This window comes from Polypterus senegalus, chromosome 10, assembly GCF_016835505.1.
Source record: "Polypterus senegalus isolate Bchr_013 chromosome 10, ASM1683550v1, whole genome shotgun sequence".
Classification (NCBI taxonomy): domain Eukaryota; kingdom Metazoa; phylum Chordata; class Cladistia; order Polypteriformes; family Polypteridae; genus Polypterus; species Polypterus senegalus.
In genome coordinates, this window is record NC_053163.1 from 111,626,934 (window position 1) to 111,687,881 (window position 60,948).

Genomic DNA, 60,948 nt, shown 5'->3' on the forward strand with positions numbered 1-60,948 from the left:
GCATGTAGGCGGACTTTTTGTTCTTCAAAGTCACCAAAGCGCCGTGCAAACTCAGTGCGCAGTGCGCTCAGTTTATCAGCAAAGTGCATATTTGGGAACACCGTAGTGACGACTTGGTTTAACATTACTTGGCAACAGGGAAAGTGGGGCAAGGTGAACTGGTGCATTTGTGTCTCCCATAAAAGCAGCTTCACTTGAAATCACTTTGTGATTGTGCACGGTTAAAACGTCCGCTGAAGTGTCAGATTCTTATTTAATTATGCTGCTTTCTGTATCTTCTGCATTGCATTGCATTCAGGTTAGTGCCGTCTTAGATTAAATTCTGTAATTACAGCCACATTAGCTCCACAAATGAGACACACGGGTTCAGTAAACATATACTCAGCCTCCCATCGGTTTTAAAGGCTCTATTTTCAGAATCAACTTTTCTCTTCAGCATCGTGTGAGCTAGCCGCAATAACTTGCAGCATCATAAGGTAGACTTGATTAGCGGTAAGTGTTGGCAAGGCAGCTGAAGCGCTGCATTATGGGATCTGTAGTTTATTGTGTTACCAGCGCTTCATATACCGGGCTTTAATAACAATAATACAGTATATAAAATGATCTCGCGGGCGGATATAATTACGCCGGGCGGATGTGGCCCTGCCCTTGAGTTTGACACATATGGACTAAATAGAACTTGAAAAGATATATTTTTCAAATGTGATCGCGCAATTCAGATAGAGTTGACGCACTACAGCCTGCATGCCTCAATAAGTCATCCTCCCCTCGCTCTTACTTTTTTACCGTTCATCTAATGAATACACTGAGTATGGCTTTACCAAAACAATCATTGATGGCGAATAAAGTATCCATTATTCGAGTATGTAGATCGGGATATATATATATATATATATATATATATACATATATATATACCCGCGTATCGCAGCGGAGAAGTAGTGTGTTAAAAAGCTAGAAAAGAAAAGGGAACATTTTAAAAATAGCGTAACATGACTGTCAATATACAGTATTTGTTTTGTGAGTGTTACTGAGTGTTGCTGTCATCAAGGATTTGATTATCATTATTTCTTTCAATCAGGTTCGTATTTGTAGGATGTGTTGTGTTCAAGTTACATTCCGTGTTTGTCAATCGTTGTAAAGATGACAGGTTTCATTCATCGATTCGTTTCTTACTGCATCAATAAACAGCTCGTCTTCTTCTTTATCTGAGACCTGACACACTGCATGCACGGGTTTTTACACTGTCTTCCTTTAGCGGGACATTGACTTTTCCAACGTGTGCTTTGTTTCGCAGTAGTTGGATTTATGAATATGCTTATATGTATCAGGCGCTTCATATTTTTGCTGCCTTTTCAATTGTGTAATTGGTTTTGTTCAGCTCTTTGGAACTGTTGCTTTTATCTGTGCACGCGTCAGTTCCGTGAGCCACTCGGTGTACATGCATCGAAGGTTCCCAGCTGTGCTGGTGCCATCTCGTGCTATGTCCATGGCTGTATTTAATGTTACCTTAGTCCTGGCACTTAAAACTTTCTCTCGCAGTTTAAGCTGAGTTTGTGTCAAACACCACCCTGACCATCTCATCTTCCTCTCCATAAGCACAGTCCTTCACCCGTGAATATTTACCCGTGGCAGTTTGCTATTGGATTGCGCTGACGGACGGCCTTATATGGGCAGGCACTAAATTACAAGCGCCAGCGCAGCCTGTCTATGAACTTAATTTAAAGTGTAGGTTTACATGTGCTTTGTTTCAGTAGCAGAACTCATGAATATGGTTGTATATGTCACTTTCGCTTCGCTTCTTATTGTTTAGCTGCCTTCTCAATTATATAATGCATGTTTTCTTCAGCGCTTTTGAGGTCTTCCTGGTTTTCTATGTACTGCGTGATTACGTGGGAGGCGTGATGATGTCACGAAACTCCGCCCCACAGCGTTGAAGCTCATCTCCATTACAGTAAATGGAAAAACTGCTTCCAGTTATGACCATTACACGTAGAATTTCGATATAAAACCTGCCCAACTTTTGTAAGGAAGCTGTAAGGAATGAACCTGCCAAATTTCAGCCTTCCACCCACACGGGAAGTTGGAGAATTAGTGATGAGTGAGTGAGTGAGTGAGTGAGTGAGTGAGTGAGTGAGGGCTTTGCCTTTTATTAGTATAGATACACACACACATATATATATATATATATATACATATATATATATATATATATATATATATATATACAGTAATCCCTCCTCGATCTGGGGTTGCGTTCCAGACCCCCGATAGGTGAAAATCCGAAGTAGAAACCATATGTTTGTGTGGTTATTTTTATATATTTTAAGCCCTTATAAACTCTCCCACCCTGTTAACATTATTAGAGCCCTCTAGACATGAAATAACACCCTTTAGTCAAGCGTTTAAACTGTGCTCCATGACAAGACAGAGATGACAGTTCTTTCTCACAATTAAAAGAAAGCAAACATATCTTATCTTCAAAGGAGCCGTCATAAAGGAGCGTCAGGAGCAGAGAATGTCAGGCTGCAAAGAAAAGCAAACAATCAAAAAATCAATACATGCTTTTAAGTATACAGAAGCACCGCGATAAAGCGGCATTTTGTAGAAGAGCGTCAGTGTCCTCTGTGCAAACAGCCCCTCTGCTCACACCCCCTCCGTCAGGCAGAGAGAGTGAGAAAGATAGAGAGAAGCAAACAAGCACAGCGGGAAGCATATCTTATAGCATTGAGGAGTTTTAGTTAATATGCAATACATGCTCTGATTGGGTAGCTTCTAAGCCATCCGCCAATAGCGTCCCTTGTATGAAATCAACTGGGCAATCAAACTGAGGAAGCATGTAACCTAAATTAAAAGACCCATTGTCCGAGAAAGCGTGAACCAGTGAAAAATCTGTGATATATGTTTAGATGTGCTTACATTTAAAATCCGATAGAGTGAAACCGTGAAAGTCAAAGCCTTGATATAGCGAGGATTACTATATATATATATATGTATATATATATATATATATATATATATATATATGTGTGTGTGTGTGTGTATCTATACTAATAAAAGGCAAAGCCCTCACTCACTCACTGACTCATCACTAATTCTCCAACTTCCCGTGTAGGTAGAAGGCTGAAATTTGGCAGGCTCATTCCTTACACCTTACTTACAAAAGTTGGGCAGGTTTCATTTCGAAATTCTACGCCTAATGGTCATAACTGGAAGGTATTTTTCTCCATTAACTGTAATGGAGTTGAGCTGGAATGACGTGGGGGGGCGGAGTTTCATGTGACATCATCACGCCTCCCACGTAATCACGTGAACTGATTGTCAACGCAGTGCGTAGAAAACCAGGAAGACCTCCAAAAAGCGCTTAAGAAAACATGCATTATATAATTGAGAAGACAGCGAAAAACAATAAGAAGCGAGCGAGTGACATATACTACCATATTCATGACTGCTGCTACCTCGGAAAGAAAGCAAGGTGTAAACCTAAACTTTAAATTAAGTTCATAGACAGGCTACGCTGGCGTTTCACATGCCCACAGGTAATGCGGGATACAAGTTTAATGAGAGGGCGCGGGATATAAGCGAGAGTTTTGATCACTTTGTAACTAAGTTAAAATTGTAGGTGAAGGGGTGTGCTTATGCAAATTCCGAGACTGTGTTTGTGGGGGATTGACGGATAAGGCGGGTGGGGGAGTCACGTCATCATATCCCCTCCCATTTACCTCATTTCGCTCTGAGCTGAGCTCCGCGCTGCCGTCTTCCGAAGCAACTTTGTCACACTGCCACCAAATACTCCCAGAAAAATCCACAAGTTAATACACACGCTGTCTCTAGAGTTTCTACACACTGAATCCTCCAGGCACTACTTACAAAAGGTTACATTGACAATCGTGTTACGTTATTTTTAAAATCTTTCCTTTTCTTAGCACAAGCACAGCTGAGAAGCTTCGATGCATGTGCTCCATAACGCGTTAAAAATAATGCATTTAATCACACTTTGCATTACAAGCAAAGGGAGCTTTTGTCAATGCATGATTTCCTGGTACACGATTACATTGATCAAGCGCATCCCGATTCATTTTACCCTCGCACCACCTTAGTTTGAGAAGAAGTATGAAAAAATATGAGGTTAACACAGAAAAACAGATCACCAATTCAAGCTTTATGAATAATCGATTAAGCCATCAATAATTGTTTTGGTAAAGCCATCCTCCTTCCATTTTATAATTTTTCCGCCATTAGCCATGATTAAATGAGCGGTAAATAAAGTAAGAGCAAAGCGAGGGTGACTTATTTAGGCAGGCATATATATGACAGCAACACTCATGACAATGTCAATCATGTTACGTTATTATTAAAATGTTTCCTTTTCTTTTTCATTACTTCTTTAACACACTACTTCTCCGCTGGTAGCGGGTATTTTGCTATATATATAATATATGAATGACCTCCAAAAGCGCTGAGACTTTTGATATCATGAGCGTGTCTGCAAAACTGTAGTCTGCTGCCCTGCAAAAGTCGAGCAGCCAGCGCGCATAGCTGTGCCGGCCTTTGAGACGCTGACTGTGCTTCTGCCTTAAGTCAAAGTGAGCACTTTTAATTTTTTTCATCCTCCCCCTGCGCTATAGCCCAGACAAGTGCAAACACGGGACCCCTTTTCTACAACGCGGCAAACTAATATTAAGGCGATTCGCACTTTCTTTTGCACGTTTACGATTATGAGGTTTTTAGCTCGGATTATGAAGACATGCATACGAGTGGAGGACTCACAGTGCCATCACAGCTGATGAATGACGGGGACGTCTCACCAGTCTACACAAGACCCACCCCAAGACTGTCCCCAAAAGGCGATCATAACGTCAGCGAACACATCTCTCTATACTATATAAAAGAAAAAGGCAACTTTCCTTTCTTTACACCTTTTTTCCTTTTATCCCAAACCAAAGCCTTTCTCTCTTAACACTGCAGAAGACACAAAACTAATTTTCTTTAAATGCCGGTAAGGCACATTACCAGAGGCACAAATTTGAACGTTCACATAGAAAATGTAATTTCTATACCACAGCCGTCGTGTAGCGCCTTTCAAAAGGGATCTACTACCGAGAGATGATCCATATACATTTTAGCTGCTGTTAGTTACTTACCTGTTGTGTTACACAGTCTTTAAAATGTAGTTTACCCGAAATCACTCCAGTAGTGCTCAATGTACCTGTACTTCTTAAAACGTTAATGTTTTACTGTTTAATAACTTATAGACTATATTTTATTATTTTTCCCTTGCACTCAGTGACCAAAGCTATACACACACATATAGACACATACAAACATACACACAAGTATATGTATGTGTATATACAGTATATGTATGTATGTGTATATATATATATATATATACACAAACACCCACCCATCTACATTTTATATATATATATATATATATATATATATACACACACACATATACATACTTACACACATATATATAATTTATGTGTGTGTATATATGATGTAGATAGGTATGTATATATATAAGTGTATATGTAGATATGTATATAGATATGAAGATATGTATGTGTATATATATGTATTATATATATGTATGTGTGTGTGTGTGTGTGTATATGACAGCCAAGCTGTGAGAAAACGGTAAAAAGGAGGCGTGTCAGACGTCGTGGTACATTTTCTGATGCAGCTAGATGAAAAAAACTTTGTGACGCTGCCGCCAAATACACAAAACAATTACATTAACAATCATGTTACGTTATTTTTAAAATTTTTCCTTTTCTTTTCGTACCTTCTTTAACACACTACTTCTCGCTGCTGGTATTCTGCTAGTATATATGTGTGTGTGTGTATATATATATATATATATATATATATATATATATATATATATATATATATATATATATATATATACAGTACATGCCAAAAGTTTGGACACACCTCCTCATTCAATGTGTTTTCTTTATTTTCATGACCATTTACTTTGGTAGATTGTCACTGAAGGCATCAAAACTATGAATGAACACATGTGGAGTTATGTACTTAACAAAAAAGGTGAAATAACAGAAAACATGTTTTAGATTCTAGTTTCTTCAAAATAGCCACCCTTTGCTCTGATTACTGCTTTGCACACTCTTGGCATTCTCTCGATGAGCTTCAACAGGTAGTCACCTGAAATGGTTTTCACTTCACAGGTGTGCCTTATCAGGGTTATTTAGTGGAATTTCTTGCTTTATCAATGGGGTTGAGACCAGCAGTTGTGTGGAGGGCTATTTGACCAAGAAGGAGAGTGATGGAGTGCTGTAAATGGTCATGAAAATAAAGAAAACACATTGAATGAGGAGGTGTGTCCAAACTTTTGGCCTGTACTGTATATATATTGTTTATGTATACAGTAATCCCTCCTCGATCGCGGGGGTTGCGTTCCAGAACCCCTCGCGATAGGTGAAAATCCGCAAAGTAGAAACCATATGTTTGTATGGTTATTTTTATATATTTTAAGCCCTTAGAAACTCTTCCACACTGTTTATAAATATTCTCCGCACAGTTATACAGTAAACCCTCGTTTATCGTGGTCTCTCCACTCCAGAGAGATAAATGAATTTCCACGAAGTAGGATTCTTTATTTATAAATCTAATATTTTCGCAGTTAAAGCATAGAAAACCTGTTTGCGACCTTCTAAATACGTTTTTTAACATTATTAGAGCCCTCTAGACATGAAATAACACCCTTTAGTCAAACGTTTAAACTGTGCTCCATGACAATCACAATTAAAAGAATGCAAACATATCTTCCTCTTCAAAGGAGTGCCATCAGGAGAAGAGAATGTCAGAGAGAGAGAAATGTAAACAATCAAAAATCAATAGGGCTGTTGGGCTTTTAAGTATACGATAAAGCGGCCCGCAATGAAGGGATCAATGTGTCCTTATCTTCTAAGCAAACAGCCCCTCTACTCACACCCCCTCCGTCAGGAGCAGAGAATGTCAGAGAGAGTGAGAGAGACAGAGAAAAGCAAACAATCAAAAATCAATACGGGTTGTTAAATCTTTGAAATGTGCGAAGCACCACACGGGAAGCATATCGTATATCATTGAGGAATTTTATTTAATACTAGCAGAATACCCGCGCTTCGCAGCGGAGAAGTAGTGTGTTAAAGAAGTTATGAAAAAGAAAAGCAAACATTTTAGAAATAACGTAAGATGATTGTTAATGTAATTGTTTTGTCATTGATATGAGTGTTGTTGTCATATCTATCTATATATATATATATATATATAGCAAAATAGCTGCGATTGGCAGCGGAGAAGTAAAAAGAAAAGGAAACATTTTAATAATAGCGTAACATGATTGACAATGTAATTGTTTTGTAATTGTCATGAGTGTTGCTGGCATATATATATATATATATATATATATATATATATATATATATATACAGTTATATATATATACACATATACACACATACATATATATACATATACATATATATATACACATACTGTATATATACACACACATATATATACATACTGTATATACAACATATACATATCTACATATATACTGTATATACACATATATATACAAATCTACATATATATCTACATATATATATTAGGGTGGGACTCGATTAAAAAATTAATCCAATTAATTAGAGGCTGTGTAAGAATTAATCTTGATTAATCGTATGTAATCGCACGTAAATTTGCCCCAAATCGCAAATGTTTTTTTTTTATTTAAAACGGTTTTAGTGGGCGACAGAATCAAATAATAGACATGGACATGAATATTGTAAACTGAAGCTGTTTTAATTTCTGAAAAAAAAGCTTTTAAACTGCATTTGAATTCAAAACAGAAACAAAAATATCATCCCTGGTTAAAATTGGGCAGACTTAAAAATAAAGTGGTAGTTTAAGTACTTTAAGTACATTTTCAGAATAGTATTGTCTTTAAATAATAATAACCAAAATTTCACCATAAAGTGCAGTTTTCTTCTTAAAAAATAAGTCAGAAACATAAAAGGTAATTTGACCAGCTTACTCTTTAAACTCTGAGTAACATTAGCCAAAATTATTTTGTACATTAGGCTAAAACAGTGTGATCATTGAACATTTTGTAATTAGATGTATTTAGAATTACTAACGGTCACGGAAGTCCAATGATCCCCAGTAAGAGCCACAAAGTCCGCTTTCTGTAATGCATCTAATTTTGCTTGCTTTTCAGTGTGCACAAAACCATGCTTTTATCAAGGCTTCGCTCGGGTAGTCGAAATGATCAGTCGTAGGAACGCGCTTTATTCCGACTCTAACATTTTTGTAGCTGTGATGTGTGCATCAGTGTAATGGATGTACCAGGAAATCATGCATTGACAAAAGTTCCCGTTTGCTTGGAATTGAAAGTGTGATTAAATGCGTTATTTTTAGCGCGTTATGGAGTACATGCATGAAGCTTCTCAACTGTGCTTGTGCTAAGAAAGGGAAAATTTTAAAAATAACGTAACATGATTCTGCGTTAACCTAATATTTTTCATACGTCCCAAACCAAGGAGATGGGAAGGTAAAATGAATCGGTTAGCGCGTACATAGTCAGTACATCCCCTCTCGGGAATCGAACCTCGAATGTCGGCGTTAGAAGCGAAGACTCTACAATTGCGCCACCGCTTGTCTATGCTAAAGTATGTATTGTAGATCGGGCTATAGATATACATTTATATATATATACCCGTGTATCGCAGTGGAGAAGTAGAAGTTATGAAAAAGAAAAGGGAACATTTTAAAAATAACGTAACATGATTGTCAATATACAGTAATTGTTTTGTGAGTGTTATTGAATGTTGCTGTCATCAAGGATTTGATTATCATTATTTCTTTCAATCAGGCTCGTATTTGTACGATGTGTTCAAGTTACATTCCGTGTTTGTCAATCGTTGTAAAGATAAGAGGTTTCATTCATCGATTAGTTCCTTACTGCATCAATAAACAGCTCGTCTTCCTTTTTATCTGTGATGTGACAAACTGCATGCACGGGTTTTTTTTTTTTTTTTTACGCTGTCTTCCTTTAGCGGGACATTCACTTTTCCACCGTGTGCTTTGTTTCCACAGTAGCTGCATTTATGAATATGCTTATCAGACGCTTCATATTTTTGCTGCCTTTTCAATTGTGTAATTCGGTTTTGTTCAGCTCTTTGGAACTGTTGCTTTTTATCTGTGCACTGCATCAGTTCACGTGAGCCACTCGGTGTACTTGCATCGAAGGTTCCCAGCTGTGCTGGTGCCATCTCGTGCTATGTCCATAGCTTTATTTAATGTTACCTTAGTCCTGGCACTTAAAACTTTCTCTGGCAGTTTCGCTGAGTTTGTGTCAAACACCACCCTGACCATCTCATCTTCCTCTCCATAAGCACAGTCCTTCACCCGTGAATATTTACCCGTGGCAGTTTGCTATTGGATTGCCGCTGACGGATGGCCTTATATGGGCAGGCACTAAATTACAAACGCCAGCGGCAGCCTGTCTATGAACTTAATTTAAAGTGTAGGTTTACATCGTGCTTTGTTTCCGAAGTAGCAGAACTCGCTTCTTATTGTTTCGCTGCCTTCTCAATTATATAATGCATGTTTTCTTGAGCGCTTTTTTGAGGTCTTCCTGGTTTTCTATGTACTGCGTGATTACGTGGGAGGCGTGATGATGTCACACGAAACTCCCCCACGGCGTTGAAGCTCATCTCCATTACAGTAAATGGAGAAAAACTGCTTCCAGTTATGACCATTACGCGTAGAATTTCGATATAAAACCTGTCCAACTTTTGTAAGGAAGCTGTAAGGAATCAACCTGCCAAATTTCAGCCTTCCACCCACACAGGAAGTTGGAGAATTAGTGATGAGTGAGTGAGTGAGTGAGTGAGTGAGTGAGTGAGTGAGTGAGTGAGTGAGTGAGTGAGTGAGGGCTTTGCCTTTTATTAGTATAGATGTAATACGTGCTCTGATTGGGTAACTTCTCAGCCATCTGCCAATAGCGTCCCTTATATGAAATCAACTGGGCAAACAAATTGAGGAAGCATGTACCATAAATTAAAAGACCCATTGTCCGCAGAAATCTGCGAACCAGCGAAAAATCTGTGATATATATTTATTATGCTTACATTTAAAATCTGCGTTGGAGTGAAGCCGCGAAAGTCGAAGCGTCATATAGCGAGGGATCACTGTATATACGTTTGTGTGTGTGTATACTGTATATGTATATATATATATATATATATATATTACAGCAACACTCCTAACAGTGACAAAACAATTACATTGACAATCATGTTACGTTATTTTCAAAATGTTTCATTTTTTTTTTCATTACTTCTTTAACACACTACTTCTCTGCTGCGAAGCGCGGGTATTTTGCTGGTTCAGTAATACAGCTAAATTGATCTTACCTTTTCTTTTCATCTGTTTCCTTTATTTTTCCACTTTTCATCATGCTTGCCAATTTATAGTTTACATTTCACACTTGAAAGTTGTTCATCCCCTTTGGTAAATGTCTCTGACAGTTTTGATCTTATTATGCTTGATATTAATTTTGTGGTGTTTTGTACACTGTTTTAGCCATTCTTTGAAACATTCTGGTTAAGCAGGAGATGATGATGGAGCAAGTCAAAGTGATTTTAAAAACCGTACAAGACCTACATGAGAAATGCTGTAGTGACAGTGGTTCAGATCCAGTGCTGGAATAAGACATTTTTCCACTACAAGATCTCACATCTTTGCAATAGCTTGAAAGTGACCTAGCGGTTGGTGTAGATTTAAAAAAAAAAAACTAGTAAGGAAAAACTTTTTTAATAACAACTGAAAAATATACCTTCAAACAACGACAGACTTCAAGTTGTATTGTCTTAAATACCCAAACGGTGCTCATCAGATATGCACAAGCTGTTATGTGTAGTCAAAATTGTAGGCATAGTTAAAAAATATATATAATTTTAATTATTTTAGTCAAAAAAGCTTTTAATAGTCTACAACATCAAATTTTTAAAAGGACTGAAAAAATTCCTACACAAGCATGGTTGTCAGTTTTTGGGATTATTGAAGACTGCTACTGTAGTCACATCTTTGTTGAAAATTAAATGAAGTGTTCATAATTTGACATGTCTGGCCACAGATTTTATTTATGTTCATTTATTTTATTTATAGGGTGGCATGGTGGCGAAGTGGTAGCACTGCTGCCTTGCAGTTTGGAGTCCTGGGTTCGCTTCTCAGGTCCTCCCTGTGTGGAGTTTGCATGTTCTCCCTCAGTCCAAAGACATGCAGGTTAAGTACACTGGCGATTCTAAATTGTCCATGGTGTGTGGGTGGGTGTGTGTGTGCCCTGCGGTGGGCTGGCGCCCTGCCCGGGGTTTGGTTTGTTTCCTGCTGTGTGCCCTATGTTGGCTGGGATTGGCTCCAACAGACCCCCGTGACCCTGTGGTTAGGATATAGCAGGTTGGAGAATGGATGGATGGATTTTATTTCTATTTATGTTTTTTATGTTAATTATATGTTTTTTCTTCTTTGATTGTAAAGCACTTTGGCCACAGCATTCCTATGTTGTTTTAAATGTGTTATATAAATAAATTGACATTGATATTTCCAGGTAATATGAATAACATGCACATTTCTAAATTAACGTGATGGACTAAGAACAATCTCACATATTTAAAGCATTTAGTTTGATTTTTATTTTCATTAGAGTTTTCAATCAGAGTTTATAGTAAATAGCTTTTTTCTGTGAACCGCATAGCAAATTGGCAGTTGTGTTTTCACAAAAGGATGACTTTAAAATTCACATAAAGGCTACACAATGGGAACATGGGATGTCGCAAATGCATTGCATTAAAAAATGGGTTAACAAGAAGATTGACTCCCAAACCACTTGGGGAGAAGTTGGTGTTCCTTACATTCACATTTCATCCTTCATCCACCTCTGCAATACAACAAAATCAAAGTCAAACAAAGACAGGTCATGGGAGAGATAGTGGATTAGCTGTCTCAACAGTAAGCTAACTCAAGTGATAAGCCTGAACAGTGTTTCTACTATTAGAATTGTTAATGTTTACTTTGATGACATACATTCTGAAAGTTGGTCTTTTTTCTGTTATGCAGGTGGAAGTTTTTATGGAACATGCATTTGAACATGTCTTTAAAGGAAAAATTGACCTCAAATGTCACCAGATTTCAGGAGCAGATGCAATGCACTCTTTAAGGGATTATGTTCAATCTCTACAATTTAAACTTTCAAGTTTTTGTAGTTTGGAAAATTCTATATTAGGAATTTACTTAGCTGAATATTCCTTTAAAAAAAAGCTATTTTGGAAAAAAAAAAGACTTTATTTGATGAAAGTGCGTGGAATGCTAACATAATAAAAAAAGCACTTAGAGAAGTCATGAAAGCTGCCAGGTGCTACTTCATGGATAAAAAAAAAACATTGTATATTTAGATGGAGAGGTGGAATTGTTCGAATGGACAGACAATAAAAATGAACACTGCATAGAGCAATGGTGTGTTCCTGATAAAAACAAGTGCTGGATGCATATAGTGGCAACATGCAAAAAAATATGAAACAAACAAATATGATGCTCTTACATTTTATTTCATTACAAAGCATGACTGAGAAAATGGATCCAAGAAATTTACACAATGCGATATAGTCACTGGTTGTGCCAACTTTTAAAGAATATTTCATAATTGTCATGCTAAATGTTATAAAGATTATTTTATGTACTGAATATTATTTACTTAAATTTGTGCATTTGACTTAACCTTCCCCTTGTGTTAGGGTCAGCACTGACCCATTTTACTTTTTAAATGCATAAAACTACTACCTAATTTTGTTTATTGCATCAAGGCTTTTTGACTTTGTCAGGAATCTGCATTTAATTAAAATAAAACAAAAAAAAAATTGGAGTAAATTATAAAATGCTCTGGTGAAAATTATTACCTTTTAACTTGTGTTGGTAGGGTCAGTTTTGACCCAGTTATAATTTAAGGTTATAAAACAATGGTTAGGGTCAAAACAAAAATCATAAACACACTTTGAGAGGCTTCTCTCTTTGCCTGTGCGTCTCCTTACCTGAACAAACAAACAAAACAAACAAACAAACAAAGACAGACATGTTCAGACATGTAAGGCTTGCATAAGACAAATTTAGTTTAGCATTGGTGACTTGCAGAGTACACATCTCCAAGCCAAGCTCTGGATCATATCTTTTCTGAAAATGAGGCAGAGGACACAGAACAGCATAGTGATACAGATGAGCAGGTTTCCAAGGAGAAAGACATTGTAGAGTATCTAACAGAAGGTACAGACACATCTGATGAGTCTGATGAGGAGGTCACCGATGCTGAAGCTGCACTCACTTCTGCTGAAACGTTCAAATCCAAAAGTGGTAACATCTGTTGGAGCTCAGTACCTCCTGACTTACATGGCAGGGCAGCTGCTGCAAATTTCATCAAAATGAGCCTTGGAATCACAAGGTTTGCTGTGACGAGAGTAAGTGACATCAAGACATGTTTTGATCTGTTTATGCCATTGTCACTAAAGAAATTCATGATTGCTAAGACAAACCTTGAAAGAAAAAAGGTTCATGGTAACATGTGGAATGACATTGATGAGGAATACCTGGATGCTTATATTGGTGGTGGTGTTCTTGCTGGTGTTTACAAATCCAGCAATGAGGCCACTGATAGTCTCTGGGATGCGTCGACAGGCAGAAATATTTTACGAGCAACAATGTCACTTCAGTCATTTAGAATGATATCAAGAGTCCTTAGATTTGACAACAGAGAAACTAGAGAAAAATCTGACAAGCTTGCTCCCATCAGGGATGTCTGGGAAAGGTGGATGCAGCTCCTTCCACTGATGTTCAACCCAGGGCCAGAGGTAAAAGTAGGTGAACGTTTTGCCCCTTTCCGTGGAAAATGCCCTTTCCGGTAGTACATGCCTAGTAAGCCAGGGAAATACAGCATAAAAATTTGGCCAGCCTGTGATGCAAAAAACAGCTATGCATGGAATCTCCAGATTTACACAGGCAAACATGCAAGTGGCATTCCTGAGAAAAATCAAGGAAAACGTGTAGTCCTCGATATGACTGCGGGGTCACAATATCACATGTGACAATTTCTTTACCAGCTATGACCTTGGACAAGAACTTCTCAGGTAGGTGTTGGTCAGCGCCAGACCCTGAAAATAGTAAATGTACACAGCAAAAACAACGCTCTGCTGAGTCTTCCCCTGCAGTTATTCACACAGTGCGTTCCTCTCTACCTGGGTTTCGCTCCTGTGCTGTGTACCTGGATGATGTTTGCATTCCTCGTCTGCTTGACACAGGAGCTAAACTGTCACTTCTCAACATGGCCACCTATACAACATTCTTATCACACTTACCACTTCAGCAACCTAACCTTACCCTCTATGGATATGGCAGTTCCAGAATTGATGTGATGGGTTTTGTGCGCTGCACTGTAACGTATGGCAAAAACACTGTGTCTGATTTTCCTTTCCATATCACAAGACAAGGTAGCAATATTTTGGCCCTGGACTTGTTCACCAGTCTAGAATTCACACTACTGGACAGTGATTGTTTAACTATTCTGAATGTGACATCACTGTGGCATCAGAAATGGCTTAACCTGTTCTCTGGCTTAGGACATCTTAACACATTTACGCACAAGCCCCTGCTTAATACAAGTGTCACTTCTGTTATTCAACCTCTCCGGCGTGTACCCTTAGCCCTGTGGGATGCTGTCACAACAGAACCACAACACCTGCTGACAGATGGCATTATAGAGGCAATCCACACCTCCCCATGGATATTGAATTTGGTCATAGCAGAAAAAAGTCAGGAGGGCTGCAGCTATGTGTGGATTTAAGGGCAGTAAATCAGACTATCATCCCTGATCGTTACCACTTGCCAGCCATCGAAGAGCTCACCACTCACTTCCATGGCTCAAAGGTTTTTTCAAAGCTCGTCCTTCGTCAAGGTTATCTCCAAGTTCCTCTGCACGAGAACAGCAGGGATTTGACTGCATTCACCACCCATGTCGGAATTTTTCATTATACGAGAATGCCATTTGGCCAGTGCTCCGCTCCCAGTTATTTCCAAAAAATAATGTCCACTATCCTGGCAGGAATTCCAGGGGTAGCTGTTTACTTGGATGACATTGTAGTCCAAGGCCCAGATAATGTCCGTGATGAATGTCTGCAAGCAACCTTTACAGCTCTTAGCCACCACCACCTTACCTTAAATGCAGATAAGTGTCTGTTTGCTGCACATGAAGTGGACTTTATTGGGTTCCGCTTGTCAACTCAAGGTTTATCACCCCTTCAGTCGAATGTGGAGGCCATTCAGCATGTTCCAGCACCTACTTCAGCTTCACAGTTGGCCTAATTTCTGGGGATGACAGGGTACTACATGAGATTCATGCCACAATACTCTGCACTCACTACACCCCTTCAGCAGCTGCTTAAAAAAGAGGCATCCTGGAGTTGGTCAGCAGACTGTGCAGAAGCCTTTTGCAAACTTAGAGTTGCTTACTACTTCACCAGTCTTGGCACATTTTAATGTGGACAGTCCAACTATTGTAACTTGTGATGCATCTGCTTCAGCAATAGGTGCAGTTCTTTCACAGATACAAGATGGAGAGAGAAGCCTGTGGCTTTTGCTTCATGTGCATTTAGCCCTGCTGAACAGAAATACTCAGTAGGGGAATGGGAGGCACTTGTATGTGTATGGGCCTGTGAAAAGTGGCATACCTATCTGTACGGGTGTCCATTTACTTTACGAACTAACCACCAGGCCCCAACATCTTTGATGTCCTCTGCTTGTTCAGGTCACAAGCTGCTGCGCATGCACTGCTGGGGTGAGCGTCTCTAGTGGTACAATTTTAAGTTACAGTTTACCCCAGGACGGGACAATGTAGTGGCTGATTTGTTGTCACGTTCTGTTTTTCATCCCCCTACCACTATGCAAATTGATCATGAGGAGGATCTGATTCACTTGCTGCACTCTCCACTCCAAGATATTCTTTTTCAAAGAAGTATCAGGCGTGCTAATTGATAATGTTCTGGACATAGTAAATTTGTCATTAGATATGGGGGTCTTCCCAGACTGTCTTAAGAGTGCTGTAGTTAAACCCCTTCTTAAGAAACATAATCTTGACCCCTCGGCTCTTGAAAATTTTAGACTCATCTTTAACCTGCTTTTTTAAGTAAAGTTCTGGAGAAGGTAGCCATTATGCAGTTAAATGACCACCTAAATAAACATGCTATTCTTGATAAATTTCAGTTGGGTTTTAGAACAAATCACAGCACAGAAACTGCACTCGTTAAAGTAGTAAATGATTTGCGAGTGAACGCAGACAGAGGCCATTTATCTGTTCTCATCCTCTTAGATCCGAGTGCTGCATTTGACACCATTGATCATAATATTCTTAGAAATCGCCTTAGTCAATGGGTGGGCCTCTCTGGCAGTGTCTTAAATTGGTCTGAATCCTACCTGACAGGGAGAAAATATTTTGTTAGTTGTGGTAATTACAACTTGAAGACACATGATATCCGATATGGTGTTCCACAAGGCTCTATCCTGGGTCCGCTGTTATTCTCAGTCTACATGCTTCCGTTAGGTCAGATTATCTCAGGGCACAACGTGAGCTACCACAGCTATGCTGATGACACACAACTGTACTTATCAATAGCACCTGATGACTCCGACTCTCTTGATTCACTAACACAATGTCTGACTTGTATCTCAGAATGGATGAATAGTCTCAAGTTAAATAAAGAGAAAACTGAAATCTTAGTGATTAGCAATAATGGATATAATGAGGCTATTAGAAATAAACTGGATACATTAGGATTAAAAGTCAAGATGGAGGTAAAAAGCTTAGGGGTAATTGTTGACTGTAATCTGAATTTTAAATCGCATATTAATCAGATCACTAGGACAGCATTTTTTCACTTAAGAAACATAAGTAAAGTTAGACCGCTTATCACTGAAAGATGCTGAGAAATTAGTTCACGCATTTGTTTTCAGTCGACTAGATTACTGTAACGCACTCCTCTCAGGACTACCCAAGAAAGACATAAATCGTTTGCAACTAGTGCAGAATGCAGCTGCTAAAATCCTAAATAGGAAAAGAAAATCTGAACACATTACTCCAGTTTTGATGTCACTACACTAGTTACCTGTGTCATTCAGGATTGACTTTAAAATTCTGCTTATGTTTTATAAAGCCTTAAATAATCTCGCCCCATCTTATATATCGGAATGTCTGACACCTTATATTCCAAATCGTAACCTTAGATCCTCAAATGAGTGTCTCCGTAGAATTCCAAGAACAAAACTTAAAAGAAGTAGTGAGGCGGCCTTCTGCTGCTATGCACCTAAAATCTGGAATAGCCTGCCAATAGGAATTCGCCAGGCTAATACAGTAGAGCACTTTAAAACACTGCTGAAAACACATTACTTTAATATGGCCTTTTTATAACTTCAATTTAACTTAATCCTGATACTCTGTATGTTCAATTTCCTCATAATAATTACTCATGGTGGCTCTAAAATCCGTACTGACCCCTACTGTCTTTTTCTGTTTCTTTTTCCGGTTTCTTTGTGGTGGTGGCCTGCGCCACCTCCACCTACTCAAAGCTTCATGATGCTCCAACAATGATGGATGGATTAAAAGGCAGAAGTCTACGTGACCATCATCATCAAGTCCTTCAGTGAGAACCCTAAATCCAAAGAGGACTGTTTCATTTATGTTAGGTAGAATGCCCAGAGGGGACTGGGCGGTCTCATGGTCTGGAATCCCTACAGATTTTATTTTTTTCTCCAGCCGTCTGGAGTTTTTTTGTTTTTTCTGTCCCCCCTGGCCATTGGACCTTACTCTTATTCGATGTTAATTAATGTTGATTTATTTTGTTTTTCTTATTGTGTGTTTTATTTTTCTATTCTTTATTATGTAAAGCACTTTGAGCTACTGTTTGTATGAAAATGTTGTATATAAATAAATGATGATGTTGTTGTTGATATGGTATCACTCCAGGAACTTACAAAAGAATCTGCATTGGATCCCGTTTTCACAGTCCTACGACAGCATATTGCTAATGGCTGGCCATCAGAAGTGCCCCCGAACCTCCAGTCTTACATCCGATTTAAAGATGAGTTTTCATGTTGGAATGAGACTTGTCTAGCTCGTGGACATCGCATGGTTGTGCCCAGTAGCCTCAGGGGGCGGGTCCTGGCCATGGCTCATCAGGGCCACCTTGGAATTGTAAAACTAAAGCAACGCTGCAGGGACCTAGTCTGGTGGCCTGGCATTGACCAAGAGGAGCTGGTGCATAACTGTGCACCATGTTTAATAAGTGGTAAGACTGGGTCCCCACCAATGCCTCCTCTCCAACCCTTGACCTGGCCTAATCAGCCTTGGCAACACATTCAGGTTGATATCTGTGGTGAATTAAAAGGTGTGCCTCATCACCAGCGCTTCTTGGCAGTAGCATATGACCTCCACGCAAAGTGGCCAGAGGTCATTCCCATGGGCTCAGTCACAGCACAGTCCCTCATTTGTTTCCTGGACACACTGTAAGCTCGCTGGGGTTTACCAAAATGCATTACAACGGATAATGGTCCACGGTTTACATCTGCCGTGTTCACTGATTTTGTCCAAAACTGGGGCATACGCCATATTAAAACATCCTTTTATCACCCCCAGGCTAATGGAGGGGTTGAACATTTTAATCAAAGCCTGAAAAATGGCCTCAGGGCTCACCTGTTGCAGGGTTTCTCTTTTAATGAAGCACTGTCACACAGACCCTGCTGCATTATGGAGCTGCTCAGCATGTTACGACTGGGGATTCCCCAGCCAAACTTATGCTAGGCTGTGAGCTGGAACTATCCTTGCATAGGCTTCGTCCCCCTATATCTTTTTCACCCATCAAGTCAGTTGAGTCAAACGTGCACAAACAAAAGCAAAGTCCCAGCATGATTTCAACAGGAAGAGGAGAATACGGATTCCCAATTTCAAGATGCTGGACTGGATTAGGGTCTGCCACCCATGTCGCTCTACCAAGCTTCACTCCTTCTGGTCGTCACCCCTTCCAATTAAGAGCCAGCTTGGACCTGCAACCTTTCAGTTAGTGGATGGGTCTCGGTGGCAAGCCAGCAGACTGCGCAAGGTGCCAGCCCCTTCAGGATCTGATAGCATCATCGAGGGCAACCCTACCTCAGATGACACTTGGATGTCCCAGGCCCCCCTTCTTTTTCCCCAGAATACGGATCCTCAACTCATTGCTACCAGTGGAACCCCAATATCTCGAGCAACAAGATTGCGTTCAAGGCCTGCCTGCTTCCAAGACTTTCTGACCTCTTTTCACACCTAATTCAATTGGTAGGGGAGTAGGGATAATGTTGTAAATTATTGTTCAGGTATTGATTGCTATGGTCTGCGTCGTATGACATATGGAGGAAAGGGTGTGGTTTTAAAAAGCACACCGTATGGAGAGTTGGTTAAACAAGGTTCAAAATAAACAGCATTCGAAACGTTATTCTGAGTGTGTTGCTACTTCAACAAAAAACATAACACCAGGGATCACACGCCCGTAATTATATTGTGTATGTAAATAGTTTCACTGTAAAACGTAATAAGCTTCATATTTTATTGTAATGTTTGGAGATCCTGGTGTCATACTGAAAACATAATATATACTGCCCAGCATACTTAAATGTGTCTCTTCGTTTCTGATCGCTATACGGTACTTCCATCTTAGGACAATTTGCTGTAAACAGTTTCAGCCAATCAGCGCCTTCCAAACATGCAGAAGGACAGTGTTAACCTTCATTGTTAGCGGCACGGCCTCTTTGTTTCATTTACTTATATTTAGTTGTTAGACTATTTACTGTTTAGTGCTGTTTCAGTTGCTGTTTAGTATAACAGGTGGCTTACTTAGTTCTTAAATCGATATTGAAATGCACACATACATTATTGAAATGCCTATATTTACAATGTCCATTTTTGGAAGTCATAGTTTTTACTTGCTCCCGTTTTTATAAATTATAATTTCTCTGTGTCACATATTACTCGTTACTACTCACGATTCCCGCTTCATTGAGATTCTGTTTAATTTTCTGTATATGCAAACATTTTAAACGGACCGTTTATTGAACTGACTTGCAGACTTGTCATCTTCATAAAATGACTTTATTTATATGATGTTGACAACTAATCATAAGGTCAAAAATCAAGGAGGATATGAGTTTGTATGGATTGTGCTGTGCGTGACGTTAACAATGCATTCAGTTCTAAATGACAGCGCAGAAGGTTTTCGATATTTTCTAAAGGCCAATGTGTCTAAATTTGTTCATTAATATATTTAGACAGTGTATTTTAATCAGAATTATTATAAACACTAGGGGCCTTTGCCCCCTACTCGCTTCGCTTCTGAAGGTACATTGTCAATATTCTCCATTGCATTTGTCCCCAGTGTAACGCATGCCAGTATGCCTCAGGAGTGGCAGACGAGCTCACTTAATGGAAGACATGGCACCTCCTCACCCTGATGCCCAAGCTCTTATCATAATATTGCCATCTTGTGCCTTTTCTCGTTCCTGCCAGTTTACTATTATTATTGAATACATATGTATGTCTTATATGTTTATGAAAAGAAGGACAGTAAAGCCTTGAATGAAACTGAGTGTTGATGCTTTGGGTAACAAGACAGGTAAGGGGCAAAAAGTGTCAGTGACTGCAGGGGATTGTGTAACTGGAGGATGGTTTAAAAATACAGAAACAACAAAAGCTTAGTCTTTCAATAATTCTGTTTACATCAATGACTTACTCTGTTGTGCTGCAGTTTGGAAGACTAATTTACCTCCCACTGCAGCCACAAGATGCATTCACTATGGTCGGGTGTTACTGACAACGTCATGTGGTTTTTTAAAGTTTGACTCCAGATGTGCTTATCGATCTGTTCCTTCTCGTTAGTAGTTGAGTGATCTGGATGAATTCACAAAGTTTCTTTACAACGTTTTTGTCTCTTTTAATGCAGAAATCCCGAGACTTTCCTTAAATTGCAGAAGACACTGATTGCACTGATTCTGTTTTAAAGACAGTTGTGATTAGTTATGCAGCACACACTTTTACTCACATTGCTTTTTGGAAATCAATAATAGGCTACATATCGGCTACAGATCTGGGAATCACTGAATGCTAAAAATGTTCAATGAAGAGTATCTTGTGCATTTACTGGTGTAATTACCGCGTCGGCTTTAGTGAAGCGTTTCTTAGCCACTCTGATATGATCGACATGGGATAGAATAGATTCTGGATTGTTATCATGCGTGCTGCCTTACATAAAATATACTCGTCAATTTGTTACAGATTCTAGATGGCCACGATTGCACACCAAGGAACGAGCTTCCTCATGTAAATCGTTCATAATGTCCAGGGCCGGATTAAGATGAAATTGGGCCTGATGCTGCAGCGCAAAAAAGGCCTATTTTTTCTCGCCATCATTGGTGCATGTGCATTCGACACTCACTCGTCTGTTTTTATCTGGGCCTATTTCAGGAATGGGCCTAATGCTGCAACATCAGTAGCACCCACCTTAATCCGGCCCTGATAATGTCTCCTAAACTTATTTGTTAACTTACAGACAAGTACTACATAACTGTTTTTTTTTTTAGTCCTTTTTTTAACTTTGGGCAAGGACCATAAGCAAGTTCCAACTAGGAGTTGAACTCGCGTCAGCACAGCTTACAGACGCAGCTGGGCCAACTGTTTTTACGCTTTGAGCCAAAGAACTTCAGCAGGTGAGGGGCTGACTAAAATGGCTAATGACTGCGCAGATATCAATGACGTTATGACGCTAGTGTGTCTCAAAATTACTAGACGGGCTCATTTGAAACAATCCTCGAAGCAGCGCTTCGAAAGCTCGACATGATATTGATACATCAGTATCGAGCAGCTCATCACTAAGTTAAGGTAAAGGGGCTTAGCGGTGCGCAGATAAGCGGCCAGCGTTAAGACACCCGATCAGGCACAAGGGACTGTAGGAACAGATAATATAGCATTTTTATTTGTTTATTTTAGATTGAACAGTTCTTGGTGATCCAGAGGTAGAACAGTTAAGTGAGCAACAGCGTAATGGTGCATCAATACGTGGAAATACAAACAGTGCAAATGGAGAGCTTTTAAGTAAGGAATAAGAGGAGCGCAAGGTTAAGAGAACAGACAGAGAAAAGTAACGTTAAGCTCATAGAAGGACAAACAGCAGGCAGCTGAGAGGGAGAACAGTACAGGGGCTTAACTGGACAGAATGTGTAAAATAGCTGTAGTAGTTCTTAGTGTTATCATTTAAGTTAAATCATTTAATTTTAAGAAAAAAAAAGCTAAAGCAGTTTTACTATTCCTAAATCAAATTTTAATAAAGAGGTCAGTGCAATGCAAGTCCTGTGGGATGTTGGACTTTTTAGATGATGGTTTGGAGGAGCCAGTTGTCTATTAGGGCTACATTTGCGAGAGATGCCAGCTGATACAGCACCTCGAGCTCAGGGTTGCTGCACTGGAGGAAGAGTTGGCTTGCCTGCGTTGTAGTAGCAAATTGGCAGACCTGGCCCAGGTGTCCTTTAATGAGATAGTGTGCACCCCCAAGGTGGCACGAGAGGAGATTCCAGATCAGAGAGGTGATAGGTGGGTCACGGTAACAGGGCATAAGGTAAAGGGTGCCAAGTGTCCAGGGACATCAACCCCAGAATTAGAAGTGTCAAACCGTTATCAGGTCCTTGCGAAACTGGACGGTGTCTCAGATGATTCTGAGTTGGTAGGCAGAGATGAGGAGCCACAACAGGCCACCTCAAAACCACTTCCCAGAAAAAGAGAGGTGGGATAGTTGGGGACTCGGTCATTAGGGGGATTGAAGCACAGCTGTGCTCCAGAGACAGAGAGACTCGTACAGTATGTTGCCTTCCGAGTTCACAGGTGGGGGTCCTATCTGGAAGGGTGGATAGACTCTTGACCAGAGCTGGTATGGATCCAGTTGTCATTGTCCATGTTGGACAAATGACATACATAAGGGTAGTCTGTCAGTTTTGTGATCCAAATTCAGTTAAGCGCCAAGCTGAGGAGCAGAGCAGGCAAGGTATTCTTCTCCGAAGTTCTGTCTTTTCCATGCGCCAGTCCAGGTAAGATTGAGGAGATCAGAAGGCTTAACGTATGGCTCAAATCTTGGTTTCCAGGTAGAAGGGTATAGGTTTATGGGGCATTTGGTCTTCTTTTGTGACAGATGGGACCTGTTCCGATGTGACATCTAAACCAGAGGGGCACCAATGTATTGGGCAGGCGTATGGGTAGGCTATTCGAGGATTGTTTAAATTAGGGAATTGGAGGGTACAGTGAGTTTAGGACAGGCCAGGTTTAGATCTATACGTGGAGGAACAAACAACGGTGTAGAAATAAAAAGTACACTGTAAAAAATGTCCGTGAAATTAACAGTGAATTGCTGTAAGATCATTACATTAAAAAAGTGTAAATAGAAAAACAATGCAGCAGGGTTTGATTTACAGTAATACTATAGTAAAATACCTAACTAAACACAACTGTTAATTTCAAATTAGTAATATGTTAAAAGAATCATATTTCTTTGTAGAATTTACAGATTACTGTATTTTAAACAGAAAAACTGTGATACAAAAAGCAATATAATATAGTTAATATCACAAGATAACAGTGTTAAAATGATGGGTTTTTTTTTGTCAGCTACGTTTTTTAGAAACCATATTACATTTTACAAATTCATGTTATACTTTACAGATAAGAATATGCACAAATACCGTATTATGTTAATATGAGTGGCTTAAAAAGCAGGTGATGTGTTTGTTTAGAATTGAGTATTTAACAATCTATCAGTAAACTGCATTACACTTGAACTATTTTTATATCCTCCCTAATAAAAGCTCATGATTAAGTAGAGCTTATAGATTTGAAAACATTTGAGTGTTATTGAAACGTTCCTTAAAACCTGCACTTTCCCATTTATCTTCGCTGTACAAAATAAAATGTGCTCAGCATAACTAAGCGCATGAGACTGCAGTGAACATGGAGCATGTTAATATTATACTGTATATAATATTAGTATATATAATACAGATTTACAGTTAGTTTCATAAATATTAGGATATTGACAAAAATGTTATTTTGCCTGCCCGTCACAGAATACAGGTGTTAAAAGAAAAATAATTATTATGATTTCCTAATGTGTAGATTTTAAAGTTTCAATTTTAATTTGAGAGCATTTACACATAAGATGACCAGTGAATGAGTTGCAGAAAATATTATTTTTGTCTTCTAAATGGTCAGTTAGCTGCTCATCTGTTCCATAGCTGTTCATCAGTTATTTTTTAATTAAATTAAGTGTTAATCAGTTGTAAATGATAAAATCAAACGTTTCTGTTTTTCATTACAGAATGACATTTGGTAATATTTATGGTGCCTTAAGGCAATTTTAAATATAGCAGTAATGATTTGCAATACACATTTTACATTCCCGCGAAAATAAACAGCTGTGTTTGAATCTGAAACTCGTGAGCGCTGCCTCGTCCGCTCACAGAGCAACTGAATGTGTTTCTGTTCTCTCATTGGACTAAATTATTGCGGGGGCCGCCATCTTGCCGAAGTTCGCGGCTTGCGGCTGAGTGCGCGTCCAGTTTAGTATCGTCTGGAAAATGACGTCGAGTACAACTAGTAAGCTAACACTTTATTTCCTTCAAAAATGAAATACATGACCGTTTGTTGTCACAAGGATACCGCTTTTCTTTGTGGCCGAGGGTATATTTTATAGTCATAACGCCGACTAAGCGGGTGTTAATTAGTCTGGTAGGTTTCATGCTTAATGATGGTTTGTTTTCAGTTAGCTTTTTAGTTCGCCATGCTGTTCTGGAACGGTGGTTTTGGCAGCGTTATCCGCGAAGGGTAAAAAGTTTAAAAAATGAATTTTTATTAGTTTTCTAAAAATGATTACCTGCCGTTTTTGCAGCAAAACATTAGCTTCGTTGAGGAGTTACGTGCTGCATTGTAGAGTTCATAGGAAAAATGTGTTTGTGCTGACTGCAAGCGGACATTTTGTACTTACGCAGCTAATTTCTATTGGGTTCACAATGTGCCTGCACACTCTGTTACTGCTAGAGCCGTTGTTACAGATTTTCAGTGCGCCATTTCGCTATGTGAGCGCCAGTTTCACACCGTAAAAGAACTCGTATATCCCGCTTAAAAGAGCATATAGTAGAGGGGCGACCTGTGGCATGTCCAGTAACTGGTTGTAAAAATATGTTTACTGTGAAGTCCTCATTTACTGCCCACATATCCAGGAAACATAGGGCTTGTTCAGTGAATAGTATAAGTGACATGTACAGGGGTAACGTCTCTCAGCATTCTGCTCTCATTGCATTCCCTGAGCTCAAATGAAAGCGTTGGATTGCCTCAGAATTTCAGTGAGACCTTTCTTAGGAATGTATGCTTATTCTGCCTAAAACTGCAAGGGCAGCTCCTTCTTCCAACTTCAACAATACAGACGGTTGCAGAAAAGCTGCAAAATGTGCATGAGTTAGGACATGATTACACTTTAAGTAAACTACGTTCACTTTTGAAAAAGGACGTGTTGTTAACAAATGATGCTATTGTTAAAATCTCTGATTGTATGAAGGATTCAGATCTGTTCTCTGTCTGTCATCCGGGACCACTAAGAACAACCTATTCAAGAGCTCATCTGTTTATCAATCAATCAATCAACATTTATTTATATAGCACATATTCATACAAAAAAAATGTAGCTCAAAGTGCTTTACAAAATGAATAGAAAAATAGAAGACAATAAAAAATAAACATGTCAACATTAATTAACATAGAATAAGAGTAAGGTCCGATGGCCAGGGTGGACAGAAAAAACAAAAAAAATACTCTGGAGAAAAAAATCAAATCTGTAGGGGTTCCAGACCAAGAGACCGCCCAGCCCCCTCTGGGCAATCTACCTAACATAAGTCAAACAGTCCTCTTTGTATTTAGGGTTTTCATGGAAGGACCTGATGATGATGATGGTCACGTAGACTTCTGGCTTTCAGTCCATCAATGTTCAGTGCATCATGATGCTTTGAGTAGGTGGTGGTGGCGCAGGCCGCCACCACAAAGAAACCGGAAAAAGAAACAGAAGAGGAGAGAAACAGAACCTGAAAAAGTAACATTAGGAAATGATGAAAATATGACACAAAGGTTTGCTTACTACATACCTGTGATGCAAACATTAAGTAGCTTATTAGAATCAGAATTATGGAAGAATTCAGTGTCATAACAGTATTGTGAAACAGACTCCGATTATTTTGGTGACATAAATGATGGACAAAACCTTTGGTCCAACCAGTTCTTCATTGAAAATCCGGGATGCCTGAAGCTAATTCTGTACCAGGGTGTTTTTGAAATTGTCAATCCCCTTGGCTCTGCTAGGAAAAAACGCAAGTTGCAGTCTTATCTTTCTGTGGCAAATTTACCTGCTTTATGAGCGATGCTGATCACATGTCCCTTGTCTTACTTTGTAGTTAGCATGACCTCAAACAATTTGGAAGTGCCGGGGTTTTCTCAGAGATGTTACTGGATTTAAAAGATTTGGAGGAAAATGGAATCACTATATGTACAGGTGAAAAGGTGGAAGGGGCTCTGTATTGTATTGCAGGGGACAATTTCAGTTCACACAGCATTGGTGGGTTTGCTGAAAACTTTAGTCATTCGAGGTACTTTTACAGGTTACTGTGAAATTACGCAAAGTGAGCTTCATAGTGATGATCCAAATGTATGTGGTCCACAGCGCAGCCCTGAAAGTTATGATTCTGCTGTTGTTAATCTACAAGCTGAAGACAGTCAAGACGTCAAAGATATAAAGATAAACTCAGTTTTCAATGCCTTGTCTTTTCATGTTTGCCAACCTGGTCTACCAACTTGTTTAGGCCATGATGTATTTGAGAGTATCTTTTCCTATGATGTTGCACTGTACTTGAAGCATTTCATTAAGAAAAAGTAATGGGTTACATATTCACTTTTGAACCTGCTCATCAAGCAGTTCAGGTACAAAGGATCTGATGCTCTCACAAAGTCATGTGCCGTCAACTCTGAGGTGTCCAAGCTTTCGGGTCAATCCATTCAGAATTGGAATTTCTTAAGGTTGCTGCCTGTATTAATTGGTGACAAAGTGCAAAATCCAGAAGGTGATGTGTGGCAGTTAACTCTACAGCTTAAAGATATTGTTGATATGATTTGTGCACAAAAGATTTCTTTATCACAGGTAGCCTATCTTGACATTATAATCCAAGAATATCTGAACTGAAGAAAATGTTTATTTCCCGAGAGTCCACTAAAACCAAAACACCATTTCTTGCGGCACTATTCAGCACTAATTTTGAAATTTGGCCCCTTGATCAGATTATGGACAATGTGTTTTGAAAGTAAACACAGCTGCTTCAAGAGATGTGCCAGACATTTGAAAAACTTTAAAAACATCTGCTTAACTTTATCTGAAAGACATCAGATGTTTCAGGTGTATCTTTCAGCCGGGTCAGGGTGCAGTGAGCTGCTGCAAGTCCAAAACAGTTGTACTTTTTATTCAACCTTTACAGTGACACAATTAAACATGCAGTGAGTGACTTTGGCTTTTCAGAAAACAATATTTGTATCTCCACAGACATACTGTATAAAGGTACATCGTATAAAAATGCAATTTCCTTTTGTCATAAAATGATGAGCCAATGGAATTTGGGGGAACTTCTCATTAGTTTAATTCAAAATGATGCAGGTGTGTATTTTGTGATGGATATACATAATGCTGACTGACATTCTGAATACCAGCAGTGACAAAACAGAGCACAAGACAGTAATGTTAGAACATTAATGACTTGGTAGATTTGTATCCGTTACCATTATATGTTCTTAACAGGCACCAAGTCATTTATCTGAAACACAGTGTGTTGTCGAAATAAACAAGATCTTGGACAGTGTGGTGGTGAAACAAAATGCATATGTACAGTATGCTTAGTAAAAATAATTCAAGTACTATTTGAAAAATATGAAAGTGACAGCAGTTTTTACTTTTAGTTGTACAGAAATAAAAACTGCAAATCCTCACCCACATTATATACTCAAAGCAGAGGTTCCTTTTATCTGTATTTATGTACAGTGTTACTTGAATTAATGTCTAATTATGCCTGTCTTTTATTTGTAATCTTGAAAACTGGTGTCATTCTTCCTGAATTCCAGAAATGACTGACTTGGAGCAAATATTTCTACGCACCGCTATCATTGATCTCTTGCCTGACCTTCCGGAGGCCACAAAAGATATTCTAGAAGAGAACTTGCGATCCTTTGGGGTGGAGACATATGATGATTTTCGGTGTATTGAGGAAGCCAATTTGCTGTCAGTGTTGAGGCCAGTTCAAGCCAGGAAAGTCCTTGCTGCTTGGAAGCTGAGATGTAACTCAAGTATTACAGTACAGGATGCAGCCAGTACCCAAAGTAGCCTGCATAAAAGATCAATCATAAATATAGAAACATAGTTATCCTTGTAATTCTTTTTACGTATGTGTGTGTGTTTTGCAGGCCAGACTCCTGAAAGCAGCAGCTCATCTGTTGGTGCCTCACCAGAACCTCCCGCATCTTTAGTCTCCTTCACCCAGTTCATTCTCTGTTACTGTAAGCACTTAAGGTTAGTCAAAGTGGCCTTAACTAACTCTGCAAATACACTGATTTCTGTACTGATAGTAAGCAATTTTAAATGACCTTGAAAAACTTAAAACAAATATTCCAATTGCTTTGTGAAATATTTTAGGAATACAAGACTTGTTTTAATTTTGTTTGAATTTTTTTTCTATTTAGGACGATCCTGCTATTTTTCAAGATGGTTCATGCTAAGTGTAGATCGAAACATTGTAAGCCAGAGAAGGGCACTAAAGTGCAGAAGACAAACACATCCCGTCTTCATGTTAACCCCAGAGTAGTTCCCTTGATTCAAGAACTTTCCGATCATGAGTGACGTGATGTCTGACTATACAGTAATATTTATGGCATTTATTGATGTGCCTCACTTACAGTTTGAATTTTTGTTTCAGTTCATTATCTGCTCAGCTGTACAAGTTCAAGAAGCAAGTAAAAGTTTCAGACAAAATTGTTACAAAGTTTGTAAGCAATATTACTGAGTTTTATTGGTCTTGTATTTCCTCATTTCCATGCCCTGTACCTCAATTTGAAGAGCTTGTATTACAGTATTTTGTAATAATCAATATAGAATTGAGAGTGTAGAGATGATTGAACCACTAGGTTCAAGTGACCATAATGTAATATAATTCTTAGTATTTTGTAAGAGTGCAAAGGCTAAAATGTTAAGTTTAACTTTGGTAGGGCAAATTTTAAGCAGATGCGGCAAAGTCTAAAGAGGGTGAACAAGGAAAAACTTAAGTGTGGAGACAGTCAAGGAACAGTGGAACAGGTTTAAAAATGTTTTACATATAATGCAGGATAGGTTCATACTTAAATTTGGAATTAATAGGAAGTAAAAAAAAAACTTGTAGATTAATAAAGAATTAAAAAAGCAGCAAATTAAAAAGCTTTATAAGGCATATAAGACTAATAACTGCAAAGTGAATCGTGCGGCCTATGAGAACATGAGGGGAACCATTAAGAAGGATATTAGGGAGGCTAAAAAACAGTTGGAGAGGATTATAGCAGATAAGGTGAAAGAAGACCCCAAGAGATTCTTTCAGTATTTTAATAGTAAAAGAACAGTCAAGGAGGAGGTCAAGTGCATCAGAAATAGTAAAGGGGAATTAAGAGATACAGACCGTGAAATAGCGCACGCCCTAAACTTGTATTTTTCCGAGGTCTTCACAAGGAAGAACCTCTCAGCACAAAACGGGACTACTAAATAGGTACTAAAGGATTTGGAAATTGTAGAGGGAGAAGTGCTGCTCAGATTAAATAGGCTGAAATCAAACAAATCAACAAGACCAGATAATATTTATCCTTGAGTTCTTAAGGAGGCTGGCAAGTACATATATAATCCCTTGGCACATATTTTTAGGAAGTCACTGAACACTGGAGAGATTCCAAAGGACTGGAAAATCGAAAATATCCATCCATTATCCAATCCGCCATATCCTAACTACAGGGTCACGGGGGGGTCTGCTGGAGCCAATCCCAGCCAACACAGGGCGCCAGGCAGGAAACAAACCCCGGGCAGGGCACGCACACCCACACACCAAGCACAAACTAAGGGACAATTTAGAATCGCCAGTGCACCTAACCTGCATGTCTTTGGACTGTGGGAGGAAACCCACGCAGACACAGGGACAACATGCAAACCCACTGCGCCACCATGCCGCCCTATGGCAAATATCCCGTTATATAAAAAAGGGAACAGGGCATATCCAAGCAGCTGTAGGCCAGTAAGCTTAACATGCATCACAGGAAAATTAATGGAGGGAATTATTAAGGATAAGATTGACACATATGGTAAGTAGAGGAGTTTTTCAGAACAGTCAGCATGGGTTCAGAAGAGGGAGGCCGTGTTTTACTAACATGTTGGAATTCTAGGGGGAAGCAGCAAAAGCATATGATCAGAGTGGAGCTTATATTATTTATCTTGACTTTCAGAAAGCACATGAGAGCTTATGCATCAAACTAAAAGAAGTGGGAGTTCAGGGTGATGTTTGTATATGGGTGCTGAATTGGCTCAGACACAGGAAGCAGAGGGTGATGGTGTGAGGAACCTCATCAGAATTGGCTGATGTTAAGAGTGGTGTTGCACAGGGTTCAGTGCTAGCCACTACTATTTTTATTAAATATAAATGATTTAGATAGGAATATAAGTAACATGCTGGTTAAGTTTGCAGATGATGCCAAGACAGGTGGATTAGCAGATAATTTGGAATCTGTTATATCATCACAGAAGGACTTGGATAGCATACAGGCTTGGGCAGATTTGTGGCAAACGAAGTTTAATGTCAGTAAATGTAAAGTGTTACACATAGGAAGTAAAAATGTTAGGTTTCAATACACAATGGGCGGTTTGAAAATCAAGAGTACACCTTATTTGAAGGATTTAGGAGTCATAGTGGACTCTAAGCTATCCACTTCCAGACAGTGTTCAGAAGCCATTAAGAAGACAAACAATGTTAGGTTATATAGCACGATATGTGAAGTACAGGTCCAAGGGGGTTCTACTCAATTTTATAATGCACTAGTGAAGCCCCATCTGGGGTACTGTGTGAAGTTTTGATCTCCAGGCTACAAAAAGGACATAGCAGTGCTAGAAAAAGTCCAGAGAAGAGCAACTAGGCTGATTCCAGGCTACAGTTGAAGAATTAGGAGGAAAGATTAAAGGAGCTGAACCTTTACAGATTAAGCAAAAGAAGATTAGGAGGGGACATGATAGAAGTTTTTAAAAGTATTAAGGGAATTAGTACAGTGGATTGAGACTGTTATTTTAAAATGAGTTCAGTTGGAAACCTGTTAAGGATAAATTTTGCACAAACGTTAGGAAATGTTTCTTTACACAAAGAACGATAGACACTTGAAATAAGCTACTAAGTAGTGTAGTAGAGGGTAAGACTTTATGGACTTTCAAAACTCGACTTGATGTTTATTTGGAAGAAATAAGTGGATAGGACTGGTGAACTTAGTTGGGATGAATGCCCTGTTCTCGTCTAGATTGTTCAAATGCTCTAAACAGACTGCGAGCCAGGCCTTCTCATCCAACATCAGTGACTTGACCTCACAAATGCTGTCCTGGAAAAATGGTCAAAAATTACCCAAAACACACTCCTAAACCTTGTGGAAAGCCTTTCCATAAAAATGGAAGCTATTATAGCTGCAAAGGGTGAGCCAATTCCATATTAAAGCCTATGTATTAAGAATGGGATGTCATTAAAGTTCATGTGTGTGTAAAGGCAGGCGCCCCAAGACTTTTGGCAATATAGTGTAGATGTGAAAGCCAATATATGATGATAGATAGATATGAAAGGCACTATGTGATAGATATATATTTATTTTTAAAAATAACCTTTATTGTGAACAATAAAAGAGAAAAAAAATCAACATATCAATATAAACAGTCAATGACAAAAAACAAATTACAGACTAAACAAATGAGGCATACATCAGTCCACCACTACTTCCCCCTTACACTTGTCCTTACTCCACACATTAATAAGAATAATTTTGCAAAAAATTAACAATTCATTGTTACATCAGTCTACCACTACTCCCCATTACACTCCTCCTACTCTGCACATTAATAAGAACATGTAGCTGATGCCCACAAATGCTTTTTTAATTACCAGTTTAGCACCAGTTTGCCCCCTCGAAAGCACACAGTACCTGTCATGTCCCCCACATTTCGCTCAACATTTCTAAGTTGTTAGCTGGTGGTACATAAATACTTTATCTTGATAAGTAGATACATATTTTAAAACAAGAAAAAAATCATAATCACTTTACTCCTCCACTACTCCCTTGTACATGCCTCCCACACCACACATTAAGTCAAATGCACAAATCTAAGTAAATAATAAATAATATTAAGTACACAAAATAATCTTTATAACATTTAACATGACAATTATGAAATATTCTTTAAAAGTTGGCACAACCAGTGACTATATCGCATTATATAAATTTCTTGGATCCATTTTCTCAGTCATGCTTTGTAATGAAATAAAATTTAAGAGCATCATATTTGTTTCATATTTTTTGCATGTTGCCACTATATGAATCCAGCACTTGTTTTTATCAGGAACCCGCCATTGCTCTATGCAGTGTTCATTTTTATCGTCTGTCCCCCCCGAACTATTCCACCTCTCCATCTAAATATACAATTTTTTTTTTTTTTTTTTTATCCATGAAGTAATGCCTGGCAGCTTTCATGACTTCTCTAAGTGCTTTTTTTATTATGTTAGCATTCCACCCACTTTCATCAAATAAAGTCTTTTTTTTTTTTTAAAGGAATATTCAGCTAAGTAAATTCCTAATATAGAATTTTCCAAACTACAAAAACTTGAAAGTTTAAATTGTGGAGATTGAACATAATCCCTTAAAGAATGCATTGCATGTGCTCCTGAAATCTGGTGACATTTGAGGTCAATCTTTCCTTTAAAGACATGTTCAAATGCATGCTCCATAAAAACTTCCACCTGCATAACAGAAAAAAGACCAACTTTCAGAATGTATGTCATCAAAGTAAACATTAACAATTCTAATAGTAGAAACACTGTTCAGGCTTATCACTCGAGTTTGTTTACTGTTGAGACAGCTAATCCAGTATCTCTCCCATGACCTGTCTTTGACTTTGATTTTGTTGTATTGCAGAGGTGGATGAAGGATGAAATGTGAATGTAAGGAACACCAACTTCTCCCCAAGGGGTTTGGGAGTCAATCTTCTTGTTCACCCATTTTTTAATGCAATGCATTTGCTACATCCCATGTTCCCATTGTGTGGCTTTTATGTGAATTTTAAAGTCAGCCTTTTGTGAAACAACCAATTGCCAATTTGCTACGCGGTTTACAGAAAATAACAATTTACTATAAACTCTGATTGAAAACTCATGAAAATAAAAATCAAACTAAATAAATGCTTTAAATATGTGAGAGATTGTTCTTAGTCCATCACATTAATTTAGAAATGTGCATGTTATTCATATTACCTGGAATTGTCAGTTTAACTGTGGAAATCACTCGCCTTGTGTCTTTTAAAACTTTGTTTAATGTATGCTATGTGCTTGTATTGCTTTGTAAATCATTTTTTATTCTCTTTGATTGTACACCTGTATATACCTGTATGTTTCTTTTGTATATATTACAGTTTACAACGCGGTATGTCCAGTAAAAGCCTTCAAGAAAGCTCACCCCTTGTCGTTTTTATGTGGATGTGCTAAGTTGCTTAAGCTCTATGTGGCCATGTTGCACGGACAGCGTGGAGTGAGGCAGAAAACATAGACTTAATGTAATCTTAACAAATCATAGGCAGTTATAGCATGCTCCCGTGGCCATCATTAAACAAATCTGGCCAATATAGGATTGCCATGTTTACCTAGTGGGGATGATTGTGAATGTGTGTGTCCTGGCCCCTCATTCAAGTTATGTTCCAGTCTTGCACCTGATGCTGTCACCTCCTGTAAATTCCAAATGTACTGTAGTGATTGGATTTGAAATTGAATGCACAATTGGCTGGATAGTACGGTGTTCTACATTATAAATGAATGCGCAAGATAAACTTAAAAGACAATTAAAATTACTGCGTAACACGTCTCACTCAAGTGAGGTAGGTTAATTTAAAACAATCTTGAATCAAAAATAGTTCATTTTAAAGACCTTTCAATTCAGTAATTGGTCACTGGGGCAGGGGGGAGAAAAAATACATCTACTTAAATTAATGATACATTATATTAATCCATTCCCCAGTAACAAGCACATACTAATTTCCTTATTCTGCCCCGTTATCTCTTACATTTTAGCTCTCTGCTTGAGTCAAACAAGGATAATATAGAAAAGTATTTCACTTGTCACATACTGCATAAGATGGTCAAGTTCCTGTGTAAGGGAGTTAACTGCTTTCACATGGAGATGGAAACCAAGAGACATTTGATTACTTCTGTACCTGTATCCATCTTAACCAGTGAAAAAAAAAAATACTGTATATATTTATGCATAGAACGCTTGTAATAATTCAAGCTGTTTTGTTTCATTTATGTGCTATATAGGTAAGAAGGTTCAAGTTTGAGCATGTCATGAGGACAGAGGTGATAGCCAAAGAGAAAGTAGATGGAAATTACTGAAAAAGTTTCATAATGTGACAAAGCTTTTAGCAGTGGAGAGATGCTTGCTTCCCATCCCTTGAAGTCTGTGAATTTATTTTTTTTTTAGGTTGCTTTTTAGGTTGTGATTGCTATAGGTTTACATGGTGCTGAATTGCCATTTATTCCAAGGTCACTCTAGGTCTTTTGTGAGTCTATAGTGCGACTTATCATAGTTCTCCATGCTTTTCATATTTTCTTGTTAATGATGTGCTTGCCTTTGTGAGTATTGTAGTTTGACCTTTGCATCACAACAAAGTTGTCTCAAAGTGAGGGACAGCATATAGCGATGTACATAACAGGAGCGTCTGAGGGTGAGGGTCTTGTTTTAACATCTTTGTAGCGTCAAACTAGGCAGTGACCAAAAGCCATAAAATATGGAGGGCTGCATTTTTTTAAACAATACATACCCCCCTGACATAAGCTGATGTTACATTACGCAATTCCTAGTCATGGGGTATGTCAGAATTGCTGACCACGGTTACTAATCTCATTGCCAGATCACATCAATTCAAACAAATGAAAATCACAATCCATGTCACATTTACCAACTGACTGCCAACTTTCTAGCACAGAGATGCTTGTCCCTTTTTCTGACAGCGAAAAGTGTGCGACCTGATGAAGCCAGTGCTGTACGAAGGGTTAACAACTGATCTTCTCTTCAGTTTGTGAGGCCCATAGCCACAGTGTGCTTTATTCTTTATGGCTACATTCTATGCATTGTACTTCCAGTTGAACATTCTTTGGTTGTTAGCTCTAATGCACAGAGCCTGACCCTATGACTAAAGACAAAATCACACCAGAGTGAGTTGCAGACTAGCTGGAGTGAGTCACTGGGCATTCCACATTAAGTGATGGATTCATGGGATCATGCCGCTGACTACCTCTGACACGCTAAGTTTATGTAAATGAAGGCTGCAAATGAAAATCACGGGAAAAGTTGCATAATATCACAGTCTGACTCCCATTAACCATATTATACTGTTTTTTTTTTGCCTACTAGAAATGCGTGGTCCTAATGTCTGATAACCTACACAAGCCTTTTCCTGTGGTCTGCTAAATCTCAGGATGCACTGAACCCCACTTCACAGAGACTGTTTTTACATTGGATGTCCTGGTTTCTTTATTTTCTTCAGGTGCATATTGCTAGTTTTACTTTTATTTTAGCTAAGTTTCCCATTCAGCAAATTTCTTCTTTATTTTCCGTCTTTATTTTGACACAGGGTTGATGTGGATTTTGGATTTGTATGTATATTAATCTTTCCATTTTTCCAATATTTTGCAAACATGGTGCATTATCATTATAAGTGGTTTTAGGATGATAATTTATGTGTCTGTTATAAATTTTGACATCATGAGGAAATAAAATACTCCAAAGGCTGGATTTGTGCATAATCTTTAAACTAGTTTGCATGCCTTTTACAGCTTTGTCATTTCTTAAATGACAAATAAAATACAATGTATATTGTTCTTGTTTTATATTGTTATAATAACAATAGTAATAATCTATATTAGTACATGAACATGAAAATTTGTGAAATTAAAATGATCATACTTTTTGGTATTCTGTGTGTCAAATGAAACTACCATCAAGCAATAAAGTTTGCTTAGAAGTGGGTTTTGAAAATAAGAGGGATATAGGTTATATTTATATATTATTATCTGTGTTTATAAATTTTGAAAATATATTACACTTTGTTCTAAAATGCTAAGTTAAATTTACATTCATTTACCTAAAACTTTACTAAATTCCCTATTTCTTTGTCATTAATTTAGCAAGAACAGTGAAATTCATTAAAAAAGAGTCAGTATAAAAGGATACATGAATGTAATTATTACTTAATGATAATAAGAATATTGTAACGACCTGGGGAGGTTCAAGAGACTGCAGAATGGGTTCAAACACCATATGCAAGACCACTGGCGTTGCGCTAGAAATGACCATTGCTTTCTTCTGCAACACCTGCACTAGACTGCCAGGTCTTCTACTCACCACACATTCCCAGCTGCCCCATTCCCCTTGTCCATACACTTACGCCTGCCAGATCCACCTCTCTTTGTTCATCCAGGATGAGAGGCAATCCAAGTAACACACTTTCTCCTGGTTTTGTGACCTGACCCAAGATCAGGGACTGCATCCTAAGGCTCACTGTTAGCAGCAGGGAGACAAGAAACAATAAGCTTACTCAATGCACAGGAGCTCCTTTTATAGCTGGCTTCTCTGGGTGTCCCTGGCCCGTCTGAAGTCAGGTCATCCTCTCAGGTTCAGATACAGGGATGCAACACTGCTCTCCCCCCTCAGGATACTTGTACTTGAAGATTGTATGAATAAATTCTACACAGCGTTCTTACCAATGAGGCATATGACATACATTTTGTTCCATTTAAAAGGGAGGAAATGACCCTTCAGAAGTGGGTACACATGAAACCTAAAAGATGTGGCACTGTGGTCAGCATTTCTGGCTTAGGACTCCAGGGACTGGCCAGTTCATCTTCTGCAATGCATTTTTTTGTTATATATTACTATAAACTTGTCTCCATAACACACAGAGGAACACCTTAGGTTGACTTTTGTCTCTGATGTGGTCCAGTAGTAGTATAATGCTAGTGAGTTTGCTGAAAAGTAGCATTCCCTTCCTGGTTTGGTTCCTGCTCTTCTTGCAATGTTGTAGGGATGGGCTTACAAGCTTATAATGGAATGAGTTTGTGCAGAATTTGTATGATTAAATGACTGAAAAAACTAATGGCTGAGACTCCCCCATCAGGACCAAGAGTAGGAAGCCCTGCTCCATACATAATTGTTTTCCTCTACCAGACCATAGACAAAACTGGAGCTGCTCAATAAACCTGTTTATTGCCTACCAATTTTGGACTTCATATTGTGCTAGTGACTCGGCAACCAAACATGTACATTGAACTGACCCCGAATTTAAGAGCAGAATTTTATGGATGATGACCACACAGCCTCAAAATTATGGAAATGTATTTTCCATCGGCCTGCTCTTGTGCTTCAAATAGTGTTTCAAGGAGGATGGAATATGCAAACAGTCAACATAAGCCAGCCTGCCAGCCAATCTTAAAGCATTTCGAATGGTCAGACGACACCAAGACATCAGGCGTTTTGGACATACTGAAAAACAAAGAAAGGAGCAAAGTCCAACTTGTAATTAAGCAATTAACATGTTTCAGGTTTGGACATAGTAAAAAATAGTGATTTCATCAGTTTTTTTTTTAACATTTACATCCCTACCTCTTTCTCTTAGAAGCAGCTCCAAAGCTTCTTTTTGCTTAGTGGTCTTCTCTACATTGAGTGTTGGGAGATAGACGTTTGCTCCAAAATCTATCAGGAGCTGCACATACTCGGCTTCACAGCCATGTCTAATGCACATCTCCAGGATCGTCTTGGGTTGCCTGATCTTAACAAGAAGTTTCTCCTCAGTGCAGTTAAAGTCTGGATTGGCTCCATTTATCAGCAAAAGTTTAAAGCAGTCCAGGTGCCCATAGACCGCAGAGAGATACAAAGGTCCACTACATACTGGTGAATGGGAAGGCCACAGTCTACTTTTTGACCTTGTGTTCACTTCTGCTCCATGTTCCAAAAGCTCACTCAGGATATCTACATCCCCTTCCCTAGATGCTGTGAGTACCGGGGAGCAGTTATTGTAGATGCTGCCATTGGGGTCTGCTCCTGCACTTAGTAAAGCTTGGACACAGGCCAAGTGCTTCCCACTAACCGCAGTGAACAGTGGTGTTTGGGCCTTCACATCTAAGCTGTCTACTTCAGCACCATGAGCTAGGAGAAGTTCCACACAGCTCAGGTAACCATGGGAGGCAGCCACACGCAGTGGGGTCCCAGGAATACCCCAGCCACTCCTGCTGTTGATGAACTTTCTGTACTGCTCCTGTGACAACAGTTCCAGAAGCAGACGGTGGTTATTGTTGAAGACCGCTTCATGAAGTTCTTGTTTTTCCACAGCATCTGAAGTCTTGTCCTCCTCTTCTGCAAGATGTAGCATGAAATACAGCTTGGAAAAAAATCAAGCAGAGGATAAAACACTTTCATAAATTTATCGTGAAGAAGACAGATAAAAAAAAACTAAATACATTTCATTCGCTGAACCACTGAATTTTGTTTTGAGGATCTAGCCACTTACTGAACAATCTATTCTACAGTAGTTTGAGAGTTGTAGGGAGCCACAGTTTATTCCAAAGATACCAGTCCAACACAGGGTACACTCGCTCATACCAGAATAATTATATATACAGTGAATCTAGCATTCTTACTTTTTGAAGAGGGGGTGCAAGGGTGGTTTTATGATGTTTAACATGACATGCAAACAGGGACAAGCTAGAATTCAAATCCAAATCTCTGTGCCCATGTTGTCCTCACACATGTTGTCTATCCAAATTCTGAACCTACATAATCAGATTTTTAGTCAGCATAGATGACGCTTACTTTAATGTATCGGGCACAAGAATTCGACCAACATAAAACAGGATGGTTGTCCATCACAAGATATGCTGACTCAAGCAGGGCCAACTTAGAGTCTTCAATTAACATAAAACACATCTTTAAGTTGTTCTGGGCAGTCACTTAAGCACAGGGAAAGCATAGCACCTCCACAGAGACGGAGATTAAGTTTGGATTTGAACTGCACTGAGCCGTAAGGCAGAAGCACTTCCTGTTGTGCCATCATGCTGCCACCTATGATGTGCACGTACTTTGGAAAAGGTATCTTATATTAGTGGAATTGTACTGAAGCCGTAATCGTAATTTTAACTGACACAAAACCATAGCAGCGGCTTTCACAAATGCTCCACAATGACCTGTGCAAGAGTCAATATGACAAAGTTCCTCAGTTCTTTAGAAAATAAAGTTTTCTAAGTGGAATATCATGTTTGATATCCATTTATTAAGAAGAAAAATTAAGTTCTGACAGTCTGTCAAAATGGTGCATTTTATATCTTCATGCAGTTTCGTAAAAGCTCTTTCTGATTGACCCTGAAATGCATTACACAGCCTAGCAATCTCAGTCTGTATTTGCAATATTATTATTTTTTTTTTATTTGACCCAAAGATATGTTGGGAGTTTCTGTGTGGCATTTATTTACTGCTTATTTGTGTGCTGTGTGACCAGCTTGGTCAATAAAGCTGACCCTGTTGACACAAATTTGAGAATCACTACTTTTAGGCACCACACTACCATCCAACCATAAAGCAAACAGAGACACCTCATGTTACTGAGAGACTGGTAAGAAGCAATTAAGTTTGAGGCAAAAGCCAAAATAAAAGTTATGCAAATGAGCATTATATATTATAATAAGTTCCCAAAGGAATATTAAAAGCAAATATAGAAGGTCACTGGATGAGGCAAGGGTAGAAAAAATGGAGGCCACGGAGTCCCCAAAGTCCAGTAAAGCTTCTGAAAGTAAAAGGAAAAATGTGGCACAAAATATGAAAATATGTGGATCAGGGCATTCTTTCTGAGGATGTGAGGACCAAGAAGCCTTTGGTAAGTCTAGCAGGACTAGTGGGAGAAATTCTGAATATGAGAGTTGTAAAATGAAGGTTATGGTTTGACAATAATATCTGACATGAAAAGTTAGGTAAATCTCACAGGAGCTTAGCCCAAAATGAAATAAAATGTTTTTTCCCCAAATGAGAGCAGAGCTGATTGTGTCTTCACAAAATGGTCACTGCAGCCGTCCTTGCCTTAAAACATACCATTCAGTTCAATTTATTGTTGTTATGCATCAGAGCACACTGAGGAGAGGCAAGACCCATGACAGCCTGCATGGAGTTCATGGAGTTTGCTAGGACACCTGAAGGACTCTGAGATGGTGAGAAATAAGATTCTCTGGTCTGATGAGACCAAGATAGAATTTTTTTGCCTTAATTCTAATCGGTATGTGTGGAGACAACCAGGCACTGCTCATCGCTCGTCCAATACAGTCCCCACAGTGAAGCATGGTGGTGGCAGCATCATGCTGTAGGGGTGTTTTTCAGCTGCAGGGACAGGACGACTGGTTGCAATCGAGGGAAAGATTAATGCGGCCAAGTACAGAGATATCCTGGACAAAAACCTTCTCCAGAGTGCTAAGGACCTCAGACTGGGCCGAAGGTTTACCGTCCAACAAGACAATGACCCTAAGCACACCGCTAAAATAACGAAGGAGTGGCTTCACAAAAACTCTGTGACTGTACTTGAATGGCCCAGCCAGAAACCAAACTTAAACCCAATTGAGCATCTCTGGAGAGACCTAAAAATGGCTGTCCACCAACGTTTACCATCCAACCTGAAAGAACTGGAGAGGATCTGCAAGGAGGAATGGCAGAGGATCCCCAAATCCAGGTGTGAAAAACTTGTTGCATCTTTCCCAAGAAGACTCATGGCTGTATTAGCTCAAAAGGGTGCTTCTACTAAATACTGAGCAAGGGTCTGAATACTTAGGACCATGTGATATTTCAGTTTTTCTTTTTTAATAAATCTGCAACAATTTCAAAAATTCTTTTTTTTGTCTATCAATATAGGGTGCTGTGTGTACATTAATGAGGGAAAAAATTAATTTAAATGATTTTAGCAAAGGGCTGCAATATAACAAAGAGTGAAAAATTGAAGGGGGTCTGAATACTTTCCAGTACCCACTGTGTATATATATATATATATATATATATATATATATATATATATATATACAGTACAGGCCAAAAGTTTGGACACACCTCCTCATTCAATGTGTTTTCTTTATTTTCATGACCATTTACATTGGTAGATTCTCACTGAAGGCATCATAACTATGAATGAACATATGTGGAGTTATGTACTTAACAAAAAAAGGTGAAATAACTGAAAACATGTTTTATATTCTAGTTTCTTCAAAACAGCCACCCTTTGCTCTGATTACTGCTTTGCACACTCTTGGCATTCTCTCGATGAGCTTCAACAGGCAGTCAGTCACCTGAAATGGTTTTCACTTCACAGGTGTGCCTTATCAGGGTTATTTAGTGGAATTTCTTGCTTTATCAATGGGGTTGGGACCAGCAGTTGTGTTGTGCAGAAGTCAGGTTAGTTGGACGATCATTTATTTTTCAACAGGACAATGACCCCAAACACACCTCCAGGCTGTGTAAGGGCTATTTGACCAAGAAGGAGAGTGATGGAGTGCTGTAAATGGTCATGAAACACATTGAATTAGGAGGTGTGGCCAAACTTTTGGCCTGTACTGTATGTATATATATATATATATATTGTGGTCCCCAGCCGGGACGCCCAGGACGACCAGAGGAGGGCTTGTGTCTCCTCCAGACCGAGAGGGGGCGTCCGTCCTGGTTATACTGGAGGCCTTGGGTAGAGGGCTTGGAAGCCCAGCCCTGTAGGGACCCGTGGCCACCGCCAGGCGGCGCCCCAGTGCCTGATTATCCCAGGAGCCCGGCACTTCCGCCACACCAGGAAGTGACGGGGGGAAGACGACAGGGGACACCCGGACGGCTTCCGGGTGCGCAGCCGGCACTTCCGCCACACGGGGGTGTGTCCGTGGGAGATTGCCGGGAAGCAGCTGGAGCCCATCCGGGTTCCTATAAAAGGGGCCGCCGCCCTCCAGTCAGCAGTGGATGTCGGGTGGAAGTGGACAGAGCTGGAGCGAGGACTGGAGGCGGCCAGGAAAGAAAGGCACAGGAACTGTGAGCCCTGGACTTTGGGGAATCGGTGCAGAAGGCACTGGGGTTTGTGGTGCATGTTCAATTTGTAAATATTATTGTAAATAAACAGTGTGTGGTGGAGCTATGTTGTCCGTCTGTGTGTGTCCGGGTCAAAGTTGACAATATATATATATAACTATATATGACTATATATGAATATATATTATGAAATGTTATTACCCCTAAACGTGTGCCTTGAAAACCAAAGCTGTGCATGCAGAACAATGAGATTGTGCTTTATAGATACAGTGGTATAAACAGGAAAATTGTGTGGATTCTTTGGTGCTAGAAAGACTTCATATTGAACTTCTTTTAAAGCCTAAACCTTCACACTTTATTTCAAATTTAAGAGTGGGATGTGGATGGCAAATGAAGCCTCAACGGCCAGGAAAGCAGATGTAGCACAACTACCTGACACTCTGTGAAAAGAAGGCAGAATTCAGTGGGGCGATCTTGAGTCTGGGCTCTCCAGCAGCCGTCCTCTATACGGTATACAGATTCGTGATTAAGATCAGGGAAGTGTCGTGTCCTTTAAGTGTTTTAAAAGTTTTATTTCTTGCTTGGGACTGCAAGTGGAAAGGCATTTTTCCCCTCTTTCATTCAGTCTCTAATAGTAGAGTTTTCCTAGCAAATTCTGCCCTACATAAGAACTACATCTGCAGAGCTGGGCAGGTTGAACTGAAAAAGGTGCTTGGAAAGGAACAAGTGCTGCAGTGCTCAGCCTCTCCCAACAGGGCGACTTCAGTGGTAATGAGAAGAATCAAGCTGCAGAGAGGACACCATGAGGCTTTTGGGGAACTGACAATCTGCTGCTTCTCCTTCTACATGAGAGTTTCAGGGTTGTGCCACCAGACAGGGAGGCGATTTTAAAGTGTGTCAGAGCGGCCAGCTTGCAGCTATATTGCTACTGTTAGCAAATGCTGTTTTGGTCATGAATGTATAAAATGTAATTTTTTTTCATTACAACAAAAATATTAAAATTGTTGTGTTCATAAGTGTTACAATAACAAATGCTTTAAAGTTTTTTTTTTTTTTGGTCCAGTGCCTCACCAGTACAAGAAAACCAACCATATATGATATACCATTTTATCTGTCCTGATATCTAGTTATGCAGAGTGTTGAGCTTTTTGGGATTGCCCCCTATACTCCCAAAAAACTGAACAGTTTGGACAATATTTTGTGTGGAAAAATCACACCCTTATGACAAAAAGCAAGTCAATAGGTGTCTTCTGCAGAACTGACCAGAAGGACTTGAAACTGTATATGCGACAGCAACTGAACACAAAGCTTCACCCCCTAAATGGATACAAAGGGGGCAAATGTACTCCTCTTTAGAAAAGTTTAAAAAAAATAGGGATCAGTAATATAGGCAGGTGTAGTATTTTATGCTATTTCAAAATAGCTGATCAGTATAATATTTTTGATACTTGATTTTTTTTATCAGTGTGGAGTTCCAGCCCTCTAAGAGGCACTGACACAAGGTTAAAAATAACAAATTTTAAACACAAGTATTTTTTGATATCGTTTTAGACTTATTTCAAGGTGAGCGATTACTATACCATTATATTTTTGATCCTCTACTAGGGATCTAACCATCTATGGGCCTCTATCAGAAAATGAAAAATAACAATTTTCTATTACAATCGAGATTTAAAATATTTGATGCAACTATTCATGTTTATTATGTACTTCTACCTCCTGAAGTATACCATTACATTTCGTATGAGCACGTCAAATTATGCTAATTCGTTAAATGTGAAAACACTACGAATTTGAAATATTGTTGCCCCTGACTTGTTTAATAAAAGGGATGGTGTGGTGTGGTGTGGCATGTCCTGTCTGTGTCAAACCTACCACTCAGTACAAAGCTCAAGAAGGTACGTTTTGCTCTCAAAAGAACACAAAAAATCCTATTACACTTGGTCTGGGTAGGGTGTTCTACCGTATCTGAAATATAAAGAAACGGGGCTATGCAACACTTGGGAGAAGGTCCATCTTTCGTCAGGACAACAACCTAAACGTACTGTCAAAACCCCAAGTGAATTACTCAAACAGTTGAATGCCGCGCTGTGAACCAATAAAGGCCGAACCTCAGCCCTACAGTGAGTATAAGACTAAGGTTTGAATTTACAATCAGTTTGACAAAACAAGGAAATGTTAATGAAAAATGGCCATTGTTGGTAGAGGATTTTTTTTATATGAGGCCTCATTACCAGCCACCAATGTGTACGATTTCATTTTAACACTCGGCAGTAGTCTCAGCAGATCTGTATGAAATACAATTCAACGAACGGAAATTTGCAGCGAACTTTAAGGCAAAAAAGCAACAAAAAATGCATACGTGCAAAGAGCTACATAATGCTCCAAGAATCAATCAAATTAAGAAGCGCCAAAACCAACAAAGTGTATTGAGGCTCCCCTTAAAATCTACGTAAATGTTACTCGTCGGTATGCATGGCGCACGGTATTAAGAAAAAGGCCGGTGTTCTAACGAAACATCCTACCCATCGAAATGATCTACTCACTGATACTACGCATGCGCACACCAAAAGTACGCAACTTAGCCTTACTACATTAATGCATTTATTACAGTTTACTGCATAGGTATTTATTGTCAACATTTTATAAGTTGTATATTTTGCATGTGTGACTTTTAATCTTGTACAGGCCATTGTATCCATGCACGAGTAATGACCGTCTTGTGAAATCTTTGCATCAGGCTGTCTCTCTTTCGGGCATTAAATGATGCATATATAATGAATTGAGAAATATTAACATTTCCATAAATTTGATTGACGACTTCTAAATACAACATGTTAAATGATGACATGGTATAACGTTATAAGTTTAATGTTACGACTTACAATATACTACGGTAGGATACTTCGTAGGACAAATCGTCAGAACACCGGCTTACCCCACTTGAGGATGGCAGAAGACGTGGTGCTGCAAGACAATGTTAATGCTAGGTTATTTGCCTCGCTTTGCTTCAAGCCCACTAAAATGTACGTGGCAAGGTCACCTCTTAAAGACCAGCTACTTTTTTTAACCGCATTACTGCCTTATCCTGAGCCGCTGCATGTGCCCACCGTGTGGAAATTAAAGCTGCAAACCTTCAGAGCGTCAGCGGAAATACGGAAATACAAAACTACTTATGTCATACTATATATGATCGTAGAAAAAAGCACAGTGAAACCAACAGTGTCAAACTTGCACGTCCGACACAAAATTCCTCACCTCTTTTGATTATTTTACATGAAGTAGCGAATCTGGTTGGGAAAAACACCTTTACTCACTCAGATCTGATGTGTTCGCGATACTGCAACAAAAACTTCCTAGTGGATTTGACTGACAAGATTTTCCATCCTTGGATTGGATCATTACTTCACTCACAGACCAATCACTGCAAGGAGGAAACATGTGACTGTTCACGGGTCGGGAGGATATCGTAATATACCTAAAGTGTGAGAACAAAGATCAATAAGATTTCGGATAACGTGACCTTCCTCGGTGTTCTCGCGCGATGTCTTTCATCTTTCAAAAAGAGACACTGCGCAGCAGTTATTTGAATACTGCGACGTAGTGTGAACCGTGGATGCTGGAGGTTATATTGCTTTTTGATATCTTCAGCATTAATTAAAATAATAAGAAAACAGTTCTTGTTTATAATGGTTGGCATACTGTATTAACTGAGTACTAGGGTGTTGTACCGTGTTAGCCATTATGAATGTAGAGAAGAGCCAAGCAAAATGACACCTTTTATTGGCTAACTATCTTGCCTGAAGAAGGGGCCTGAGTTGCCTCGAAAGCTTGCATATTGTAATCTTTTTAGTTAGCCAATAAAAGGTGTCATTTTGCTTGGCTCTTCTCTGTATTAACTGAGGAAAACGTTTAATTTTTATATCCACTTTTTTAAGCCCATGCTCAGCCACCGCGAACCTGATGAGGATTGAAAAGGTTTGGAATCGGATAGAAATATCGCTGCTTGTGGTTATCATTAAACGGCCGAATCTAACGTGTACCAAAACGTAATCCCAGATTTCTGGCCCTTTTCAGCGTGAAGCGTGAAACAGAACCAATTTAAACCAGACATGTAGTCTTTCCTTATAGAAGGGACAACTCCAAACTGGTACATCATCGACGATTGTGTACATTTTATGATTTTGGGCCAATCTATGCAAATTAAGGCATAAATATTTATGCCTGCTTATTTCAGGTTTAAGTTCTGGTCCATCACAAGTCTTAGTAATGGGTGCATTTAGAGTGAGTTGCAGATTTGTGGGAAAGAACAGTACCTGCGAACTTAAACTCAAGACACTGGCAGTGACCAGATCAAGGCTTGTGCATTTAGTAAAACAACTAGCAATTTCACATATTAACCATTTTTATTTGGTGTCTTGAATTGCTTTAAATGAACAAATACATCATGTAATAACAGGGCAGTGTGACATTGCAGTGTTTATTAAGCTGTCTCACAATGGCAGGAGACTGAGCTTTGAATCTGTCCGAATTCCATCCATTATCCAACCCGCTATATCCTAACTACAGGGTCATGAGGGTCTGCTGGAGCCAATCCCAGCCAACACAGGGCGCAAGGCAGGAAACAAACTCCAGGCAGGGCGCACACACACACACACCAAGCACACACTAGGGACAATTTAGGATTGCCAATGCACCTAACCTGCATGTCTTTGGACTGTGGGAGGAAACTGGAGTACCCGGACAGGCCCGGCCTTAGGCATAGGCGAAGTAGGCGACCGCCTAGGGCCCCGGATCGACGGCAGCCAGGCCCCTGGATCGTATGTTTAAATCACGTGGGCTAAATTGCAGCGGCTAACTACTCCGGACAAAAAAGGGACGCAGGGTGATGACCTCGTAACGTTACAAGAAAACGTCTCCTTGGTCTAATTTTCACGCATTTCGCAGAGCTTCGCCTAGGGCCCCATAATACCTAAGACCGGGCCTGACCCAGAGGAAACCCATGCAGACACTGGGAGAACATCAAACTCCACGCGGGGAGGACCCGGGAAGCGATTGTGCCACCCTCAGTCTGAATTGTGCTCCTTATTTACAAGTGCTTTTAAAATATCCTAGGAGGGTGAATTGAAGCTTAGTTTAAAATGTTAGCATATAGGTGTATTGTTTATGAGTTCCTCTAAGATTAGACTTACTTGTCCACGCATACTTTTTTTTTCCCTAAAAGGTAAGTTATTTGTGATGGGCATAGAAATAATACTTTGTGATTCACACCTAGAATTAACAGGCGTGACTCAGAGTAGCATGGTGACATGTGGGTTAGTTTTGCAGTTCTCTGCAAGCTGCTGTCTATGTGCTATGCAATGGTAAATAGATGGCCAGATGCTGGTATGGATTGAGCAAATCCCTGTGTCTGTGCAAGTCCGATCTGGCTGTTTCATAATAACCCTCATCCAAAACATTTGCAAAGTTAATTCATTGGTGATTGTATGTGTAAGTGCCATCATGTCCATGGTTACATTGTGCCACGTGCCTGAGGCTGTGCACTGCCTGAGACCCTGGAATTGACCCCAGAATGAATGGGTTATCTGAAATAAAGAGAAGGGACTAAGACAGTGAAGTGACTTCAGCAGAAACAGAGTAATTTTTTTTTTTTTTAAATAAAACAGAGAAAAAGAAAATCACAATAAGCATACAGTGGTGTGAAAAACTATTTGCCCCCTTCCTGATTTCTTATTCTTTTACATGTTTGTCACACAAAATGTTTCTGATCATCAACCACATTTAACCATTAGTGAAATATAACACAAGTAAACACAAAATGCAGTTTTTAAATGATGGTTTTTATTATTTAGGAAGAAAAAAAATCCAAACCTACATGGCCCTGTGTGAAAAAGTAATTGCCCCCTTGTTAAAAATAACCTAACTGTGGTGTATCACACCTGAGTTCAATTTCCGTAGCCACCCCCAGGCCTGATTACTGCCACACCTGTTTCAATCAAGAAATCACTTAAATAGGAGCTGCCTGACACAGAGAAGTAGACCAAAAGCACCTCAAAAGCTAGACATCATGCCAAGATCCAAAGAAATTCAGGAACAAATGAGAACAGAAGTAATTGAGATCTATCAGTCTGGTAAAGGTTATAAAGCCATTTCTAAAGCTTTGGGACTCCAGCGAACCACAGTGAGAGCCATTATCCACAAATGGCAAAAACATGGAACAGTGGTGAACCTTCCCAGGAGTGGCCGGCCGACCAAAATTACCCCAAGAGCGCAGAGACGACTCATCCGAGAGGTCACAAAAGACCCCAGGACAACGTCTAAAGAACTGCAGGCCTCACTTGCCTCAATTAAGGTCAGTGTTCACGACTCTACCATAAGAAAGAGACTGGGCAAAAACGGCCTGCATGGCAGATTTCCAAGACGCAGACCACTGTTAAGCAAAAAGAACATTAGGGCTCGTCTCAATTTTGCTAAGAAACATCTCAATGATTGCCAAGACTTTTAGGAAAATACCTTGTGGTCTGATGAGACAAAAGTTGAACTTTTTGGAAGGCAAATGTCTCGTTACATCTGGCGTACAAGGAACACAGCATTTCAGAAAAAGAACATCATACCAACAGTAAAATATGGTGGGTGTAGTGTGATGGTCTGGGGTTGTTTTGCTGCTTCAGGACCTGGAAGGCTGGCTGTGATAGATGGAACCATGAATTCTAATGTCTACCAAAAAATCCTGAAGGAGAATGTCCGGCCATCTGTTCGTCAACTCAAGCTGAAGCGATCTTGGGTGCTGCAACAGAACAATGACCCAAAACACACCAGCAAATCCACCTCTGAATGGCTGAAGAAAAACAAAATGAAGACTTTGGAGTGGCCTAGTCAAAGTCCTGACCTGAATCCAATTGAGATGCTATGGCATGACCTTAAAAAGGCGGTTCATGCTAGAAAACCCTCAAATAAAGCTGAATTACAACAATTCTGCAAAGATGAGTGGGCCAAAATTCCTCCAGAGCGTTGTAAAAGACTCATTGCAAGTTATCGCAAACGCTTGATTGCAGTTATTACTGCTAAGGGTGGCCCAACCAGTTATTAGGTTCAGGGGGCAATTACTTTTTCACACAGGGCCATGTAGGTTTGGATTTTTTCTCCCTAAATAATAAAAACCATCATTTAAAAACTGCATTTTGTGTTTACTTGTGTTATATTTGACTAATGGTTAAATGTGTTTGATGATCAGAAACATTTTGTGTGACAAACATGCAAAAGAATAAGAAATCAGGAAGGGGGCAAATAGTTTTTCACACCACTGTACATTCAAATTAAGCAAAAGGCAAGATTTGAAAAGTCTGATTGTCAGATAGACACAGGCTGCAAGTTTTCATTCCATCCCATGGTTGGAGCAATTGAGCCCTGTAAACCTGAGCCTGGTGGTAGCCCTGCTGTGTGAACTCAACATGGAGAAATGGTCTCTCAGTTTTAAGAGAACCCAAAGGGCAGTTTGTGCTATTTATCGTAAATACTTGAGAACTGTTTTAAGGGTCACAACACTGCACTGCACCCCAATCACTGAGAACAGCCCATCAGATTCTGTGCTTCAAGAAGCTCTTCAAAGCAGATGGGATATCCAGGTCCTCAATGGAATGAATTCTGTTGGCCATTCTTAAGTAATGGCGAATGACAAGCCGGCACTGGGACATCAGAGATTTTGGAATAACTGCAAAAAAAAAAAAATACAATACAATACAATAAAAGGACCAATAAATATGAGAGATTCATTTTGTAGTTGTAAAAGAACAACAATGTATTCTCCATCTTTTGATGTGCTCTTTTCATGCATCTTGTACAGCAGCCACACGTGCCACTCCTGCTGAGCTTTCACACGACTTAAAAAACATGCAGTGAATCAGAACAGGATCACCACGTTAGATGAATTCACTGTCATGTGTGGGTGGGAGGAGAACAAGACAAAGTAGGATTGTACGAAACTGTAAGTGGACACAAGTTCATTCATTCTGGAAAGCATATCTGGCAAACTGTAATCCACAAGGTTTCTTCATCAGTCTCACTCTACTCTGAGTAATCACCTTTTCAAGCCCTCCATTCACCCTTTAAATATCCTGAATTTATTGCTTCGTAGACTTGATAACAGTGTCAGTGGTGTGGTGCATTGACGATACTCCATGTCAGCTCCGTGTGTGTGTGTGTGTGTGTGTGTGTGTGTGTGTGTGTCCTGGGCACACCCAGAAATGTTCATTTTTTAATAGACTTTACTTTATCAAGATATCGTTCAAATGATTTAACAATACAGCCAGACATTACTAATACTGTATTTCTAATGGCTATTACTGCTTGAAATAACTGATTTTTAATTTGTTATTCACATGTGGCTGCAAAGCCTCATTCCTACAGCACCCTAATGGTAAACTCCCTTAGTTTCTCCTTAATTAGTCATATTTAAATGCAAATTGGTTATTAGAGAAACCTGCATTATTACTTTAGCACCAATGAAACCTGTTATTCTGTTCACTTGTGTTATAAGGTACTGTGATTTCTAAAATTAAGGTCTGGGTTCAAAAATGGCTGAAGTGAATCAGCTGTCTCAGGGAACATGTCAGTCTATGGTCTTTTTGACAGAATGAAGGTTATTCTATGTGACAGATTGTAAAGAAATGGAAGATTTCATACAAAGGTGTCTATTATTTCACACCTGACTTTTACAAACTTGTTAAGAAGGCAGGCTCTATTGTAGGAGAAAAGTTGGACAGTTTAACATCTGTGGCAGAGCGACGGGCACTAAGCAAACTCCTGTCAATCATGAAGAATCCACTGCATCCACTGAACAGGATCATCTCCAGACAGAGGAGTAGCTTCAGTGACAGACTTTTGTCACACTCCTGCTCCACTGACAGACTGAGGAGATCGTTCCTCCCCCACACAATGCGACTCTTCAATTCCACCCGGGTAAACGTTAACATTATACAAAGTTATTGTCCCTTTTTACATACATTTTTATTACTCTTAAATATTGTTGTTTTTTTTTGTATCAGTATACTGCTGCTGGATTATTTGAATTTCCCCTTGGGATTAATAAAGTATCTATCTATCTTTTTTATGAAAGTAACAGGTGACAAGCTAGATGTCAGTCGGTCATTTTCCAACCCGCTATATCCTAACACAGGGTCACGGGGTGTCTGCTGGAGCCAATCCCAGCCCACCACAGGGTTCAAGGCAGGAACAAACCCCAGGCAGGGCACCAGCCCACCACAGGGCACACACACACACACACACCAAGCACACACTAAGGGCAATTTAGGATCACCAATGCACCTAACCTGCATGTCTTTGAACCATGGGAGGAAACCCACGCAGACACGGGGAGAACATGCAAACTCCACACATGGAGGACCCGGGAAACAAACCCAGGTCTCCTTACTGCAAGGCAGCAGCGCTACCCACTGCACCAAGCTAGATGTTCCACCCTCCAAAATCTGAAGAAAAGCTTGGGCAGAAAACTAAAGCAAAGAGAAGCATATTTAAAGAAGCTCACGCACACTGCAGATCCCTGCCAGTCTTGTAGAAAAAGCAAGTGACGGTGTCACACGGCCACAACGTGTTGTCAATAGGGACCACACCCCCAATCTCCCCACCTCAGTCTGAGTTTCAGGATATTAGAAATTACAATTTCACCACTTGGAAGTGGCTCCTTTCTCACCTCTTTCCTTTATGAGAAGCTCCACTGCCTCATTCTGCTTAGTGGTCTTGTCAATAATAAGCGTGGGGAGGTAGACGTTTGCTCCAAAGTCTATCAGGAGCTGGATGTACTCGGCTCCACAGCCATGTCTGAGGCACATCTCTAGGACAGTCTTGGGCTGCTTGATCTTGGCAAGAAGCCTCTGTTCAGTGCAGTTGAAGTCTGGATCAGCTCCGTAAAGTAGTAGCAGTTTAAAGCAGTCCAGGTGCCCATAGACCGCGGACAGGTACAAAGGGCCAGTGCAGGCAGAGGCTTTTGAAGCCCAGTCAGGAACTTTAGCTCTTACGTTTACCTCCGCAGTATGCTCCAAAAGCTCCCTCAGGATCTCCACGTCCCCTTCCCTGGATGCTGTGAGTACAGGGGAACAATTATTGTAGATGCTGCCATTGGGGTCCGCTCCTGCTCTCAGTAATGCTTGGACACAGTCCAAGTGCTTCCCGCTGACCGCCGTAAACAAAGGCGTTTGGGCCTTCACGTCTAAGCTGTCCACCTCAGCGCCATGAGCTAGGAGGACCTCCACGCACCTCAGGTGACCCCTAGAGGCAGCCATGCGCAGGGGGGTCCCAGGGATACCCCAGCCACTCCTGCTGTTGATGAACTTTCTGTAATGCTCCTGTGACAAGAGTTTCAGAAGCAACTGGTCATCATCACTGGAAACCGCCTGGTTGATGGCCTGCCGCTCACCATTGTCTTCCTCGTCCTCCTTTGGTTGGAGCATAGAAAAGATCTTGGAGATATCCACTAAACTCATGCTGCCCAGGCTGCTGTGCACCATGTTTCACACACTTGTAATTAAAACGAGCATCTAGAGAGATTGAGAGAGCGAGAGAGTTATTTCAGTCAAGTGTAACAATGGCCTGACAACTCACTCGCTATCTGTGAACACTTCATGCCGTACTGTTGAGGGTTTCCAAACAGGAGGCCAGGCTGCCTATCACAAAGCAATAAACAACTTCCACACTCAACAGAATCAAGGTGAATACTGGAGACACGCCATGCAGACAAACCCTAAACACCAATTCACATGTTACCTCCATCAGGTAGACCAAGACAAATCTGGTAAGGATCATAGCAAAGCCTTCTTACCCACAAGCCACCGATTTCAGCCGCTGGTCAGTGCTGCGGAGCTTAGTCCATTATAAGTTGACCCTCACATCTGAAAAACCACAGCGTGAAAGAGCCTGTGGCCGAGGGCTGTGTAGACTGACGGGAGTCGAGGAGAGCAGAGCGGCCTGTTCTGTGATGCTGCTAATTTTAGATGCTTCCCCCACCCTGACTTCCATTCTTGGAGAGGTGTAGCTGGGGAATACAAATATAGCGAGGTGAGGGGCATGTGCTTCTGTCAGTCTGCCCTGGACAGCAGGGTGCTTATCTGACATGTTGGCGTAAGTCACTCTTTTGGCTTTTGGAGTCAGCTGGGATGTCACTTCATTCTTGTAAAAAGGCAGGGCCCTTGTCAGTTTTGACAATCTCAGGATAGTAGCAAACAGGCCTGGGAACCTATAAACAACATGGGGAGCTCATGCTGTTACACTGACCGGCTTGCTTCTTATCAGCTGTGAGTATATCAAGTCACAGTACAGTGACTTATATATATTATATATACATATATTCACATCAGGCAAAAATGGACAGACAACAGCGGCTTTTACATTTACCTTTATTCACTTTGGACGTGTTTTTATCCAAGGCAACATACAAAGTGGAGTAGTGGTTAAGACTTTGCACTTCAAACCCCCTGGGGCTTGTGGGTCCAAATCCCACTTCGGACTCTGGGCCACCATGAGCAAGTCACTCCAGTGGCCTGTACTCCAACTGGGAAAACAAAACAGATATAACCAGTTGTATCTCAAATGTTGTAAGTTGCCTTGGATGGAGATGCCAGTGAAGTAATAATAAATTTCACATTTTGGGTGACTAATTGGAAAATGCAGTTTAACATAGAAAAGTGCAAAGAGCTACACGTGGGCAAAAGGCTCCTTATAAATACAAGATGAGAGACACTGTCCTACAAGAAGCAACCTCTGAAAATGATTTAGGGGTTTATGTTGACATATTTTTAATCATCTAAACACGATGCAGGATCTATTAAAAAAGGCAAACAATACGCTACGTTATAATGTAAGGGCATTGAATATAAACTGAGGGCTATTATATTTGGACTATAAGATTAGTAAGACTGCATCTGGAGTATTGTGTGCAGTTCTGATCACCACACTATAAGAAAGACATAGCATCACTTGAAGCTGTGCAGAGGAGAGCAACCAAATCACCACAAGACTTAAGGACATGTCCTACAATGACAGAAAATGAAACCTCGTCAGTCTCGAGCAATGAAGACTGTGTGGGAACCTAATCCATGTCTCCAAAATTCTCAAAGGCATTGATAAAGTAGATCCAGCAGAATTCTTTCAACTTAATTTCCACTGATGTCCTCTAGTCTGTGGTTCACCATTAAGGGGAGGAGCACTTAGGGCTGAAGCCAGTAAGCACTTATTATGCAAAGAGTTGTGAGACTCTGGGACAAACTACCATGTGATAAGAGATGAAGCCGAAACCCTGACAACCATCAAAAAGAATTGGAGACAGCTATTAGCTAAACAAATGAGCTTAATGGACAGAATGGTCTCTAATTTGTCAAATTTCTTCCGTTTCTTATGTAAGAGATGTCAACAGAATTAAGAAAACATCTGTCTGGAGGACGGTTTGGGAACAAGCGTTACAGGAAAATTGATCACAAGTGAAAAGCTCAGAAGAAAATGCAAGCTACAGTAGTTGCACCTCCTTAGTTACGAGAACCTATCAAAGCCTTTACCAGTTAGACAGAAATTCACACAACAAGAGAGTCTTCAAAACACTTTGAGGGAGTCAGGAGTTAGAATGGAGGTGGCTAGCTTGTCCAACCAACTAAAGCTACACATGGGAAGAGTCTGGATTGGGATTGAGGCCGTGAAGAGTTGACATCACCAGATGCCGTTCAACAGCTGACTGAAGTGGGCGAATAGGAGCACAGGACCTTACAAGTGTCAGCCTATACAGTACATCATTGCTGAACCACCGACTACTCTGTAGGCAAGCATCAAGGATATGAACTATGTTGCAAGCTGACAGAATGCTCTGAAAAGGGGAATGACGTGTCCACCTTGGCGGGTTGAACACCAGATGTGCCGCTGCATTTTGACTCATCCACAATGGCTTAATGTTACATGCTAGTATGTTGAATAGATGGATGAGCTGGGATAACAAGCTGGTCTGGTTTTGCCAGGTTGAGATGTAGATGGGGCTGCTTCATCTACAGTATATAAATAAAATGTATTATGATTATCTAGGTTGCTGTATCAGTGAGATATTAACAGATTCTTGCTGAGACCGTTTGGTTCTCTGGCTTCTTTGGTAACAGCAGTGAAAGACTCGGCTAAAGGTGACTTTAGTGACCTTTTCAAAGAAATCTGGCAACCGCTTCATGTAACTGCATATTAGAAACTTGCTGCCTTTCCCTTAAACTAACCACTCTGTACCAAACAGCAAAAATATAATTGGATTTCCACAAATATCTGAGTTAAAAAATCTATTTTGTTTGATTAAAAAAGGTCAGTGCATATTATACTGCAAGAGAATGCAGTCATGTTCTGACTGCAAACACATGAATTAAGATGGTCTGGAAGATGGATGGATGAGAAAAGCACAGATTCAATACACAAGGTGCCATTTTCATGCTCTTATATTTAAAAAAGCCAATCCGAAATGGACAGATATAACCACAACTTGGAGGCAAATCAAGTTTAGATTTTCCACTTGTATATCTCTCTATAAACATGGTGGCCCAAAAATGTTTGGCACAGACAAAGTGGTCCAGTGTGGGATAACGACTACCCTTGCCTACGTCATCTGCTATCTACATCTTGTCAGATATTTAGGCATTGTTGAATTCTTTATAATAAGATTTGATTTGCACTTAAAAGGCAGTGTTGTAGTGATGTCATTGATTTATGCTTGCTCACTGAGAAGAGCGCTACAAAAGACTAACCCACCCATCCACTGCCTTAGCCCACGTCATTGAACTGTATTCTTACAGGATTAGCTTAGAGTCTACCCCAGCAGCACCAGGTGCAAGGCAGGACCCAAACCATGGAAAAGGCATCGATCCACAGCAAGCCACTATAGAAGAATAAAGCCTACTGTACATTTTTGGGCGACATGGCGTACTGATTGATATTACTGCCTCACAGTTTCACTTCACCCATGTCCCGGTTAGAATCAAAGAGGCAAGGCAGTTGATTTACTAATGTGGTAGACTTCAGGTGGAAGTCTACAAAATACCGAATCAGTTATTAAAGCATCCTGCAGAGGAATGTAGAGATCACATTTCCATCTCACGTGGATGTAACACCATTAACAACTTATTTTCTAATTTCCTAGTGAGCAGGAAACTCTCTACCCTGTTTGACATCCAGTGTAACGACAAATACTGCAGAAACCATCCAGATAGCGTTAATGGCCAGAGAGTTCATAAATCTATCAGGCAGTGTGGTGTGGTGGTCAAGGCCTTAGACTTCAAATCCCACTACCGACACTGTGTGACCCTCCTTCAAGTCACTTCATCTAACTGGAAAAACAACAGACATGTAACTAATTGTATCTCAAAGGCTGTTAGTCACCTTGAATAAAGGTGCAGGGCAAATCAGAAATAATAATTATATAGCGCATTCCACTACATTTTTCATACATTATTTTGATAGAACAGATGAGCACCATGTACAGACGTCTGTCATTAACGTGGATCTCAATGTGGAGATGTCTCAGGTTTTACAAACCAGCACCAGAAGAAAAGCAGCCACATACAAGTGGAATGTTTAGCAGAAATCAAGCATTATCACACCATAATCCACACAGCCAGCATTTTACTTTGAAGAGAATCACCCCTCTCCCATTCAGCAACAGTGGATGGCACACACACTCACACAAAGTTCAGCCAGTGTCATGGGCATCTGGAAATACCCACAATATGCAACAGGCTTTCCTAAGCCGACTGCATTCTTCAAATTCTAGCTCTCCACCAAGATAAACATGGCAGGCAGGCAGGCAGACATGCCGTGACAGTAGGGTGGAGTGGAGATCAGCTGACAGAAACATATCAGCTTTTAACTGAGCCCCACTACACTTGTTCAGGGAGGCACTTGCCGGTTCATGGCTACCAATAACTGATAAAAATGTGCGTCTCCTACTCTCCCAACTCCTTTTTAACTAATAGCCGTGTGTGGTTGAGGATCAGCAGCACTCCATATACACCTGTTAAGTTTAAACGACTGGGTGAAGAAGCTAATAGAGAGGAAAAACTAGTCAGATTCTTAATTCTTAATAGCAGCCACAAAATCCTATATATGTCTTAATACCTCAAGACAACAACCAAGAAGTCCCTCTTTGACCTTAACAGCATCACTCCATTCATTCTTTAAGGTCAGTCAGTATGTTCTTTAGACTCTCAGACTTCCCTGACTAATTAACTGTTAGTTTTTGTTCCAAATTAGGCAATGATTCTCCCTTCAAACACTTCCTTAGTTAGGATTCTTAGTTCTCCATTTTATATCTTATAGGTAGGCTTAGAAATCTCCTGTAGTATTTTGATCAAGCACACATTTGAATTTGATTCTTTTTCAGCATACTTTATTACTTTTATAAATCATTTCGCTTCTTCTAATACACCTAACATATGTGGATAGAGATGCGCATGACATCCCTGTTATCAGCTGCTAATATGACATTATGTCCCCCAGCTGTTTTATACTTCACTTTATTGCTACACGGACTATTTCATTCTAATTAAGCAAGCTGCCTCTAATATCAAAGGAGGCACCAGGCAATGGATATGACACACTATGTGGGAGTGTTTATTTTATCAGGATACATCTTTATGAAATTAAAAAGAAATGTAGAGCTAATGAGTATTTCTGCACATATCAAATTGTACAAACATTGTAATAAGAAGCTTAATTAAGCAAAACAGTTGAACTGAAGAAAAGAAATAATCCTTTTCTTCAGAGTCTTGCCGAAACGAAATCCAGCAAACACTCCAGTCTACAAGGAGCAACATTTGACAAGTCTTTTATAAGCCTACCTATTCAGTCTAGAAAAAGTGAAACAAGAAATCTAATTAAAAAGGATTTCAATTAAAACGCATAATTAATCTATAATTACTAGCTTGGCTGGAATAACTAAGAACAGTCATTGCAGTGCATTGTTGAACTTGAGCAGTCTGATGCACTGAACTGTATTGTTAATTACTTTGTAAAGTGCCTGCTATGAGAAGTATAACATGGAGCTTGACTGATAATTCATCTTATGTATTCACTGTAGAAAATCCACTTTCTGGCATAGGGGTTGTAAATAAAACACTGCAAAAATGAAGCACTAACCCTCTCCTAGGGGACTAGGTAATAAAGGGGTCTAAATAAAAGGAATGTTTTCTAACACTACCAGCTGGTGTCTTCAGTCATGACTGCTATGGCAAACATTCCCGTTGCCTAACACTCTCAAAATAACATTCTCAAACCTTCATAATCTGAATTTGGATGCCAGCAGCATTGCTTGAAATATAGAATTTCTGCTATTAGAATAGATAAATCCAAGCTAATAAACTTTATTAGATGATGTGCAACTTCAGTCTAATTATTATTTAGAAGACAATTAGACAGTGATGCTTGAGAGGTTTATAAAATGAGTGGGAGAAATTATACTATCCGTTATCCTGAGCTGAAACTATAATTATTAGGCAATAACACAGTTACTGTCCTACAAAATGAAGAATAAACAACCAGAGGATCCAAAGAGAGCAGTAAAATGAAACTATGCAGAAAAGTTATTCCCCATATTCTACAACTCACTGATACAAAGGAAGAAAGAAGAACATCCAAAGAACTTGGCTTGCTAAGACATAAGACAAAACAGATGGATCTTCATTTGCCAATTTAAGGAATAGGGGACTTGGCCTTTACAGAAATGATGACACCCTTCATATGATCTACAACTGTTATAGCCAGTTTGATTTTCCAATCTGAGGTGTGCTGGGCTGGTAACATCACTTTTAACAGGCCCACCGAATCAGCAAGCTGACTGAAAGGGCAGGCATATTTACAGGACACACCCTGGACCCTCTAGAGGTGGCAGTGAAGGAGAAAATTAAAACAAAACTGAGCACCATTATGAACGGTTCTGCACATCTTCTTTCTGACACACTAACACTGAGGACTTTCAGACAACAAATTATTCAGCAGATGTGTGTCAAGAAATGCTACAGGGGCTCCTTTACATCAATGGTTGTACACCTGCACAATGCCTCACTGTGACTGCTTTTTTTATCTTTGTCATCCATCCCGTTATATCCTAACTACAGGGTCACGGGGATCTGCTGGAGCCAATCCCAGCCAGCACAGGGCACAAGGCAGGAAACAAACCCCGGGCAGGGCGCCAGCCCACCGTAGGGCACACACACACACACACACCCCAAGTACACACTAGGGACAATTTAGGATCACCAATGCACCTAACCTGCATGTCTTTGGACTGTATAATATAATAATATTTATTTACTGAACTTCTGTAAAAAGTTACACTTCCCTCTGGTGACAAATGAAGTGTCATCTATTTTTTTGTAAAGTGCTATATAAACCAAGAAGAAAATAATAGGAGGCATAGGCCACAGAAATATGGGACAAGCAAATGAAATTCAAAGATTCAAAATGTCAGAGCATTTCAATGAGCTGCACTACTAAACAGAAAACATATTAAGAAAAATACATACATTTACAAAGAAATCAGATTGACCTAATCACCTAGAGACTTTTTGGGGATTTCCATGTGCATTGCAGGTTGCCATAAAAAGATGAGAGAGCACGTAAAGCATTTATGACTAATGTTTTGGATTAAGAATGATTGTGAACTTGTGACATCAGGACACTTACCAAGAACAGTACATTCTGTGACAATTTACTTTAGTTAAAGGAACACTCTACTCAAAAATTATGTTTTATATGTTACTTACCCCATGTAATTTGTAGAGATGGGCAAGAAAAATACTTAATCTTATGTTTTCATACAGAATCGAGATAAAGTTTCTGACATAATATGCATCTATGGTGAGCAATGCTGGATAACAGAAAGCAATACAGTGTCAAAGAGTCCATGAAAACAAATCTCATGTTACTGGTGATATACAATCCATATGTCAATTCATCCAGTTGTATACTCACAACGTCCCAACCACATGCATTTTTAATACAATATTTTTAAATAAACCACTTCTGGAAAATGTTCTTGTGAACAAAAATGGATTGCACTTGGGAGCACCTGAGCATTTGGAATTGTAGGCTTGCCTCCTGTTGTTCCATTTATGTTCATAGTGGTAAACCATAACTGGAGAACTTTGGGATCATTTAATGGCAACGTGTATAACGGCATGGGTGAATTGACACCTTCAGCCTGTTTAAGTATCTCAGATATGCACAAGTCTGAGGTGTACTCTTTTGCTCATAATGTTTTCACTTGCTTCTCTTTAACTTTTAATCTTTGGTTTTACATGTCTCTTAGTTCACACTTCTTGTTGCTATCACATGAAGTGCAATGT

At 39.6% G+C, this 60,948-nt stretch overlaps 2 protein-coding genes across 4 annotated transcripts; both read right to left on the reverse strand.

Moving 5' to 3' along the window:
* Positions 1–32,928: 32,928 nt before the first annotated feature.
* On the reverse strand, positions 32,929–46,196 carry LOC120537409 (ankyrin repeat and SOCS box protein 12-like). Of its 2 annotated transcripts, XR_005635317.1 has the most exons (4): positions 45,839–46,180; positions 38,153–38,927; positions 37,089–38,032; positions 32,929–33,243 (listed from the first exon to the last, which is right to left on the reverse strand). XR_005635317.1 is itself a non-coding variant. In XM_039766329.1 (3 exons), the coding sequence occupies exons 2-3, from the start codon at positions 38,916–38,918 to the stop codon at positions 37,875–37,877; spliced, it is 924 nt and encodes a 307-aa protein (XP_039622263.1). In that variant the 5' UTR covers positions 38,919–38,927; positions 45,898–46,196; the 3' UTR covers positions 37,738–37,874. The 2 variants fall into 2 exon arrangements, 1 of the variants encoding a protein (XP_039622263.1); XM_039766329.1 differs by lacking the exon at positions 32,929–33,243 and having other exon boundaries at positions 37,738–38,032; positions 45,898–46,196.
* A 3,633-nt stretch (positions 46,197–49,829) lies between these two features.
* On the reverse strand, positions 49,830–53,727 carry LOC120536254 (ankyrin repeat and SOCS box protein 12-like). 2 transcript variants are annotated; one of them, XM_039764575.1, is made up of 3 exons: positions 53,360–53,727; positions 52,290–53,133; positions 49,830–50,291 (listed from the first exon to the last, which is right to left on the reverse strand). In XM_039764575.1, exons 2-3 carry the CDS (start codon positions 53,101–53,103, stop codon positions 50,158–50,160), a joined length of 948 nt encoding a protein of 315 aa, XP_039620509.1. In that variant the 5' UTR covers positions 53,104–53,133; positions 53,360–53,727; the 3' UTR covers positions 49,830–50,157. The 2 variants fall into 2 exon arrangements, with proteins under 2 accessions (XP_039620509.1, XP_039620508.1); XM_039764574.1 differs by having other exon boundaries at positions 53,415–53,609.
* Positions 53,728–60,948: the final 7,221 nt, after the last annotated feature.

What these genes read in the sequence shown, in the direction of transcription:
- LOC120536254 (XM_039764575.1), bottom strand. Translation starts at nt 53,103, where the DNA reads ATGGTGCACAGCAGCCTGGGCAGCATGAGTTTAGTGGATATCTCCAAG. An exon ending in GCTTCTCATAAAGGAAAGAG is followed by an intron (nt 50,292 to 52,289) that starts GTGAGAAAGGAG and finishes TTTTTTTTGCAG; the next exon opens with TTATTCCAAAATCTCTGATG.
- LOC120537409 (XM_039766329.1), bottom strand. Translation starts at nt 38,918, where the DNA reads ATGCTACATCTTGCAGAAGAGGAGGACAAGACTTCAGATGCTGTGGAA. An exon ending in GCTGCTTCTAAGAGAAAGAG is followed by an intron (nt 38,033 to 38,152) that starts GTAGGGATGTAA and finishes TTTGTTTTTCAG; the next exon opens with TATGTCCAAAACGCCTGATG.